Consider the following 72,089-nt stretch of genomic DNA (forward strand, 5'->3'; position numbering starts at 1 on the left):
TTGACTGACATTGACCACTAACCGCAGCCCTTAGGGTCTGTCTTTTGTCTATTTTAGGAACATCTACTGGTACTTTATATTGAATCTAATACATTATTAAGGTTGTATCTGGAAATACAAGACTATTCATTGATACAGGTATCATCATATCAATGCAGTTAGAAAGGGGTAGTTAGATATAGCTCCACCCAATGTCACGTCAAATCAAATACTATTAACCAGCAAACAAGGGGTGTAGGCACCTTATACCATGCGATATTACGGGACACCGCTTGGTTAAATATTTTCAATAGATATTTATAAGAAAAATAAAAATATTGGGAGACGCATAGAAAATAACACCCTTGTAATTATAGTAATTTATTCATTTGTCCATTTTTTCAAATTATGATACCACCTATGTAAAATTCCATATATGCCACTGGCCAGAAAAGTTACCCTAACTTTTATCCATTACAACAACAACAACATACTGAGTATTATCCTACACTGTGGGATCTGAGAAGGATAGTGTGTATACACAGTGGCGGATCCACCCTTTAGGATGGGGTGGTATGGCACCCGCTAGGTTGGTAAAATTATCATATATTTATATAGAAATGTTCTTAATCTAGGTTCAATATTTGATCCTGCTACCCCCAGTCACAAACTAAACAAATGTGCCATGGCTGGTAGACCTTTTTAAAAACTTTTCTCGTGTGGAAAATTCAAATTCGAATTTATCTTGAACCTTATTTGACTTTTTCTTTTGTATTTTTTATTTTCTTTGTCCCAGTTATTATTATTTTTGGCTACCTCCTAATTTTCTATTTGTTGTTTAATATTTTTTATATTTTTTCCCTCTATTCTATTATTTTATCTGTGATCTTTAGCAAGAACACTCAAAAGAGAGCCTCCAAAATTTAAAAATTTCATAAAATAACTCTTAATCACAAATATTTTAGTTTTTTTCTTTCAAAATCAAAAAACTTGGGTCTTGATCGGAATTTTGGATTGAGATAAAATTTAATTTTTGTAATTTCTTTTTTCTATTATAACATATAAATTTGTGCTATTCTATGATTCTCAAATACAACTTAAATCCCTTTATGATTAATATTTCAAGCATTGCCTAAAAAAATATGAGATTTATGATTTTAAGTTTTGGGAGCTTGTAGTTTATCTAGTTCTGTATTTACCTATGGGGAATAATTTATCTATTGAAAATATTTTCTTATTTTTCTTATTCTGATTGATGGAATTCCCTTATGAAGATGTTATTTTACTTGTCCACATTTATTTTTAGCATACAAAAAAGATGCATTTTCTTAGTGAAAATATTGATTTTACTTGTATTTTTAATAATAAATGTATGATTCCTTCTTTAAAATGCTTATTACATTTGCTTAGATGTAATTTTCATACAAAAAAAAATAACATACCCAATGAAATCTCACAAGTAGAATCTGAAAAAGAGATGTAATTTTTATATTTGCAAATAAAAAATACCTATTAAATTGCCCGAATAAACTAAACAAAATAAACCTAACAAATATTTCGAACAAACTCTATATTGGTTATTACAATGTGTACATTACAGGAAATTGTGGCACCCGCCACCTTCAAATCCTAGATCCGCCTCTGGTACGCATACCTTACCCCTACCATGTGAAAATAGAGAGGTTGTTTCCAGTAGACCCTCGGCTCAGAAAAGTATAAGCACCATATTAATGAAAATATAGACAAGGAGAGACAGTACCAAAAAGCCATATAAAAGCAGAATAAAAATAACAAGATAGTAAGGTGATCAACAATGAAAGAAAACAACGATTAGTCATAAAAATCTATTACCAACAGAAAGCGAGACTGTGTGCCAATACTACTGTTATGAACACTCTAGACTACCTACTCTACTACCCTAATCCTCGACCTTCATACCTTCCTATCAATGGTCATGTCCTCTGTCAGCTGAACTTGCGCCATGTCTTGCCTAATCACCTCTCCCCACCTCTTCTTTGGCCTACCTCTACCTCTCCGTAGGCCCTCCAATGTCAACCTCTCACACCTCCTCACCGGGGAGTCTGTTCTCCTCCCCCTCACATGACCAAACCACCTAAGCCGCGTTTCCAGCATCTTGTCCTCAATAGGGACTACACCCACCTTGTCGCGAATAACCTCATTTCTGATCCTATCTAGCCTGGTGTGCCCGCACATCCATCTTAACATCCTCATCTCTGCTACCTTCATCTTCTGGACATGAGCGATCTTGACTGGCCAACACTCAGCCCCATACAACATCGTTGGTCTGACCACTAATCTGTAGAACTTACCCTTAAGTTTTGGTGGCACCTTCTTGTCACACAAAACACCGGAAGCGAGTCTCCATTTCATTCATCCCACCCCAATACGATGTGTGACATCTTCATCTTCTCCCCACCCCCTGAATAATAGACCCAAGGTACTTAAAACTTCCTCTTCTAAGGATGACTTGCGAGTCCAGCCTCACCCCCATTCCCCTCCTTGAGTCTCGCCACTGAACTTACACTCCAAGTATTCTGTCTTGGTCCTGCTCAACTTGAAACCTTTAGATTTCAGGGTTTGCCTCCATACCTCTAATTGCGCGTTCACACTGTTTCGCGTCTCGTCAATTAATACAATATCATCTGCAAATAGTATGTGCCATGGCACTTCCCTTTGGATATGACATGTCAGTACGTCCATTGCCAGAGCAAAAAAAAAAGGCTGAGTGCCGACCCCTGATGCAACCCCATCATAATCGGAAAATGGTCCGAGTCCCCACCCACCATCCTCACTCGGGTCTTTACTCCATCATACATGTCCTTAATCAACCTAACATAGGCAACATGTAAACCTCTAGCTTCCAAACATCTCCACAAAACCTCCCTCGGAACGTTATCGTACGCCTTTTCTACGTCGATGAACATCATATGCAAGTCCTTTTTTTTTTCCCTATACTGCTCCATCAATCTCCTAACAAGGTGGATGGCTTCTGTAGTCGAACGCCCCGGCATAAACCCAAACTGGTTCTCGAAAATAGACATACTACTCCTCCTCACCCTTAGCTCTACCACTCTCTCCCACACTTTCATAGTATGGCTAAGTAGCTTGATACCCCGATAGTTATTGCAATATTGGATATCACCCCTTGTTCTTGTATATACGAACTATCGTGCTCCACCTCCACTCTTCGGGCATCTTCTTTGTTCTAAAAATGACATTAAATAACCTAGTGAGCCACTCCAAGCCTGCCTTGCCTGCACTCTTCCATTACTCTGTCAAAATTTACCTGACACAGTTCGAATTTTGAGACTTAAATTTTAATTTTAATTGCAAGTTCGAATTTAGAAATTCATAAAAAGTATTATGAGTCATAATAATTAATAATTTAAAATATTAAAAGATAAATAAAAAGTACGGTAAATAAAATTTGTTTAACTCTTAAAATCCAAACGATCACATAAATTGGAACTGATAGAGTACTAATTAGTAACTTAGTAAAGATATTAAGATCGGTTCATTGTGTAGTTCAAATATTTAACTACGAGTAGTTTATGTCCAACTCAATACTCTATAAGGCAGTTGTTGAAAGTGAGTTTAAGTCTTAATGAGGTTGACTTTAGTTTAATGTAACTATAAGTAAACTCCTATATTGATGACTATTAAGTCCTAAGTTGAACAGCCTGTTATCACAAGTTAAACTGTATTATATAGAATCAATATATACTGACTTGAATATTTTGAGAATTCATCACTAGTCATTCATATAGAGGTTAATGCAACAAGAGGCCAGGCTGCACACAATGTCACATCTAATCAAAAAATCAAGTGGAAGAGTTTACCCTAACCAAACAGATAAGGTCTGGATGTTTCTTACGTTTGTCTTTACCTGATTTAACATTCAACAAGAGGGAGAAGTGCCTGAGCTCGTGGGCTTGTTGGAAAGTTACTGTTATAGGAATGTTTTAAAACAGATGTTATGCCCCCAAAGGCCCAAACCCAATTACTTATCATCTTTAGACTTTAGAATTGTGGCCAATGTTTGCCTGCTATTGATGGGTCACATTATACCCTAAGGCCACGTGAAAGTAACGTTCATGTTCCCTGTTAGCTTATTTATAAGCTCCTTCTGGCACGGCTTTCTACATATGTTTTATAAATAGTAGTGGTTAGGCGGGCTTCCACATATCTCCATTAATTTCATACAGTAGCATGTCAAAATTTTTAATAAGAGATGTCAAAATATAAAAAAATAAATCGATAAAAAATTTAACGAGTGTCAATATATAATCATAAAGAAAAAAATTATCTAACTATTTAGTGCGATTTTGGTATCTGTAATTATGGCCAATATTTTAGCTAATGGAATCCATCTCACATAAGTATAAGTATCTTTGCAAAGTGTAGACTTTGTTGACAATATTTTTTGGGACCCAAAAATATTGCATTGTGTGGTGAACATCATTTGCACAAGTTGTATCTCTTCTTTTACACCTAAGATGCCAAGACTTTTTTACCTATAAAAGGGAAGGTCATTAGTTCATTTTACACGTACCAACAAGACTTGAGTCTTCATTTCTTGTTTTTTCCTTTCCTCCTTTATTAAGAGTGTTTTATATGAGAGTTAAGTGTTGAGAAACACTTGTGTGAACCCTTTCTTTGGAGTGATCTTGTGAGGTTATTCTCTTAGGGTATTTGGGATTAATTAGAGTATTTACTCTAATTTGGTACTCTCTCTTATTGTTATAGTGAAATTGCTTCTCTCCGCTTGTGGACGTAGGTCACACTAACCGAACCACGTTAAATTGGTGTCTTCTTTATCTGCTTTAATTGTCGTTGTTATCAACTTCCATTGTCTTTGTTATTGTTATTATAATATTGTTTGGCTAAATTCCGCACTACCCGAATTTTCGATTCTAACAAATTAGTATCAGAGCTGGATCTAACCGGGTTAGTTTCAATAGCCAAAATGACTCTAACAAAGACCTATGTTGAGAAATTTGACCGAATTGCAAACTTTGGAATGTGGCAATTAAAGATGGAAGATATCCTAATTCAGGATGGCTTAGACTGGGCGTTGCAAGGAAAGGAGAAGAAACCAGATAAAATGACAGGACGAGGAGTTTGCCATCATAGATAAAAAAGCAAAATCAGGTATCATCTTAAATCTGTCAAATGAGGTTTTACGTGAAGTTTCTGTAGAAACCACAACCAAAGGCATGTGAGAAAAATTAAAAACCTTATATATGAAGAGGACGGTGAAAAATAGATTTTAGCTGAAGCAGAAGCTTTATACAATTCGTATGGGTGAAGGTACCTCTATTCTCTCTCATCTTGACACCTTTGATTCCATTCTTATGGATTTGAGTAATATAGATGTTAAAATTAAAAATGAGGATCAAGTCGTGTTACTGCTTTGTTCTCTACCCCCATCTTTTAAGCATATAAGAGATACTATGCTTTATGCAAAGGATAATATCTCTTATAAGGATATTAAATCTATCTTAAAATCAAAAGAACATATAGATAGTGATATTACTGGGGAAGCTAGTGGAATTCAAGCGGAAGTTGGCTTATTTGTTAGGGGCAAATCCGACTCCATATCCAGATACAAAAATTTAGAGTGTCGCTATTGCCATAAGAAATGTCACATTATCTCTTAATGCTATAAACTGAAAAATAAAGAAAAGCATAAAGAAAAAAAATGAGCACAAAAGTACTGACACCGCCGAAGCTAGCGTAGCAACTGATGAGATTGAGGCAACTATATTTTTAGCAACTGAAACTAGTTTCATATTAGATAATGAGTGGATTTTAGATTCCGGTTGTTCATATCATATGTGTCATGGCAAGGACTTGTTTTCTACATATGATTCAGTTGCAGGTGAAGTTGTCCAATTGGGTAACAATATTACTTATAACGTTATTGGCAAAGGTACAATTAGGATCAGAATGCACGATGGTGTGGTGAGAACTCTCACCGATGTTAGATATGTTCCTGAGTTGAAGAAAAATCTCATATCTTTGGGCACTTTAGAATCCCTTGGGTGCAAATTCACTGGTGAAGGTGGAGTTCTAAAAATTTTTCAAGGTACTCTTGTGATCATGAAAGCACACAGATCTGATTCGTTGTATACTTTATTGGGCTCCACTGTTATAGGCCATACTACAGTTTCAGTATCAGACAACTTGTCTGATTTTGATGGCATTAAATTTTGACTGGGACTTTTGCAGAGAAGGTGGAGCAAACTTACTATATCAGCCAAAATTAGGCCAATGTGGAGATTTGTAATTATGGCCAATATTTTGGCTAATGGGGTCCATCTTACATAAGCATAAGTATCTTTGCAAAGTGTAGACTTTGTTGGCAATATTCTTTGGGACCCAAAAATATTGCATTGTGTGATGGATATAATTTGCACAAGTTGTATCTCTTCTTTTACACCTAAGAGGCCAAGACTTTTTTTCCTATAAAAGGGAAGGTCATTAGTTCAATTTACACACACCAACAAGACTTGAGTTTTCATTTCTTGTTTCTTCATTTTCTCCTTTATTAAGAGTGTTTTGTATGAGAGTTAAGTGTTGGGAAGCATTTGTGTGAACCCTTTCTTTGGAGGTGATCTTGTGAGGTTATTCTCTTAGGGTATTTGGGATTAATTAGAGTATTTACTCTAATTTTGTACTCTCTCTTATTGTTATAGTGAAATTGCTTCTCTCCGCTTGTGGACGTAGGTCACACTAACCGAACCACGCTAAATTGGTATCTTCTTTATCTGCTTAAATTGTCGTTGTTATCAACTTCCATTGTCTTTGTTATTGTTATTATAACGTTGTTTGGCTAAATTCTGCACTACCCGAATTCCCGATCCTAACAGTATTTATTGACACCCCTTGAATACATGTGACTCCGCAACTAATTTTATGAGGTACTTGTTATCTCCCACATTACTCAATAAGATTTTGACAAATGAGAAAAATCACTTAATATTTTTACCAATTAAACATGAAACCTTATGATTTTTAACTCACATCAATAATCACCAAGTCACACCTTAAATGCATACGGCCTTCTAACATTTCCACTGTCACAATATAATTAGTTAACTCTGTATATTATGGAAACTACCAACCTTTTAAATGTTTTGGGAGATGGGTGAGCCATGACGGAGAGAGAAAGTAAGCTGTGGAAAGGTTTTTGATAAGATTTGACTCGTACATTTTTATTGTATACATGATGCAATTATAACCATTAGACTGCAACGATAATCTCGTTAAGAATTTCTTCTTGAAATGGTTAGTCAAATTAAAGAATTAATTATTAGTTTGATAAGAATTTTATTTTATTTTTCCAGTCGGAGTCAGATTTAGTATTGAAGTGAATTCATATTAATAAATTACAGGCATTAAACAAACATTTGGTTGGTTAGATATCAGATTGATGGGATTTTTTCCTGTCCAAATCTCACATTTATTTATGAAAAGCAAGCTAACATTATGTCACGACCCAAAATTCCCACTTTCGGATCGTGATAGCGCCTAACATTTCACTTGCTAGGCAAGCCAACGTTAAAATAATATTACCCATTTTAAAATAATTTTTAAATTTATTAATAATAAAGAAACAAATGCGGAAGTAAGGTCTGAAATATAGTGAATAATCCATAAAAATAACGGCGTTTAAATACCATCCCAGAATTGGTGTCACAAGTGCACGAGTTTCTAAAATAATAAAAATAAAGGTCTAAATAAATTAAAGTTGTCTGGAAATAAACACACAGCAAAGGTACAGTAGACGGGGACTTCAGAACTGCGAACGCCGTGCAGTTATACCTCAAGTCTCCTCTGAGTAGCTGAAATCCGAGCAAGTCTATGGTACGCCGCTGGGACCAACTCCGAAATCTGCACAAGAAGTGCAGAGTGTAGTATCAGTACAACCGACCCCATGTACTGGTAAGTGCTGAGCCTAACCTCGACGAAGTAGTGACGAGGGTAAGGCGATTCACTTACATTAATCTGTACGCAATATTAGTAACAACATCAATAATAGAAATAAATCAAGTAACTCATTTATAATGGTTGAAGCCAACTCAGCAGTTATAACCAATTATCATTTTCATAAATTTTGTTGCATCGTGCAACCCACTCTCACAATATATTCACATTCAATTTTGTTGCAGCGTGCAACCCGCTCTCCCAATATTTTTCTTTTAATCAAGTATGTCATATATTTATTTCAATCAAGTATATATATAGACTTTTAAATAAGTCTGTTACGGCGTGCAATCCGATCCCCCAATATTGACTTTTCAATAAGTCTATTGCGGCGTGCAACCCGATCCTCCAATATGGACTTTTAAACAAGTCTGTTGCGGCGTGCAACCCGATCCTCCAATATGGACTTTTAAACAAGTCTGTAGCGGCGTGCAACCCGATCCTCCAATATTAACTTTTTAACATGTCTATTGCGGCGTGCAACCCGATCCTCCAATATGGACTTTTAAACAAGTCTATTGCGGCGTGCAACCCGATCCTCAAATATGGACTTTTAAACAAGTCTGTTGCGGCGTGCAACCCGATCCTCCAATATGGACTTTTAAACAAGTCTGTTGCGGCGTGCAACCCGATCCTCCAATATGGACTTTTAAACAAGTCTGTTGCGGCGTGCAACCCGATCCTCCAATATATTCATTTCAATCAACTCTGTTGCGGCGCGCAATCCGCTCCTCCAATATATCCATTTATCAATTCTTATAGAATAAATTGTCCCAATAAATGCAACAATTAATATAAAATTTTAAAACAACAAGCATTCAAATTATGAAACAAGCAATGGCAATTAGCAATCTATTATGAAAATCGGCGAGAAAACAGATAGTTTAATATTTAATATGCTAAATGTCATGTAGTAATTAATACACATAAAACAAATAGCATGTAACAATTATTGCAGGAATTCAAGAATTAATATTTGTCAAGGAATATGAAAGAAATAATTATTATAACAATTAATTCGTGTCTTAGAACAATTTATGATTTTTAAATAATTATGCAAATAATTAATTTGACGACGTATAGACACTCGTCGCCTCGCCTATACGTCGTTCACATGCATTTTACATAACAAATAATTTAAGGGTTCTATTCCCTCAAGTCAAGGTTAACCACGACACTTACCTCGCTATGCAAATTCCAATAAATTACTCGACCATAGCTTTTTCTTTTAAATTTGTCTCCAATAGCTTCAAATCTATTCACAAATAATTCGATATGCTCAATACAAATCGTAGGAATTAATTCCATATGAATTTACTAATTTTCCGAATAAAAATTCGAAATTCACTTTAAAAATTGACAGTAGGGCCCACATCTCAAATCTCGAAAAAACTTACGAAATCCGAATACCCATTCCGAGATGAGTCTAACCATACAAAAATTATCAAATTCCGACATCTGATTGACCTTCGAATCTTCGTTTTACATTTTTGGAGGGTTTTGTAAAAATCTAATTTTTCTTCCATAAATTCATGGATTCATGATGTAAATGAGTATGGAATCATGAAATATAATCAGTATAGGATAAGGAATACTTACCCCAATTTTTTCCCGTAAAAATCGCCCAAATATCGCCTAAATCGAGCTCCCCAAACTCAAAAATGAACAAAATGGCTAAACTCCCCGTTTTATGGGGTTTCTGGCATTTTCGAGCGCCACAGGTAGCGTGGGGAGCTGCCTGTGGCGCACTTTCCAGAACACCAATAATTTCCAGCGCCAGGGCTAGCGCCCCACGCTACCCTGGGCGCTGGCGGCTACGAAAAATCTTTTCCGACACGAAAATGGGCATAACTCTCTCATACGATGTCCGAATTCGACGATTCTTTTTGCTATGGCTCCAAAATTTCAATACGGATCTAATGCTTCCATAAAAACTGAATTTAGAATTTACTTGCTTAATGGGATACCACTTATTCTTGAAGAAACGACGTCGAACGTTCTTGAAATGCCAAAATTAAATTCCGTTGACCACCCGAAATCTACCCGAGGCCCTCGGGACCTCAACCAAATATACCACCAAGTCCTAAAAAATTATACAGACTTACTCGGGGTCTCATATCACGTCAAACGATGTTGAAATTATAATTCACGCCTCGATTCGATCTTTTGAGTTTTCAAACTTTTCAATTTACAAATCTTGTGCGAAAACATGTTAAATGAATCCGGAATGACTTTAAATTTTGCACACAAGTCATAAATGACAAAACGGAGCTATTCCAATTTTCAGAATCGAATTCCGACCCCGATATCAAAAAGTCAACCCCGTGGTCAAACTTGAAAATCTTTAGTCTTTAAATTACTAGTTTCCGTTAAATGACCATAACTTGAGCTAGGGACCTCCAAATTAAATTTCGGGCATATGCCCAATTTTCAAATCATGATACGGAGCTACCGGTACTGTCAAAATATTGATCTGGGTCTGTTTGCTCAAAGTGTTGACCAAAGTCAACTCAGTTAAGTTTTAAGGCTCTATTTCACATTTTAATCCATTTTTTTTCACATGTAAACTTTCCGAAAAATTTTATGGACTGCGCATGCAAGTCGAGGAATGATAAATGGTGCTCGAGGTCTTAGAACACATAATTACTTATTAAATTTAGAGATGACATTTTGAGTCATCACATTCTCCACCTCTAAAACAAACGTTTGTCCTCGAACGGAGTTAGACAAAAAATACCTATGCTGGGGAAAAGGTCTGGATATTATCTCCACATGTTCGACCCGGACTCCCAGGTAGATGCCTCTACCGGCTGACCTCTCTATTGCACCCGAATTGAAGGATAACTCTTAGACCTCAACTGTCGGACCTGCCGAGCTAGAAAATCCACCGGCTCCTCCTCATAAGTCAAATCTTTGTCCAATTGGACTGAGTTAAAATCTAACACATGGGACGGATCACCATGATATTTTCGGAGCATAGACATGGAACACCGGATGAACCGCTGATAAACTAGGTGGTAATGCAAGCCTGTAAGCTACTTCACCCACCCTTTCAAGAATTTCAAAGGGTCCGATATACCTAGGGCTCAACTTGCCCTTCTTTCCGAACCTCATTACACCTTTCATAGGTGAAACCCGAAGCAATATTCGTTCTCCAACCATGAATGCAATATCACGTACTTTACGGTCGGCATAACTCTTTTGCCTAGACTGAGCTGTGCGAAGTCGATCCTGAATAATCTTGACCTTATCCAAGGCATCCTGCACCAAAGTGGTACCCAACAACCGAGCCTCTCCCGGTTCAAACCAACCAACTGGCGATCAGTATCGCCTTCCGTATAATGCCTCATATGGAGCCATCTGAATGCTCGACTGGTAGCTGTTATTATAAGCAAACTCCGCAAGTGGAAAGAAATGATCCTAAGAACCCCCAAAGTCTATAACACAAGCGCGAAGCATATCTTCCAATATCTGAATAGTGTGCTCTGACTGTCCGTCTATCTATGGATGAAATATTGTACTCAACTCCACCTGCGTGCCTAACTCACGCTGTACAGTCCTCCAAAAATGTGAGGTAAACTGCGTACCTCGATCTGAAATAATAGACACGGGCACACCGTGAAGGCAGACAATCTCACTAATGTAAATTTCAGCTAACCTCTCTGAAGAATAGGTAACTGCCACTGGAATGAAATGGGCTGACTTGATCAACCTGTCCACAATGACCCAACTGCGTCAAATTTCCTCTAAGTCCGTGAGAGTCCAACAACAAAATCCATAGTGATACGCTCCCATTTCCACTCAGGAATTTCTAACTTCTGAAGCAAACCACCAGGTCTCTGATGCTCGTACTTAACTTGCTGACAATTCAGACACCGAGCTGCATATGAAACTATATCCTTTTTTATTCTCCTCCACCAATAATGTTTTCGCAAATCTTGATACATTTTGGCGGTACCTAGATGAATAGAATACCTGGAACTGTGTGCCTTTTCAAGAATTAATCCATGAAGCCCATCCACATTAGGCACATAAATACGACCCTGCATTCGCAGAACTCCATCTTCCCCTACAACAACATGTTTGGCATCACTGTGCCGCACCATGTCCTTAAGGATAAGTAAATGAGGATCATCATACTGTCGCTCTCTGATATGCTCATAGAAAGAAGACCGAGCGATTGTGAAAGCTAGAACCCGACTGGGTTCTGAAACATCCAACCTCATGAACTGATTAGCCAAATTCTGAACATCTGCAGCTAACGACCTCTCACCAACCAGAATATATGCAAGGCTGCCCATACTCACAGCCTTTCTACTCAAAGCATCTGCCACCACATTGGCCTTTCCGGGTGATACAAAATGGTGATATCATAGTCTTTCAACAACTCCAACCATCTTCTCTGCCTCAAATTATGATCATTTTGTTTGAACAGATATTGAAGGATACGATGATCAGTAAATATCTCGCCTGAGACACCGTAAATGTAATGCCTCCAAATCTTCAGTGCATGAACAATGGTTGCCAGTTCTAAGTCATGAACATGATAATTCTTCTCGGGAACTTTCAATTGTCGTGACGCATATGCAATCACCCTATCATCTTGCATTAATACTACACCAAGCCCAATGTGAGATGCATCACAATACACCGTACAAGATCGTGAACTTGTGGGTAATACCAACACTGGCGTCGTAGTTAAAGCTCAACTCAACTCACACTCGTCTGACCATCTAAATGAGGCACCCTTCTAGGTCAATCTGATCTTAATAGTTGTTCATAATCAATTACAGAATCGTCAATTAACTTCATGTTAACAAAAATCTCGTTTCAAACCTTCACAATACTAATAACGAGGTGCGAGGCATGAAGACCTCATAGTTATTTACCCGAATTAACGAGTCACATTTAACGCCGTCTGGGCGGGCACCTACCTCGTAGGTTACAATTCAATATTACAACACGAATTTGGTAAGTATGCACAGAGAATTTCATACAAAAAATTTTTAAATAAGCCTAGCAGGCATGACTCCTTATTAGTAATATAGTACAAATTTAATTTCACAAGGGAGAATTTAAACACAAGAATTTTTTTTATTACAAGGATCTCGTCCTTATATAACTTCCACCGCAGCTCATAGCTCGATTTAAATATATCAATTTGTATTAAAATGGGAGGATCTCATCCTCAGTTCTGAATCACAAGTAATATGCACATCGTGCCAATCGAAACTTTCCATTCTCTCCTTTAAAATAATTTTTGTTAAACAAAATCACAACATATAATGAACCCCACACCAGTAGGGCATATAATTCATAATTTGTAATTAATTATTCGAAAATACCGAAATGAGTAACAGAAAGCCACATTTAGCCTCACAGCTCTTATTAGTGACCAACACAGAATGATAGGCGTAGTTATCTCCATAGAATCTCCCAACATGAGTAAACATATAAGTAGATTATAAAATTACGAAGCTCACTCATAAGTGGAGCACAATATGAGGACTCGTCTTGATACTCAGAACCAAATCAAGTTAAGGAAATTATTCCTTTATATTAAATCGAGGTCGTACCTATAACGACACCATCTAATGTAATGACCTCCACCATACCATAAAACAAATATAACAACGGCTGGGTCTCCACCTCTAGGACGCCTTCTACCCGCCTGTCCTCTACCCTTAACTGATCGTGTGGGTGGTGTAGCAACTGCAATGGGGCACGTAGCCTGAGTGCTTTGATGAAATATGTCTCTTCCAAGTTTGGGATAATTTTTCTCATGATGTGCCTAGTATCGCCGTATTCATAACAACCCCTTTGCGGGTTTGGCTGCTCATATTGAGTCTGTGCCAAATAACTGGGATAACCATTGCAGGAAACTCATGTCAGTGGTGCATTAAACGAACTTACTGGAGCACCTCGATTAGTCCGATGTGCGAACTGGGCTGGCCGACTACCCGAGCCCCCGCCATAATGATTTATACTCGCAGAGTAGAATCCACTGAATCTCCCAGAATCTCGAGACGTCTGGGTCTCCTTAGTTTCCTTTTTCCTCACCCCGAACATGTTCTAATATCTTGGCAATTTCTACCACTAGTGGAAATGAAGTATCAGCCTGTAGCTCCTAAGTTATACAAAATTTTACGATCATAATTAAGTCCTTTAATGAGTCTGTGGACTCGCTCTCTGGCTCTAGGAAGCAAAGTAGGATTATGACAGGCTAACTTATTGAACATGATGGTATATTATGACACCGTCATGGTGACCTGACGCAATCGTTCAAACCCTATGCGCCATGCATTACGGAGAGTCCGGGAAACAAACTCTTTCAAAAGTGTTTCTGAGAATTGAGCCAAGTGGGCAGTGTTGCATTGGCTGGTCTGCCATCTTCATAGGCTTGCCACAGACACCTATGGAGAATTATCTCTCCCAAGGCTAATTTCTTCTTTTGTTATGCTCACTCAATACTGTTGAGCTGACCCATTTCTTAACATACTCTTCGATTCTTCTTTGGGGGTAAACTTTACCCCTATTTATATACAATGATCACAAAAGTAGAGCTCCATACAGACAATTCTTAGACCATAATCTTGTTAACCACTGTACTTCCTCCGAAGTACCCCAAAATCCGCAACTGTGATGTCCACGCTGAGTAGACCTTCTGTAAATTTAATGTTATTTCTCTAACTCCTTTGGTACTGAAGTATAAGATTTTTTATGGAGGCGGACATACTGCAAGTCCCAACCTTATTCTCTACAAGATCTCAGGCCTTAAACACATGTAAATTTTTGGGAGAACCTTTCAGTATCACATATATACATTTCAGGCCAAAACTGATATAACACATGACTCGCAATCCATTCATTGATAGTGGACTCCCCCACTCGGTGTGAAGTCATAGTTCACCATGTCTGATGGTCCACAATATTAACTTTCACAACTCGTATAAATCAACCAGATGCCAAGGTACGTTGCGCCCTCCTCCCCTTCCCCCCACATTATTCACTGGGTGATCTCTTTATATGTCCGCATCTTCAGTCGGAATCACACGTTGAGGCAATGTTTGAGCATCTCTGGCTCCCTTGTAATTCATCTGCGGCATCACGAACTATCGATGCACAACTAATACCGAGTGCGCAATGTCATACACGAGTAGATACAAAGGAATGCGAGATATAGGTTTCAAGCAAAATCAATGACGCACGATAAGGAATGAAAGAGGTAATATTGTTCCTAAACTTCATAGCCTCTGAGAGATAAGTACAGACGTCTCTATACCGATCCTTCAGACTCTACTAAGCTTGCTCGTGACTCGTGAGACTTATGTAACCTAGTGCTCTGATACCAACTATCACGACCCGAAATTCCCACCTTCGGACCGTGATGACGCCTAACATTTCACTTGCTAGGCAAGCCTACGCTAAAATAATATTAGCAATTTTTAAACAATTTTTAAATTTATTAATAATAAATAAACAAATGCGGAAGTAAGGTTTGAAATATAGTGAATAATCCATAAAAATAACGGCGTCTAAATACCATCCCAGAATTGGTGTCACAAGTGCACGAGCTTCTAAAATAATAAAAATAAAGGTCTGAATAAAATAAAGTTGTCTGGAAATAAACACACAGCTAAGGTACAGTAGACGAGGACTTCAGAACTGCGAACGCCGTGCAGTTATAACTCAAGTCTCCTCTGAGAAGCTGAAATCCGAGCAAATCTATGGTACGCCGCTTGGACCAACTCTAAAATCTGCACAAGAAGTGCAGAGTGTAGTATCAGTACAACCGACCCCATGTACTGGTAAGTGCTAAGCCTAACCTCGACGAAGTAGTGACGAGGCTAAGGTGGTTCACTTACATTAATCTGTACGCAATATTAGTAACAACATCAATAATAGAAATAAATCAAGTAACTCATTTATAATGGTTGAAGCCAACTCAGCAGTTATAACCAATTATCATTTCCATGAATTCTGTTGCAGCGTGCAACCCACTCTCACAATATATTCACATTCAATTCTGTTGCAGCGTGCAACCCGCTCTCCCAATATTTTCCTTTTAATCAAGTATGTCATATATTTATTTCAATCAAGTATATATATAGACTTTTAAATAAGTTTGTTGCGACGTACAATCCGATCCCCCAATATTGACTTTTCAATAAGTCTATTGCGGCGTGCAACCCGATCCTTCAATATTAACTTTTTAACAAGTCTGTTGCGGCGTGCAACCCAATCCTCAAATATTAACTTTTAAACAAGTCTGTTGCGGTGTGCAACCCGATCATCCAATATGGACTTTTAAACAAGTCTGTTGCGGCGTGCAACCCGATCCTCCAATATGGATTTTTAAACAAGTTTGTTGCGGCGTGCAACTCAATCCTCCAATATTAACTTTTTAACAAGTCTGTTGCGGCGTGCAACCCGATCCTCCAATATAGACTTTTAAACAAGTCTGTTGCGGCGTGCAACCCGATCCTCCAATATAGACTTTTAAACAAGTCTGTTGCGGCGTGCAATCCGATCCTCCAATATATTCATTTCAATCAACTTTGTTGCGGCGCGCAACCCGCTCCTCCAATATATCCATTTACCAATTCTTATAGAATAAATTGCCCCAATAAATACAACAATTAATATAAAATTTTAAAACAACAAGCATTCAAATTATGAAACAAGCAATGGCAATTAGCAATCTATTATGAAAATCGGGGAGAAAATAGATAGTTTAATATTTAATATGCTAAATGTCATGTAGCAATTAATACACATAAAACAAATAGCATGTAACAATTATTGCAGGAATTCAAGAATTAATATTTGTCAAGGAATATGAAAGAAATAATTATTATAACAATTATTTCATGTCTTAGAACAATTTATGATTTTCAAATAATTATGCAAATAATTAATTTGACGACGTATAGACACTCGTCGCCTCGCCTATACGTCGTTCACATGCATTTCACATAACAAATAATTTAAGAGTTCTATTCCCTCAAGTCAAGGTTAACCACGACACTTACCTCGCTATGCAAATTTCAATAAATTACTCGACCACAGCCTTTCCTTTTAAATTTGTCTCCAATAGCTTCAAATCTATTCACAAATAATTCGATATACTCGATACAAATCGTAGGAATTAATTCCATATGAATTTACTAATTTTTCGAATAAAAATTCGAAATTCACTTTAAAAATTGACAGTGGGGCCCACATCTCAAATCTCGGAAAAACTTACGAAATCCGAACACCCATTCCGAGACGAGTCCAACCATACAAAAATTATCAAATTCCGACATCTGATTGACCTTCGAATCTTCGTTTTACATTTTTGGAGGGTTTTGTAAAAATCTAATTTTTTCTTCCATAAATTCATGGATTCATGATGTAAATGAGTATGGAATCATGAAATATAATCAGTATAGGATAAGGAACACTTACCCCAATTTTTTCCCGTAAAAATCGCCCAAAAATCGCCTAAATCGAGCTCCCCAAACTCAAAAATGAGCAAAATGGCTAAACTCCCCGTTTTATGAGGTTTCTGGCGTTTTCGAGCGCCACAGGTAGCGTGGGGAGCTGCCTGTGGTGCACTTCCAGAACACCAATAATTCTCAGCGCCAGGGCTAGCGCCCCACGCTACCCTGGGCGCTGGCGGCTACGAAAAATCTTTCCCGACATGAAAATGGGCATAACTCTCTCATACCATATCCGAATTCGACGATTCTTTTTGCTATGGCTCCAAAATTTCAATACGGATCTAATGCTTCCATTAAAACTGAATTTGGAATTCATTTGCTTAATGGAATACCACTTATTCTTGAAGAAATGACGTTGAACGTTCTTGAAATGCCAAAATTAAATTCCGTTGACCACTCGAAATCTACCCGAGGCCCTCGGGACCTCAACCAAATATACCACCAAATCCTAAAAAATCATACAGACTTACTTGAGGTCTCATATCACGTCAAACGACGTTGAAATTACAATTCACGTCTCGATTCGATCTTTTGAGTTTTCAAACTTTTCAATTTACAAATCTAGTGCGAAAACATGTTAAATGAATCCGGAATGACTTTAAATTTGGCACACAAGTCATAAATGACATAACATAGCTATTCCAATTTTTAGAATCGAATTCATTTGCTATGGCTCCAAAATTTCAATACGGATCTAATGCTTCCATCAAAATTGAATTTGGAATTCATTTGCTTAATGGGATACCACTTATTCTTGAAGAAACGACGTCGAACGTTCTTGAAATGCCAAAATTAAATTCCGTTGACCACCCGAAATCCACCTGAGGCCCTCGGGACCTCAACCAAATATACCAACAAGTCCTAAAACATCATACGGACTTACTCGAGATCTCATATCACGTCAAACGACGCTGAAATTATAATTCACGCCTCAATTCGATCTTTTGAGTTTTCAAACTTTTCAATTTACAAATCTTGTGCCAAACCATGTTAAATGAATCCGGAATGACTTTAAATTTGACACACAAGTCATAAATGACATAACGGAGCTATTCCAATTTCCAGAATTGAATTCCGACCCCGATATCAAAAAGTCAACCCCGTGGTCAAACTTGGAAATCTTTAGTCTTTAAGTTACCGGTTTCCATTAAATGGCCATAACTTGAGCTAGGGACCTCCAAATTAAATTTTGGGCATATGCCCAAGTTTCAAATCACGATACGGAACTACCGGAACTGTTAAAATATTGATCCAGGTCCGTTTGCTCAAAATATTGACCAAAGTCAACTCAGTTGAGTTTTAAGGCTGTATTTCATATTTTAATCCATTTTTTTCACATGAAAACTTTCCGAAAAATTTTACGGACTGCGCATGCAAGTCGAGGAATGATAAATAGTGCTCGAGGTCTTAGAACACATAATTACTTATTAAATTTAGAGATGACATTTTGGGTCATCACACATTAGTTTGCATGTTAGTATCCTACTACATGCATTATTTTAAGGTCTAATTAATACATTTAGATACCTGTCAAGACAAAACTATCTTTATCACTAACTATGCTCAATCACTAACTAAAATACTAACATCGACTGAGATGTAAATATAGGTAAACCCTAGAGGTTTTATGGGGTGTTGTGTGCGATGCCCAGGCACAAGTCAAGAGTGATATGCCAATATGCAAAGACAATGTCGCAAATAGATATTTTTCGAGGTATCGCGTGCGAGTCGTGGCATGCTATGTCAATGGCCCGAGGTCGGCCATGGCATGCTTATGTCAGTGATACGAAGTCGGGCATGACAGGCCGCCATGGCACGACGCATGGCATGGCATGCCTATGTCAATGGCCCAAGGTCGGCCGTGGCGGACAATATGGGTTGAGGTTGGCTGTGGCATGCATATCAATGGCACAAGGTCAGACACGACAGGCCACTATGACATGAATTCGGGCGTGGTCATGGCACGATGTCAGGCGTATGTGGCCATGGTACGATGCAGGGTGTGGCCATGGTACGACGTCGGGCGTGGCAGACCGCCATGGAACGAGGCAGGGCGAGGCCGTGGCACGGCGTCGGGCGTGCGTCATGCCAGCCATGGCATGACGCAGGGTATGGCCATAGCACAACGTCGCACCATGTCTAGTACTAGCCCAATGCTTAGCAACATATCAAACGCAACAATGTTGGTGGTTTGTAGTCGTGGGTGACGGTGGTGGAAAGTTGTGGTGGTTCGTGCGGTAGTGACCGACGACGGTTGGTTGATGCTTGATGGTCGGCGACGGTGGTTTAAAATTGGAATCACTTATGGTCATCTTTATATTTTTACACTAAAAGTCAATCTCTTGAGAAAAAAATTTGAATGGAAATTAATTAGATCAAAATCTCGTACCCCCAATAATTCATGAACAGATTTAGAAGTGGGGGACTGAAAAGACATGAAACTGGTTTGCCCCTCGGCCGGCAATGATAAGTGGCGGGCAACTGATATTTGACCATACACCCCTCCCTTTATATTTCGGTTTTGTCAATTGGTTGAAAGTTGAAATTAAATGTCACACTTTATATCATAGCTATAGACATAATGCACGTGAGACCGCAGATTCTTGGGATTGTGCAATGTGCCCTACAAATTGACGTTTGATATATTGGTTGGTGAACCAGGCCGCCGTGGGTGAAACTCATTCCTTTTCAATTAAAGATTTTGAGTTGGAATTTCGTATATGAAGTCATCTTTGTTATAGAACATTTTATTCCTCCAATATAAAATTTTCTGGCGCGAATTTAAAATTAGTCGGCCACAATATTGACTTCAAATACCGAGTGTCAAAAAAATATTGCTTGAGGTTTACTTTGACCTGCCCCTATTTGATAAGAAGACACTTAGTGACACTAGAATCTGATGTTTGGTATCATATCAAACATTGGTCTCCGTCTCTAGCTGGCTCGTCAAGATAGAGGAATAACAGAGTTGGTTTATCAAAGATTTTAGTCACAGAATGAGTTGTATACATCCCTCTAGCTATTGGAATTTGTTCGTGACTGATATTTTTAATATTCAGAACACTCTTTGAGCAAAAACCAAGCAACGGGTAGTCTTTTTGGTGCATAACAAAACTAATACTAGTACTCGTAGCTAGGTTATGAAGACAGCTTATAGTAGTTGTATAATTATATAGGCGGAGGATAAAACACCAACAATTAAAAAGAACATAGTACTAAAAGCGTCATCGTAAAGCAAATGGTAAACTAAGTCATTTAACTAAAGAACGAAAAAGACAAGCGAGACTTGATTAGTTGGTAAAAGTACCTCCACTTACGACTGTTGGATCCTGGGTTCAAGTCACACTGGAGGGGAAGTGTAAAAACACTATGGATCCTCCTAATTTGGGAGGGGTTTTGAAAAAATAAATTAAAAAAAAGAAAGAATGAAAGCTAAAAAGTAGGGGCGACTCAAGCATATGTGTGGCCTAAAGCCAAAGTTTAATGTTAGACCTAAATTTTTGTTAAGAACAGTTATAATATATATATATATATATATATATATATATATATATATACATACATATATTTATTTATTTATTTGAAGTCTATTGTTCTAGCTTTTTGAGAATCGAAATTACAAATAATTATTTTTTATAAATGATTTCTTCTACTAATTCCTTTTCAATTGATAATTTAGCCAACATATTTAATTTTTTTTGAGATATTGTTGATCTTAGGTAAGATTTTATCAATATCAACATTGAAAAACTGCTTTCTATCGAGGTAGCTGTTATAAAAACTGTTACCTTTATTATATAAGCATTTGAAAAAAAAATCAAGTCTTTTTATTTGATTGAGTATATCGATTAGAGCATTATCTTATGTTTGTACTATTTTTCTTAGCACTTTTATTTTAAAAAAAGTGTCAAACTCAAATTCAGACGTTAGGAAAACTATTAAATACTACCTATTTATAAGTAAGTCAAATAGTTACTTTATTTACATATTTAAAAATAATACTTTTATATGAAAAAATCTACTTTTATATTAAAAGTACTAAATATTATTAGTTTAAAGACCTATAAAACTATTATGTCAAAAAAAAAAAAAAAATGAGCCCTCCAAATTAGAAGCCTAAGGCACATGCCTTATTAGGTGTATAACATTAGAGCCGGCCTTGCTAAAAAGATCTTGTTGATGGCGTGACAAGAGGAAAGAAAAATGGAGAGGAAGAGTTCTTTTTTTCTTCTCTTCTTGCTGCATTTTTTTGGTGGGCCAAATATGCCCTTCGTATGTGGCCAGGCAAGTATAGTCTCTTAGGATTACGACACGTGTCAAGATTTAGTGCTAATTCACTAATTTATCTCGTAATTAGGTTAAATGGGGTTTATTTTTGGACCAAGTATTCAACGGCAAGGGCATAGGTGAGCTAAAGTATTAACAGTGGACAAACCTGTACAATTTAACATAATACAAGGACATATTTAGACTTTTTTCCGGTTAATATTATTGAAAAAGTAATTATGAATATTCTAATCTAGAATTACTAAGTGCATGTACTTTAATGTTATTCAAGTGAGTATTTAAAATATCTACGTGAGACCTTTACGTTATATAGGTGCATGCTTTTGTGTTTTTTAGCTGACCAAATTGATCATATAGAAGGTTTCACAAGCATATTTAATAGTATTGAGTTAGAATTTTCCTTGGACAGTTTATAAATATTAATTCACCTTTGCACGTAATTTTGTAAATTAAGAGCGGAGCTTTTACATATATAAAAGTGTTTCTAATTTATCTTTATCTCCCTCTTCCATCCTTTTTGCGTCTTATTATATTATGAAGAGTCCACCTTATTATATTTCAACATATACAAGTGCGGATCTAGCCCTTTAATTTGATAACGGGTTCATAATATATATGTAAAAATTCACTAACATTTCAAAAAATGTTATGTCTCAACCCTTACTTTTAAAGACACGATTAATTTAATACTAAAAACTTTAAAGGTCTTTGAACCCATCAAATTACAATCCTAAATGCGCATTGATACAAGGAGCAGAAGCAGTTGATGCAAAGAGTAGAAAGTAAGCAATAGAGCTTGTGAGAGTATGATCAAGTGAAAGTCAAACTGTCCAAGTTGTTAATAAAGAACCCCTTTTATACAGGATTGAAAATAGCCCGATTTTATATGTAACAGCCTCTCGATTTATGTTGTATATTGATCGCAAGAATCTGGAGAACCGTTGAGAATCGTGAAACAATGGCCGTTATGATGGAACTAATTCAATGGTAAACACTCGGTGCGAGTAAGTATTTATCTAGCTGAACGTGCCTAAATAGTGATTGCTAGTCGGGCATCGTGCCCTTCAATCTGCACGTTTTGAGCTTTGCTTAAGGGTAAGACCAGATTTTACCATTACTTATGCGCCTCAAAAGCTAAAGATAGGTCCCTTTTTGCCTTCCTCATCTCTGGCCCAATTTCACATCATCAAATACGTGTATAAATAACTAATTTTTTTTTATAACATGACAATAAATAATCGTTTACGGGTTGATGGGACTTTCGAATGATTTCACATGAGTACGAAAAACGTTATCTTATTATTATTCTGGATACAGCAAACCTGTATGATAGAGAGGTTAAGGTAGGGTACCCATACAATAGAGGGACAAGACAGAAATGCGCCCCCCACCCCCCAAACATTATTCCAATATTGATAACAAGTTTCTTTCATTGTGGGTTGGATAAGAGACAAAGCCCTTGTTAAACCTATGTCCCATGCATTCCTCGTAGGACCAACTCGATTTCTTAAGTGTTTCACTCACCACATATTTCCATTCACATATCTTCTCTTTCCCTTATATATATATTTTCAAGTCCTAAACACTCCTCAAACAATTTTCCTCTTAACTAATCTCCAGTTAAATTATAACTTCTTCAACTCAGAGCTATACATAATTGTTACTTCCATATATGGCTGCTCTTGCAAGTTCATTGTCATCATTAAGAGGTTCGAAGATCAAATCGATGCAAAGATGCTCGAAGCAAGTTAGAGAGCAGAGGGCAAGACTTTACATTATCTGGAGATGTACAGTCCTACTTCTCTGTTGGCAAGACTAGAAATCTGGTCTATGACCAATGGCTCAGCCAGGATTTACCTAGCAATATAGTGTAATTTTACGGCGAAGGGGTATCGTAGCTCCGCCACTGTCTATGACAATGGTTCCAGAATCGTTGCAATAGATAGGAAAACCGTTGCAATAAGCCTAATTTTTAGTAGTGATATAGATCATGCATGATTAAGTTCTCGTGTTGGGGATTTCAGTAATGGATTTCGAAGGTACCAAAAGACTCAGATGATTCAGAGTAAGGATCCAATTTATAGCTTTTTGAGGGGTGGTATAGCCCTGACTTTTATGTACGTAGGAGTAGAGACTAAATTAGTAAATTACATGTACAATGTAAAATATATACCAAAAGCCGATGAGTGAATAATACTCAAGGAAACTTTTCTTATTATAATTGACAAGGAGCTACAAGCTTTTTTTTCCTACATTTTTAATGTTATGATCTGGAACCAATAATGTCCCACTATTTTACAATGCGGTTTAGGTTTACTATCTAGTTTAGAAAAAGGAATACAATCTAAGGGTGTTTATGGTATGAATAAAATATTTTTATATTTTTTTTATATTTGGTCGGCCTAAATATTTTGAAAAATATTTTTGTTTTTTCTACAAAAAGGAGTAAAAATATTTTTCAAAACTCTTCCAACATTTTCCACTCACACCAATCCACACCAACTCCTACCCCCCCACCCCCCCCCCTTCCCCCCACACACATTTCTCCCCCTCACACCCCTCCCTTTTTCTGCCCTTACCCATTTCGTATCTCGTAGTGTTTGCCTGACCAAATACTAAAAATTACTAAAAATAAGTGATAATATCACTCATTTTCAAAGAAAAATATTTTTCTTCATATCAAACACACCCTAAGGATATGGATATACTTCATATATGGATAAGTACAAGATAAGGAGAACTTCTAACTTATAGCACCTAATTAATTTCTGTAAAAAGACAAATTATTTAGTTTTGGGATGTAAAAAAAAAAAAGACAAACAAAACTGATCCAACAGATTTTATAACCAACCCCAACTAGTCTGGGACCGGAACTAAGAGGTAGTTAAATGATTGATTTATCTTTTAGTAATAATATACGCAATTGAGTGATATGTGAAGCAGAATTTGTGCGTAAGATTTGATGTTCCATGATTAATGGAAATAGATTAATGCTGGTGGAGATGACTGATGTGAGATAAAAGTGAAGAAAACTAAAGGAAAAGAGAGCAAGAAAGGCAACTCTATTTGACCGATATATCTTAAAAGTAGACACGAATAGTTCAAAATTAAGTTATTTAAACCTTGGGCGGACTGTCAGGGCACACTGCGAATTCTTGTATACAAGATCCATCACCTTAGGAATCAATGTCGTACTCGTTGGATTCCTAACAATTCATGCAAAGTTCGGTCATTTAGGATCTTTAAATAAACACATTATATGAAACTTTGGATTAAGGATTCAAAAAGATGGGTACACTATTTTGAAAAGGTGATTCTAAAATTTATATTTAACGAGTTTAACTATAGTCTCTTACCATAAACTCACTACACTTTTGAATATATTGGTTCAAAATTATATTCTTTTTGAAATTTTAGTGATTCTCACTTATATATTATTTGGTGTAATAATTACTTGGTGTACCTTTACACGTGAAATTAACGGTTCTTTGAGCATGGGCATAACATTAGAGAAGTATGGATTCACGTGAACCCATATACATCAACCTAGATACGCCCCTGGGTGTGCATGCGCAATAACAACCTGGACTCATGACATTAGTTGATCGAAATTTATGCCAGATGTAGCCCCGGTAAAATTAACGTTGTCACTTGTCAGCAGTGACAAATAGGAAAATGGAAAGAAAAACAATAAGTAGGTGAAAATTTCTAAATTGACTCTCATAGGCCATAGCCCTGCATTCCTGATAGATGGAAGCGGCACAAGGCTACAACACTTTCAAGCTGAAACCATAAAGCTAAACTTGACTAAAAACATGATGTACTTCTCTATATATAAGCTGGTATTATATACTTGTTCTGTACAGATACTTCAAAATCGAGATAAGATACTTCAGGTTTGAATTAGCTCTCAACCACCATCGCAAAATGGCATAACAAACTTGAATTCAAAAAAAGTTTCTACCAAGAAACTTATTTAATAGATGAGAGATAGCATGGAACTAAAGCAAGCAGTCAATGGTTTTTCTATGCTAGTCACGACATATACCACTTGATTCACATACATAACTCGCGGTTGTCACAGATTTCCCATTCATCATCTAGAAGATCCTTGTCATGGATCACCGACTTTACATCTTCAGATGCCGTGTGATCCTCATGATAGGAAGCTGTATCCATCTTTTCTGGAGCATCCAACAAATCTGCAGGGTCAGCCACCTGATCTGGAACCATACTCTTCAAAGATGAACTAGATGAGGCTAAGATGCAGCTAGTTTGGTTGGAACATAAAGACTTGCTTAGAGGAATACGATCATCAAACTTCTCTTTCAACAACCTCACATCTTGGCATATAACAGAGATTTCGCCTCTGCAAAAGATTGCAACAATATCCATTGAGTCTTAAAAGATTTAAAAGATTAGCAGCAAGTACAGTGACTACAGTGGCGTAGGATCTGGGTAAAGGGGGAAAACAAAAAAAAAAAGAAAGGGCAATACGGAGAGAGAAGTAATGCAAACCTATTTTGCTCGGACTCTCCAAAAGTGCTGCCGCACCCGTGTCGGATCCTCCAAAAATGCACTAAATTTGGAGGATCCGACACGCACCCAACAACATTTTTGAAGAGTCTGAGTAACATAGATGCAAACTATCATCAAAAGTAATGCTCAGAAGAATTTTTCATTTTTTTGCTTAACAAATTTATTAACCAAAGAAAAAAAAGCATGAGGATATTGTATGATGGGCAAGGTATATCAGCAAAGTCAGATCATAACACAAGAATAAAAGTTTATTTGGACAGCTGCTTTTTCCCCCAATGCAAGTTAAATATTAGTTTGCTGTTGCATGTATTAAGTAAAAACCAGCCTGAACCAGACAACTGTTTTTTATCTTGGCATGCCACCAATCAAGCACAGTTCGACATTTTTCCAGCAAAAGAATTGTCCATTAGAAGAGCACAAATATCAAAGGAAATTTTTAAAGAAGACCTAAAGAATTTAAGGAACACTTACTGCAACATATCTACAACACGCCCGCGGTCCACCAGGAAATCCCTCAACTGTGTGCAACAAACAAACAAGAAGATAAAATCACTAAACGATAACTTTTTTCAGAAGATCCATGCAGAGTAAAAATCGATTTAAGTAACAAGGTTCATTACCTTAGCATTTTCTTCTGCCTCTTGCTTCAGAATATTTGACTCTTGCACAACTTTTTCCATAATGATTTCCTGGTCAGTAAGTGCTTTGCGTGCGACCCCTTCCTTGTCTAGTCTTTCTTGCTCAGCAGCTTTCATTACTTTCTCAGCTGCAGCCTTTCGCACCTCAAGTGTCTGATGCATCTACACAAAGGAAACTTCCAATTTCAGGTTAAAGAAGAATATCATACAACTATTCACATCCACCTCTCTTCTATTTGGAGAGAACCATAAGTGCAAGAGAAGCATCTGCGGTTTGGCAGCTTGATATCCATGTGAAAGCTACCACTCAAGTTCATAGAACCAGCAATATGAAACAAGAGAAGTTCAGAACAAGGCAAAATAAGGGAAAAGACGCGATCTATTCACTGGGAGGCAGAACACCTTTCAAAGGATCGAACTACAATAACAGAAGCTTTGACAGACAGAGAAGGGTATCACTGAACATGCAAACAGATGTACAAATACAAATGTTAAAACGGAATGTTTAGATTTCCCCGTGTTTAACTCATATCCTCCCAGCTTATCAGAAACAAGTCCAATATATAAGTTTGTTGTGTCAGTCCAGACCTATATGTTTTAGAAACAATTCAGCATATCCTAGACATCAAGATCTAGTATACCTTACATTGAGGTAAAGTGACAGTTATTGAAGAATAAAAGGATGTGCTCGTACATTTAAATGCAATATTTGTATGACAAAGGCCATGCCCAGTCGCCCTTTAAATGTTGCAGGTATAAATCAAAATAGTAGAACAAAATCATGTTAGAAGAAAAGGAAAATAAACGGAAAAGAAAATCCAACTATGAAACACAACAAAGATCATCCGCTAAAAATAGCAATTCCTGTATCACATACAGCAATTCTGTCAGCACATTCAACTTGTAGAGGCCGCGATGACTGTATAAGATTCCCTCCTTACAGAGTCTCTTGTACAACCCCTCAATTTCACAAACAAAGATTAAAACATTCCCTCACCTCATCAAGAACTGTAAGAGATTTATCCCTTTCATCTGCCAAGCCGAGAAGCCGAGATTGAAGCTCTTTAACTTCAGTAGCTAAGATGGCTTTCTCGCCATATACTTCACCAGCATGCTGCAGAAAACAATGTGCAATGTGGTTGTTAGGTTACGAGTGATGAAAGATCTAAACCATCATATCAAAGGGCCAAAGAAGAGAAAGGCAACCATATTGTTAGCTTCCTTCGCATGTTGTAGCATTTCTTTCAGATCTTCAACCCTCTGAAGCATATCCAGTCCTCCCTTAGCAGCTTCCTGTTTCGCCTGCTCTGCAGCTTCTTCTTGCAGTTCAACTTCTCTCATCAAGCAGATAACAGACTCCACAGCCGAAAACAATGTTTTCTGCACCAAGTTTTAATTATTAGACTTCCAGAAATTTCCCAAGAAAGTTGCTAACCTCCCCTATTAGAGTTCAAACATATTTCAGGAAAACAGGGCCGTCGCTTATTCTGTTTCTGTTCATGAATTTTAGATAAGATTGGGATGTATCAGGGCCCGAATATAAAGTAAACACGGAGATGTTTCTAGACATGGTGGACATCTATGCAACAGTGACCTGTAAATACAAGCCCAAGCTGATCCCCATGCCAAAGTATTACAAAGCTAAAGAGGACTTGGAACTGACTAACAAATTACAAGGGGTAGGAACGTGATTGCACAGATTATTTGCATCACAAAGAGATTCTAATCTCAGAAACTACTAAGCAATTGATCAAGCATTCATTATGAACCACTACCTAATGCTGCCTATCCCAGCGAACTAAACACCTGATAACAGTTTGCTGTAACAGAAAGAACAGCAAGTTGCATCTGCAGCAGTAAAACTTGATTGATGACATTCCACATAGATAAGCAGAAACAACAAATTTTCACTGTGATAAGCACAAACAAATATAATCCACAACAGATACCATGAAAAACAACCCTGTATGCACAATTGAACTATGCGTAAGAGGTCTTTTGACTTCCACTTGAAAGAAGCTAATACTCCCAACTTCGCACAACCAAGGTGTCCAACATCAACACAAACAAGTTACACTAGCGGGATAAAAAGTTTTTTTTATGACGATGGTGTTCGGGCCAGCCGACACACCTCGATACTCCACCCGGTACATGCTACCTTCCACCGGCACAAGTACCGGGTGACTCTTCCTACCAAGGCTTAGGCATATGGGAAGAAATCACCTAGATTTGAACACAAGACCTCATGGTTCTACCACTTGACCACTAAGCCACACCTTAGGGTATAATAACTCATTTGGCACAGCCAATGTTAATCGTCCATATTGTTTGGAAAACGAGTGTGAAAAAGATATATAAAGAGTACCTTGTTACTTTTGGCTTCCGTGATCATATCCTCAAGAAGGTCAACGCTACAGATTTGACCAGATGCAGTGACCACAGGATTTGGCATAGACTCAACTTCATCTACAAGCATTTCACCAGCCAAATCATTATTAAATGTAACATTGACGGCATCATTAAGTTCTTTCTCTAGCTCATAGTCACGCGCATCTGGTGCAACCACCAACTCTATACTACTTTCAGAACCACTCAAGGTAGAATTTTGAGCATTCAAGGAAGCAAGCTGACTCTCAGGATCTTTCATATCCAGATTGTCTACTGAAGATACTATTTTTTTGTGCATAAGTGCAGTAGAATCATCAGAAGGTGAGTTGTCCGTCACTTCAAGGGTACTATGCGAAACAACACATTCCGTAGGCTGATAAAGCTGATTGTATGCAAGTTCAGTTCCATCATCTTTTACTTTGAAAGGATTTGCTTCAAGACTTGCAGACTGACCACGTTCCTCATTTTCGATGAGGGAGGGTCCACACTTCTCATAAACATCATATCTAGGACTATCTTCAGCATTTGACATGACAGATATAACTTTGCATGACTCGTCAGCATTAACTTTGACATTGGTTTTAGCGCACTTCTCCCTGGAGACCGCTGTACCACTTCCACTGCCTTCAAGCACTGCACGATCTCCACCAACAGCATCATGATAATACTGGAGGGATTCACCATCAATATCTTCAAGTGTTTGATGATGTCCACAGCTAGCATCATAGAATGACAAGCCATTTTGCAGTTCATCTGAATCCTTTGTGTTGTGAAGAAGAGCAGCATCGGTCTGTGGAGCTCCATTAGCATCTACTGCAGCTGAGGCAGGCAGTAATCAGTATAATGGAAACAAAAAAATACTTCAGTCTGATAAGCGACTAACAAAGAACAGAAAGGGCTTCCATTTCAAGAACCCAAGTTTACGTATAAATTAAACCAGAGAAAAGATGGTTGTTTCACCAAAGCTAGGCATTACCTTCAGATGATTTAACAGCAACTCCAGTCTCTCCAGAAGAAGCTGACGGAAGCTTATTTCTTTCAGACAAACAGGGGATAATTTCACTGAGGACTACCTCGACGGCTGTATCGGGATCCTTACAATGCTCAATAGCAACAGCTCTAAGAATTCGAGAATCAACCTGACCAATCAAGGAAACAGAGTGTTAAAACTGTAGCTATTTTTGGTACATATTTTGCAACAAATCTCAAACTAAACTCAACATAGATAAATGGGAACTACACTCCTGAGGGATAATGTTGCTACATTTTTTTTACAACCACTCCCACTCTCATTTTAAGCTACACCAATCGTGCAGTTGTAGAAGAAAATTCTAACAATAATAGTTGAAAGTTTTGTACGAAGAAGAAACATAACATAACATTCAAATTTGATTGGTTAAATTCTTAAACATACTTAAATTCTAGAAACTTGAGAAAGTTGTATAGGATAGTATTATTAGTAGAACAGTGTCAGACATTTTGGATATCCCAAAATAAAACGAGTATCATATAAATTGGAACTAAACGAGGAAAAAGAGAGTAACATTGATTCAATTGTATGATTACGGAACATAATATCATAGGGAAACAGACATTTAAAACAAGTTTGGACGTTCATCCCATAAATAATAGAGCCCATTCGATGTCTTCAAATGACAATTGATGTTTTAATTTTTTCTAAAGATAGTGCAGAGCTGAGCACACATTCTAAAATTGTGCCATTTTACTGTAAGCCCGAACAAAAAACTGAGCATATGATGAGTCTTAAACTAAAATAAATACCATCATACCTCTGGAAAAATCTCCTGCAATGCCTTATAAACTTTCTTAAATCCCATCTCCAATAGCAATGGATGTAATGCTGCTCAAAAAGACAACAAAAAGGTGTGCAAAGACCACGAAAACATCAGTACTACTCACCGACGTAGCAAACACACAGATTTCAAAATAACAGAAAGCCGTTTAACACAAATAACTGAATTGATAATAAAAAGGCAATAAACAAATAATATTTCAAAATCAGATCAATTGATTACGCGTCAGCCATAAAATAGTTCGGCTCTATATAGATCCTCTGCATCCATTCTGCTCTATCACCGCTCATTATATTCTAGTGTTATAAAATTCTCTAATGCATAGGAGGAGTACAAAATTTTAAAAGAGAAGAAAAACCCTAACCCTAAGAGACTTACATATTGAAAGGGAAAAGCAATCAAAAGGTCACAATTTCGGATTACATATTAAACGTACAAAAAAAACAGATTAAACCCTAAGAGACTATCCTATTAATCAAAAAATAAGGGAAAAAAGTCAAATATCTGACCTTGTGGAAAATTCAGGGATTTGGGATAGAGCAGCGGCAAAATTATGAGTATATAGAGGTGGAACTTACCGTAGGGGAGAGTAGAGAGAGTGTGGGAAGGCGAATTGAGCGAGTTCTATTTGTATTTGTAGTATCCGCCTCGATAGGAGTGGAGGAGACCTACGCCGCTAAGGAACTTACATAGGATGATTTTGTCAATTAAGAATTTATCCGAGGATAATCTTGTACATTTAACGTACGACTCTGGACCTTTAGGTAGTTGACGTGGCGGGGTTTTTGATTGGGTTGATGACCCATTCCATGCATGCTGGGCCCCATTTTATAACACCCGCTGTGGGCCCTATCTGACGCTTTTTGCTCCTAAAAGACGTGCGAAGCTATCGATAAGTGATCAGGATTGTACGCTCTTAGTATACAAACGTTTATTAATCCCAAAAATGTAACGTTAGCTAGACTGCGGAATCAGGGTTAATTTGGATTCAACCGACACAAGTAGGTTAAAAAATAATTGCGCTATATTTGAATTCAAAAAGGACGGGATGTATAACGCATTTATACAAGGCGCTGTAGTATAGCGCAGTGAATACATGCGCTATACATACATAAAAACGCGAGTCTCCATCTTCCCCGACCAGAAACCAGTGCCCTCCTCCTTTCCCCTTCCAGCGGTCCCCCTCCATTTTTAAAGAAAAAAAATTCAGTGGAGCCCACCCGTCCCAAAAAATGTATCTTCTCGGTATTATAACAAGCTTACACCGGATCTAAGGCATTATCGCGTAGTGGATTGCTCGTTTCGGCCCCCAAATCATCAAATTTTCACCTTTCAAAAAATTATAAATCGAGGTATTCCGACTTACTTTTTGTTAAAACTCATGTATAAAAAATGCGTATTAGTTGTTTTTTACTATGATCTATGTTTTTTCGTGATTGTTTTGTGATTTAATTAATTTGTTATTTTTTATCCGGATTAGATTATTGTTGTGGTAAAAAATTAGTAAAATAGGTAAATTGTTATTTTATGAATAATTAATTTTATTAGTTATTATAAAAAATATTTATTGGTGGGTCAGTTAAGTGCAGATGAAATATTGGTGGGGTCATATTTTATATATAGCGCGATTATTACGAACAAAACTGTCATTAAGATATAACGCGGTGAATAACCGCTCTATATATAAAATGGTGCCCAAAATTTTTTTTAAACCTATTTGTATCGCTTGAGTTCAAATGAACCACACTTTGGTTCCGGACTCCATTAACTATTAGTCAAATTTTTTTTTCTCGTCTTTTCTCTTATTAGTTATTCCCGAAAAAAGGAAAGAAACTCTCGTAAAAGAAATAAAAGAAACGGCTGCACCGTGATTTTCTCGAGGTAAAAGATATTTTCTTCGTCCTATTTAATATGAAGTAGAAATTGTTAATTTAATATTTTTATTATATTAGTAGTGACGATAATATTTTCTCTGCTTTAATTTATGTTTCAATGTTTAATTGGATACGAAATTTAAAAAATAAAGAAAAACTTTTTAAACGCATTTAATCAAAATCTAAACTTGGCTGTTTGTAGCGGAAGAAACACGCAAAAGCGGACAGTTTATCCATACAAAAATACCAAATATGTATTCTGCCACCGTACTTAGCAGTCAAGTGTAACAGACAAGTCACGCAAGATTGCAGTGGGGATGTAGCTCAGATGGTAGAGCGCTCGCTTAGCATACGAGAGGTATGTGTTTAACCAAAGAATTTGATTCTCGATCTATTTTAAGAAGTACTCGAGTTACTGATAATCAAGTTTTTTGGTTAAACAAATTGGTTCCGTTACCGGGAATCTCATAATCTTCTCTTACTTTTCAAATCACTCTCTCTCAACTGAATCATGTCGAATGTCAATGACAACAACCAACGGGTGGAAGGAACTCCAGTTCCATCACCTCAGGGAACCCCACGCAATTTAAGAGAAGCATCACCAGAAAGATCCACTACTCATAACAATAAACAACATGGAAATGAACAAATTGTCGAGCAGGATGCTGTGAACCAGTTAATTGTTGAGTACGTGAATGATGCTCTCCCGACTTTCGTGAGGGGACTACCAGTTGTGCCACCCACACCTCCACCAAACAATACTGCAATTGTGGAAATTTCACGATCAGGGTTGGTTAATTCTGGAAGTGGAGGAGCTCCCAACGAGTCACGTGATGGGAGACCAGGTACGCCTAATAATTCTGATTTACAAACTTTAATACTAACCTTGAAGAAACAGGTGAAAGAACAAAACGACTGTATTGAGCAAATACCCGGCGTACCACCTGTGATCAAAGGAGTTGATTTCGACAAATATTCACAACAACCATGGAAATCAAGCGCAGCTCCATTACCAATTCCCAAAAATTTCAAAATGCCTGACATCCCAAAATACGATGGAACGACCGATCCACGTGACCACGTCACTGCATTCACCACGGGAGTAAAAGGCAATGATTTAACCAAGCAGGAGATTGAATCTGTGCTGGTCAAAAAGTTTGGGGAAACACTTACTAAAGGAGCGTTAACATGGTACTCTCTTTTATCTGAAAATTCTATTGACTCTTTTGCTGAGCTTGCAGATCTATTTATAAAAAGCTCATTCGGGTGCACAAAAAGTTGAAAAGAGAATGGAGGATATATTCAAAGTAAAGCAAGGAGATACAGAATCGCCTCGAGAATTCGTAGACAGATTCCAACGTGAAAGAATATTGCTACAAAGAGTACCCGACAATTGGGCAGCCATGGCATTTGCAAGCAATTTAAACGAGAAAAGTTCAGAACCTACGAGGACGCTTAAAGAGAGACTACGAGAATTCCCTTCCACGACATGGAATGATGTCTATAATAAGTACAGCACCAAATTACGAATCGAAGAAGATATCGTAGCTCAGTCAAGGGTTGAAGAAAAAACAGGTTCGAGGCGGTCGAAATCTGAGAAGAGGTACGATAAGAATAGGTACGAGCCTTATATGGGACCTTCGGGGCGAGAAGCTCGTTCCAAATTCGAAAACGTGCGGGCTGATCACAGGTTCGCAAATAGAGATTCAGGTTCGCCATTGTCGAAATTCAGCAAAGATCGAGGTGAACGCAATAGAGATGCTAAAACAAACGCAAGGATTGGGGACTACAATTTCAACGTAAGTACCTCCGAGTTGGTCGATGTTTTAAGAAGCATGGGGGATAAGGTACGATGGCCTAAAAAGATGAGATCAAATCCAAATAGAAGAAACCCAGACTTTTGGTGCGAGTTCCATAATGACCACGGCCATAGAACATTAGACTGCAGATTATTACAATGTGAGGTGGAACATTTATTGAAGCAGGGCTATCTGACGGAATTGTTCAGCGAGAAAGGCAAACAAGCTTACATGAAAAATAGGCAAGAACCCCCAAAACCTCCATCTCCAAAGAGAACAGTAAATGTGATAAACGACGGAGAAGAAGTCAACGGCGTTTCCTATACAGCTGCGAGAAAAACAACAAAGTTCACAATAACTTACGGGAAGTGAACTCGCCAAACTCTGGAAGACGGCAACATAACCTTTGATGATGCAGATGCCGATAGATTAATGATTCCTCACAACGATGCACTGGTAATATCTTTACTTATACATGATACTAATGTAAAACGAGTTTTAATTGACCCAGGTAGCTCCGTGAACATCATTCTATTACGAGTGGTGAACGAAATGCTGATGGGCGATCGTGTAGTTCCAAAAGCACGTTCCTTATCTGGGTTTGATAACTCAACCGTTGTTACAAAGGGCGAGATTGAACTAAGCACATACGCAGAAGGGGTCATCAAATAAACAAAATTTCAAGTGATAGACACGGATATGGCCTATAATATGATTCTTGGGAGGCCGTGGATTCATGATATGGATGTTGTGCCATCCACATTACATCAGGTTATCAAATTCCCTTCAAAATGGGGAATTCAACAAATTCGAGGAGATCAACAAACTTCAAAGAGCATCAATTCGTTGATACAGCCAAGTCAAAAAGATACGAGTGCAAGTCAAAAAGATACGAGTGCAAGTCAAAATGATACGGGTGTAAGTGAGAAAGATGCGGTAAATCAAATTTCAACATAAACTGTATCAAAACAAACAGACGTGGACTCCAGACCAGATGTAATTCAAGAGCCAGAAGAGAACGAAAATATTAAAACAACGATTGAGGAGCTTGAAGTTGTTCCACTTTTCGAACAATGGCAAGATCGAAGAATTCATATCGGAGCAAGGTTAAACCTAGAAAGGAGAGGTAAGTTAATTGAATATTTAAAAGCTAACGCGGATTGTTTTGCATGGTCCCATTCAGATATGACAGGTATATCTCTGGAGGTGATGACTCATAAATCAAATGAAGATCCATCATTCATACCTGTCAAACAAAAGAAGAGGAAGCAAGGATCATTCAAAAATCAAGTGATCGATGAAGAGGTACAGAAATTCTTAAAGATCGATTCAATACGCGAGGTAAAATATCCTAATTGGCTAGCTAATACTGTGGTTGTTCCGAAAAAGAACGGTAAATGGAGAGTTTGTGTGGATCACTAAGAAGATGACAACTGGAGTGTCGCATTAAAAGATTCACAATTTACAACATGTACGAACAAATCACTCACGAGACGAAAGGGTGCAGTTGCTCGAGCCTAAATTACTCAGTGAAGAGACACATGCAGGATGGATCAAGACAGTAAAGAGGGAAGATTCATGAACCTCTAATTAATGTGGAAGAAGAATCAGAATCGTTACAGAATCTTCATGAACAGTTACGGTTGCCAATTATAACGTTTCATTAATGTCATTAATTCTCATAATGATTCGGTCATAAAAGGGAAGAAACATTATATTTGTAAATCCCTATATAAGTGAAGGGAATTTCACTTGTCAAGACAGGCTCCAATTATTATTGGAATATAACTACTTTCTTGTGCTCTCAATCGATAATTTTGTCATTTCTTATTCTAATTTCCTTTCTTAGAAAATTTCTGAGAGAATATTGAATTTCTTGATTATAAGTAACCCGAGTACTCCTAAAAATAGACTTTGACTGAGAATCAAATTCTTTGGTTAAACAGTACGGGGATCGATACCCCACATCTCCAATATAGACATTGCTTAGTTTACACTTTTTACCTTTACTTATCGCACAACTAAATCTTTGCTGGAGAAAATAAGAGTATCAAATAGTGTAAAAAAAATCAATGGAAAAAGTGCTGTATATTACAGGTGAAACTGCAACAATTTACATTGCCTGATTAACTGAAAATGACTACAAAAAATTTTATACAGACTACAGCTGCATGGTTCGGTTTACGCTTCGTAAACCACATGTTAGTGCTAGAGAAAGGCCTCTCCCTATTATCTTACTTCTTTTGCGTCCGTCCTTGCTTTGCTTGCCCTCCCTGACAAGTTGAATAAATTGTATGACAAGTTAGCTGTAGCAAGTATGAGTTGATGATGATGATGATCATCATATCATCATAATTACCAAAATAAAATAAAAGTGCAAGTAAAAAAAAAGATCAATATGTGTGTGTGTGTGTGTGTAAAATAGTAGTAATGATGATGGAAGTTCTCTACCAAAACTTACAAAAGCGTGAAATTTTGTGCAGCAACAATCAGCATAATCCAAAGAAAAGGAAATAAATACATTTTCCATACACAATTCTTGTTTAGACATCAACGAATGCAACACTGAGAATTTGACTTATGATATTATAGCAGTATAGTTTTATCTTAGACCATGCAAATTGAATCACAGAACACAGACACTAATGTGATAGAGATCTGACATAGTTTTCCCAACATGCAATAACACTTCATCTCTACATAGGAGATTGTTTGAGACTTACTGAAGCCTTTTGACCTGTCACTTTCCTAGCAGGAGGTGCTCGAGCAAAGGATGAAGCAGCAGCTACACGTATTCTGAAGTACAGATTGTACCAAAAAGAGAAAGTCAACAACTTAGAACCATACAGCAATGCCACTAGTGACCATTATAACAGTGAACAATATTTATCACCCCAAAAACAGACAATTTAGAAAGTAAAGTATGGCAGTTGAGACCTTTTGTGAACATCAACATACACATCAGTCTCATCGACGATTTCCTCCTGCATCCATGAAGAATCCAGTCAAAGGTAGAATGTGGTTTCAGATATTGAAAATGATAACAGTTGGAGAAAAAGGCTTCAGCATGTCTAATTGGATAGTGAAAATTCTTTTTTTATTTACAAAAAGGTAAAGTTAGATAATGACAATTCATGATATTTAATCCATTTTAAAGGTGGGAACACGATGTTCAGAAGCCTCACTTGAGAACTTGCATTTAGTTATTGCATAAGATACCGATTGGAAAGATATTGAAGAAGCAGATTACCTGCAGGAGTTCTTCAAAAACATCTTCTAGCGTAATGATGCCAATGACTTCCCCCTCTTCAATATCTTCTGGTAGATATGTTGATTTATACGTTGCTACACCATTTTGATGCAAAGAGGGTAATTTAGCTTCTTGATTCTGTATTGAGACCTTATCAACATTTATAATTATGGTGTCTGATTTTTCATCATGCGTGCACAGTAATGGCGTAGTTAACTGTGAGTCCCCATTACAAAATTTGTTTCCTCTGCCATTTTCAACAGCTGGATCAGAAGAAAGGCTGTAGCTTTTCTTGCTTACTTTCACTACAGCTGCCATATGACTGCTCCCCTTTTGAAATTCATTGAGAATATCATACAAAGGCAAATCTGCTGGTACCCTGAAAATTTTATGTGTGAGAATGGATATTTCTCAGCTACCCCGCATCAAAAATCAACAGAAAATGTACCTAGGCATTCTCCTGATGGAAACAGCACTAACGGGGGTCTCTGTCTCTGCGCGCACCGTGAGAAGACTTTTTACCTGCATCCCGTAGAAGCAAAAAGGAAAGACGATTCTTTATTAAATCACCAACAGATATAGAGAATGAAATATTATGAGATCTGATTTCACACAAACCAGTAGAAGTCCAATAATGTTCTTCGGGTGTCCAGAGTAAACAGGAACACGGCTATGACCTCGTGCTAGGATTTTCCCAATTGCTTCCCTGAATAAGAGGAGCTTCTTAGATTAAAAAAAAATCTGCATGCATCTCCTCAGGCAAATAATTCCTTGCCCATTTTTTTTTTTTTTTTTTTTTTGGGGGGGGGGGGGGGGGGGGGTTTAGTTTAAGCTTCAATTTGTACCTCCAAGAAAGTGATTGTAGTTTCTTAAGCACCTTGAGTGATCTCTATTATATTTATAATCCTTTTGAACTTCAGTTATAGCTTTGGAGTTCATGCAAAGCAGAATATTCAGTCGCTCTCTCTCTAGAAGAATAAAATTGCTTCTACGTATGGATCTCTAAGTTTTCAAGCATTTGGACAATATATGCAGAATTTAGCAGCAAAGGAAGTGAAACAGCATGCTTGAATTCCTTGTCAATGTACAATTTAAGAAGGAATAAGAATCATGAAGGATGAGAGGCATTGACATATCACAAATGAAACTAGCTCAAATAGTCTTTTGGAAGAAAAAAATTGTTGCCACCCCAATATAGTTAGCATGAGAAAATGGAATTCAATCCGTCATAGACTCACCAGTCCAACTTTGAGTTGACATCCAGGGAAAAGGTTGATTCAATAGGCGTCATAGCCTCTTCTGCAGTCTGCACATATCTGAGAAAACTTAGACCATTCTTATTATAAGTTGTCGGAATATACCTGACTGAAGTTACTAGAAGACAAAAAAAGAAAACATCAGGGTAACATGAGACCTTTGTGTCGGAATATAACCCTTTGTTTCATTTTATATGTCGCTCTTTCCTTTGTGTGCTAAAAAAATGAGACCTTTCTATATTCGGAAACTCTTTAACTTTAGATTTCCCACTTACCCTTAATGGTATGCTCTTAGAGCTAGCTATATAAATGACATGCATGTTTAAGACCAAACGTTCTAAGGGTACTTATCGTATGTGCAAAAAATCTTTCTTCTTTCTTAAACTATGTGCCCAGTCAAACACCATCATATAAAATGAAGCACAAGAAGTAGCAATTTGAAGCGAAATTACTCTCTAAAAGCAGAGATGGTCAATATTTACATTTTCTGCCAAGTCTTATTTTTCCAGTAGCAGACGCTTTATCAAAAGCTGGATAGATCAAAAGACAAAGGACAGAAGAAAACGAAGAAAAAGTGACAGGTGTATGCTGTTGCAAACCTTTTCTGTTAAATCCAGTGCTCCGCTAATGATAGTAGTTTCATCATGTGTGAGTTCACCACCTTTACCAGCCTAAGCTTGAAATAAAAATATAGTGTTATTTCATAACAATATTAACTAACTTATAATGGAAAAGTGTCACCATACTCAGGAAACTGTCACATAATAATGATAGTTTTGAGAAGGCGAAACATTCGTAATGAAAATCAGCCAAATCAACTTCAGGCATCTGAAAATGAACACCAGTTCAGAGGGATTACCTCCTGACCATGGATAGAAACAAGGGCTTTCAGCTGAGCTCGCCTGAACAAAGCATCATGATGTCCCAATACAGCGTCAAGAACCTAAGCCATATCAATTTCAACATTCAAATGTGATGATTTCACAGAGAAGTTCTTCGTTTTCTTTGTCTTCTCATTCCAGTAAGAAATTGTTTGAATAGTAAAAAAGGCATCAACTGCCTGACCTCTTTGAATTAGACACAGTATATTAACTGTAGTAGCAAATGCTGATCTTTTTCTAGCCACAGTAATACAAGATTTTGAATCTTCCATGACAGCTTAGTCCACAGTCTGAACCACTACATTAGTGCCTATGAGGGATGTGATCTACATGCAATATAGTTTCTCTTTTTTTGGATAGAAATCTACATGCAATGCTAATAAAGGCACAGAGTTGAAAGTGTTACACATATCATTTTGTGCTGACATAAAGATCAAAAGAACTCTTTGATACCAACAACAACGAAAAATTTGCATTTCCTTTATGGTACCTTGACCACTATGACCCGAGATGTTATCACAGATGCCACAACTGAAAATGATCCAAAGTAAGGTGCAGCAAGTTCCAAATAGGAAAACAGGGGAAGACCACCCACCATGTACTAGTTGTGGCGACAGAAAAACGAAAACTACCTTTCCAATTGGGTAAGCAATGGGATAGCAAATGATCATAAGAACACGGACAAGCCATACTAAGTTTGCACCTACGGCAAGCCCATACCGAGAGCATATAGCTTGTGGAATAATCTATATCATCAAGGAAAAAGCAAAGAAATCGTTAGAGTTCCCAGTTCAAAAATATTTGTCTTGCAGTTATACACAGTGGATGGAAGTCAATTTACCTCACCAAAAGCTAAAACAAAAGTAACAGAGAGAATAACAGCAACAACCGGATGGAAAATTTTGTCCAAGTATATTGGAAGAGCCTGCAAAGTCCATGGTCATAACAGAAATTGTAGTATCACTTATAAATGTTACTGATAAAAAAAACAACATTATACATTGCAGAAAAGAGCCAAAATAAACATGCAATGTTTTTGTGCGATTTTCTTATAGTACTCTCAGAGACAAATAGGTTCAACCTTAAGGTTTTTAAGACTGAACTCGTTGTACTTTTAAAATTATGGCTTCAAAATTTAACATTTGTTGAAATTTTAATATTTTTCACATATAATATATACATTTCATAAAAAAAAACTACTGGTTTTGGGTTCGGTTGAGCGCGTATTCAATACACTACATCCGTCACTGAGTACACCCAGTGGAAACATTTACCCTATTAGCTCCACCTTATGCTTGTCAGCATCATTATTATTATCCTATTACCGTCTTATTCTTCAAATTCATTATTGTTGTTTCTTTTATTTGGGTATCTTTACTACTTTTGATGGCAATACTTTTCCTTTCCTTTCTACAGTATTTTCACCACAATTTTTTACTCATTGTTTTGAAAATGCTTTACCTGAGCCGAGGTCTATCGGAAATAGCCTCTCTACCTATCACGAGGTAGGTGTAAGGTCTGCATACACTCCCCTCCCTAGACCCAACTTATGGGATTTCACTGGTATGTTGTTGTTGTGACTTTATAAAGAAATTTTAAACAAGCTACAATTAACTTTAGTAAAGAAACTCTATGAGAAACCCGTGCATGTTTTGCTATGAAATCACTCACCTCCATTGCAGCCGCATTACATAAAAGCAAAGTCACAAGAAGCTGATGCTGCTTTTGAACAACAGGAAAAATAGTAGCTGAAAAACACAAATATTCAACTCAAACACCACATTAATATCTTAAATAATCAATACCCCACATAAAGAAATTCAAGTATTCAGGCAAAATCAATGGGATAAAAATTAAAACAAAACCTGCTTGTTTCTTCTCCGTAGAAGTACCACTTCGTTGAAGAATTTCAAGCTCAACAAGTCCCATAGACATTAACCCCAACGTAAGACCCGACATAATTCCGGCGAATAGTACGAGGAAACAAGAAACACCGGCGTAAACAAACCACCAGGGGTTCCCAAATTCAATGTCCTGATCATCTACACCAAAGGGTCTCTTTGTTTTGTGGCCAGCAGCTAGGGCTATTGCTACCACATTCATTAGCAAACCCATGACAATGGAAATTTTTCAGAAGCTGAAATTTTTTTGTTTTTCGGTGGACTTTGCTGCTATTGTGTGGAAGTGACAGCAAAACAATATATAGAAACAGAGAGAAATAGAGTTGGTGACAAACGGCAAGAAGAAGAAGGAGTAGTATATAATGGTGTTTAATTAATGTCAAAATAGGAGTGAAGTGACGATAGCTTTACGTTATTTGGATGGTTTCTATTTTAATGACACTACGTTAATTAACGGTGGGGGTGAGCTGAGGGCCACCGTAGACGGCGACCGGATTTGGTGAGGTTTATTATTATAGGACTTTGTACTTTTTGGGCTAAATAAATGGGACCACGGCAATTGAGTTTTTCATGAGAAAAAGGACTAGGAAAATCTGAGGGTGGGACCAAATAAGACGTCTGTTTGAGTCAAGGAAGCAAGGCAAATTCATGTACATTACACTTTTGGTACCAAGAAATATAATGACATAAAGACATCAATGCAATTAGTTTGTTTGGGTTGTTACAAATAGTTTTATAATGTATTATATTATATTGTATTGTATTATTTCGTTTTATGAATACAACGTTTGGATATATTGTATTGTTTGTTATTGTTAAATAACATTTTGTTATTTGATTTGATTGTATCGTACTGTACTGTAACTGATAAGTTTACTAAAATACCCTCAATTATTTAAATATTAAAATTATCATGAATTACGCATAAAAATAATTTAAGAAAATTCATTTCTACTAATTTATCACCATATATGTCTTTAACTATCATTAGAAAAAAAAATAAAGTGCTATGATAAAGAAAGGGACGAGAATTGGCAGAACAAAGAATTGAAGTTAAAGTAATTAGAATTTGAGTTAAAATCACAAGAAAAAATGAAACAAAAAGAAGGCAAAACATATATCTTTTATGTTGGAGTTGGAAGCTGCAGAAGTTCCGGAAAAAAAAGGGACTAAGACAATGTATGTTATAGGTTGGAGATTTGGAGTTAAAATAAAATTAAAAAAAAAAAAGGTAAAGGGTAAAATAGAATTATGGAGTAATAAGTTAGGGCATATTTGAAAAGAAAAATAGGAAACAATTTCACCACACCAAATCGGTTGTTTAAAAAAATGGGACTTTTCATCGTTGATGAATAATGGATTTAACAATACAATACAACTAATTTTAATGAAACAATCAAAACAAATATTGTTTTGAGATAACAATATAATACGATACAAAGGGTAACAACCATTCAAACAAGTTGTTAGGGGTCGTTTGGTTACCGCAATAAGAATACTAATCTTGATAAAAAAAAAATTGAGATTATATTTATCTTATATTTTTTTGTGAGTATTAACTAATATTGAAATAAATTTTACATAGAATATGGGATTTAAAGTAATACGTATTATCAATATAAATATTTGCTTACATTATCGGTAATTTTTAACTTTAAATTTTAGTAATCATTTATATCAGATTATCACCTATTATTACTTATACGTGATTTGATAGTGTATATATTTTTTACATCGTGCATAAAGCTTAAACTCATAGATGAAGTTCGTCCAAATAGTATTTGGGAGAGGAGAAGTTGAAATAACATTAGTTAAGGTGAAGTTGAAATTATATTTGAATATAAATTTTTAGTGGAAATAAATATTTCACTTGTAATATTTGTCAAACCAGTTTTTCAAATTTTATATTCTCAAGTTGAAATAATGAACAAATTATAAACAAATACTGATTAGCAAATTGTGTTTCGTTGTTTTGCAAAATATTATTTATGTCCAAACGATTTGTGTTTTCTTCTTCTAAATAAATAAATATGTATATATTGTTTATATGAAAGGCAAAACTTACTAGACAAGAGGCATGACTCGTTAACGACCTTAAGCGTAATAATATTTTTTATAATAAGGAAGAGTCAAATAAAACTAGATTACTTACGAATTCTGGCAAGTCATGCAAATTGCCTCCCTTGTGATAATTAAACAGTGAGTAGTAGCTACTTGCACTTTTTCAACTTTAAAAGTTATGTGGGGACGTTACCTATACAAAATACTCATATTGACAAATTAAAATAATTTTGAACTGCTTATTATAAATTGTAAAAATGGAGAGTTTACTGCAAGTAGTTCGTGAGGAAAATTAAGCTATTGAGGACTAATAGGGGCACACTGTTTTGCGATACAAAATATTCATCCTAATCCTGTAGACGAATTTTCCCAATTGACACATATGAAGGCATTAATTAGGAGTGGGCGTTCGGGCAATTTAGATTGGATATGAAAATTTCGATTTGGATTTTTGATTTTCGGATTGAAGAAATGATAATTCAAATCCAATCCAAATAAGTTCGGGTTGGATTGGATTTTTTAAGTTCGGTTTCGGATTAATCGGTTTGGATATTGTGGATTTTCAGCTTTGAGCGTATAAATTGAGATGGTTCTACTTTTTACAAAAAAAATAAATATCCAGATGAAATACTCATGTTAAATTGCTTGAAAAGTTCCTCATTCTTGCCTCAATCATTCAAATAAAGTATTCAAGTAATGAAATTATTATAAATAAAAAATACAACAAATACATTAATACGGTGAATAAGAAGTAGCAATAGTAAAATCATGTCCAAATAGAAAGTATTCTGACAGTAACTTAGTAATTAATATTGAATATATGAGATAATATCTAATGGGTGAGGTATTGAACTTATTACTATTGGCATATGGATAATGGACTAAATATAAAGTATAAAAATTGCGGATTTTCGAATGTCCAAAAATCAGAAGTACCAAATCCAATATCCAATACGAAATCCAAAAAATTTAAAAACTAAATCCAAAATTCAATCCGTAATCCGAAAATCCAAACTAAAATCCAAAAAAATCGGATTTCAGTTTGGATTTTGGATTTGCCTAAACTATGTCCACCCATGACATTAATATTTTGACTTAATGAATCCTTATAACGTATTTATATATTTTTATCTTATGGAAGTGTGAGTCTGGGACATGATCAAGAATGTTTCTAATTTAGATAGTTTTATTTATCTAGCATTTCATATTTGATATGATAAGCTAATATATCAATAATAACAAAATATTTCAAATGATTTGTCTAGTGATGACATATCAGATGATATCCCACCTTTCAAAAGTCACAAAGCACTTCAAAGGATAGTGACCCTCACTTGGTCAATTATTCTTTTTTTTTTCCATTTTATGTGATAGTGTTTTATTAAATAAAAAATATAAGATAGAAAGATGTGTAGATCACAAAGATCCTACGTTAATATACATTATTTATTCATTTCTTTCAATAAACTACTTTATATCGAATAACATACTTTTGGGGACGTGAAACCCTTGTGGTTTCTCCAATGTATTTTATATACACGAGTTATGAGTAGATCCTTCCTGACCAGCAAACACATAAGTACACTTCAAATTAAAATAATAGAAATCAAGTTATTTTGTGTTGTTGAGGCATTCCGGTCACGAACCCCAAAGTTAATAATATGTATTGTTGTTTAAGAATTAATTACAAATTAAATATTTTAGAATGTTACTGTAATGACTCGACCGATCGTTTTGGGCATTTACGCTCCTTTCTACTATTTGAAGTCTTGAATAGTTTCATATAATATATTATGACTTATGTGAATCGTCGGTTTTGATTTTCATGTATTTCGAAGTTAGTTTGGAAGAATGAAATTCAAGGTTTAAAGCTTAAGTTGAAAGGCTGGCCGGATATTGACTTATGTGTAAACGACTTCAGAATAGAGTTTTAATGATTCCAATAGCTCATTATGGTAATTTTTGACTTAGAAATGTGTCCGAAAAATTATTTGGAAGTTCGTAGTTAAATTAGGCTTGAAATGGCGAAAATAGGAAATTTAAGTTTGGAAGTTTGACTGGGGAGTTGACTTTTTGATATCGGGGTCGGAATCCACTTCTGAAAATTTTCATAGGTCTGTCATGTCATTTATGACTTGTGCGCAAAATTTGAGTTCATTCCGAGTTGAATTGATATGGTTCGGCACGAGTTTTGAAACTCAACGTAATATATTTTGGGACTTGTTGGTATGTTCGTACGGGGTCTCGAGGGGCTCAGGTGAATTTCAGGGTGATTTTGGACCATTTCTAGGCCATTTTAAATTGTTAGTTTTTGTCTACAGAGGTGTGCATCGCGATCGCGAACATTTGGTCGCGTTCGCGAAAAGCAAACAGCAGTTTGGGGCCTTGTGAATCGCGATCGTGGAAGCTCTTCCGCAATCGCGTAGAATAAATCTCTGCTGCACTGACCCGACTTTGGAAGCTTATATCTTGCAATCTATAAGGAATTTGGAGATAATCCAAAAATAAAAATTGTAGCCCTTGATGTCTAGTTTTCATAAAGTCAAATCATTTGTCATTTAGAATTTTATACAAAAAGTTATGACTATTATACTAAAGACTATCTGGAAGAGTTGGAGAGTTTGTTCTTCGCGATCGCGAAGGGAAAATTTTGGGCTGGAAAATTTTGTGCTGGAAAATTTTGTGCTTCGCGATCGCGAAGAGTAAATACCTGGACAGAAGCTATATTTCGAGGTTTCGGCCATTTTAACATATTTGGAGCTACGAAGCTATGGAGCTCGGATTGAAGCGATTTTTGAGGTGATTTTCACCATATGAATTGGGGTAAGTGATTCTATCTCGATTTTGGTTAAATTACATGTTTATATTATTAAATTAGTGTTTTGGGTTGAAAATGGTAGAAAATTTTATAGACTTTAATTGAGGATTTGAAGGCTGAGTTATGGTCGAATTTGAGTAATTTTGGTATGGTTGAACTTGTGGTTGAATGGGTTATCGGATTCCGAGACGTGGGCCCCATTGCCGACTTTTCTAGCGGAGTTGGGAATTTTTATAAATTATAAGCATTGGAGTATAGTTTGATTAATTTGCACGTTGTTTGACTAGTTTCGAATCGTTTGTCTTGGAATTGTGGAGATATGAAGGCGTTCGGAGGTTGATACGCGCGAAATAAAATTTTCGGAGTATTGTTTATCTTGCTCGGCATTGGATTCAGTTTGTTCGAGGTAAGTAACATTTCTAAACTTGGGGCTGAGGGTATGAACCCTGAATATACATGTTATGTGATTTGTTTGGAGGTGACGCACATGCTAGGTGACGGGCGTGTGGGTGTGCACCGTAGAAATTGTGACGTAATTGATTCTGTGAAATTATGCAGTCAAATAATCTTGGCATTTCCATGTACTTTCATGTGTTAGAGAAATTGAGCTGAGAATCATGTTAAACATCATGCTGAGGCTATATGCCGATATAATTGAGACCCACAGAGGTCGTATTTCTGTTGAATTATTTGTTTAAATTGTAATTTCATACTCAGTCATGTTCATTCATTTCATATTATCTCTCATCCTCAGTTGTTATTTATTGATACACCATATCATCATTTCGGGCTAGTTTCATGACATTGTGAGCCCGAGAGACTAGAGAGATTGATGACCGAGTGAGGCCGAGGGCCTGATTGATAGTGATATTTATGGGATCGAACTGCACGCCGCAGCATGCCATATATATATATATATATATGGATCGGGGATGCACGCCGCAGCAGGTCTTATAGGCTTTATTATTATATGGATCGGGGCTGCACGCCGCAGAAGGCTTATAGGCTTTATTATTATGGGATCGGACTACACGGCGTAGTAGGCCATATCGACTTTATATAGCGCTTGGGCTGAAGGAGCCCCTCCGGAGTCTGCACCTCCACAGTGAGCGCAGATGATATGATATTTGGGATGGACTTCCCAGGGCATGGAGTTGCCTTATTTATTTATAATTTTCCTGGGCTGGATTGGCCCTGTACAGTACTGAGTGACTGAATGTCATTTATTTTATATATATATATATATATATATATGGGATGGATTTTTTCTGAGCTGGATTGGCTATATACAGTACTGAGTGATTGAGTACTCTGAGAGTGTGAGTACATGAGTTCATCACTGTGCTGCATTTGCATTAGACATGCATACTTGATATGTAAGCATAGAGAAGTATTTTTCCTCATGCCATCTGATAATGAAATTTCTTATCTGTTGTTAAAATTTTTGAGAAAAATCATAGATTTCAGATTTATTCATATTTTCGGTGATTTCGGTAAAGGATTTGAGTTTTACTGTTATAATTGAAAAGAAAATATTTATTTTCCGGAATTTTATACGAGCTGAGCATTTTATCGTTGAGTTATTATTGGTGTTACTTTCATTATATTGTTATGAACTGTTGCTGGTTATTGGTGTTGTACGCTGACCTTTGTTTCGGCTCGTCACTACTTTCAACCTAAGGTTAAGTTTGTTACTTATTGAGTACATAGGATCGGTTGTACTCATACTACACTTCTGCATCTTGTGTGTAAATTTTTGATGCTTTTGCTGTGCACGGCGGGAGCTGGATCTGAAGATGTACCTGTGTTTCAGTCATTGCTGCCTCTTGTTCATGGTAGCTTCAGAATTATTAATCTGTTTATATATATTTCAAACAGATGATGTATTTTTATTTTACACCAGCTTTGTAAATTCTAATCTTAGAAGCTCATGATTTGTACTACCAGTCCTTGGGGAGTGTATTAGAGTCAGTTAAATATTAATTGAATTGGATTATTATTATTTTAATTACCTAGCGGGTGAGGTTAGGTGCCATCACGGTTAGTTAGATTTTGGATCGTGACAGTTACTTAATGCAAACCTTGGATAATTGTACGCTGAATTTGAAGCACCGTGTGGAAGCATCGATGAAAGACTCGACTGATGTTGCGGCCAAACGCACACGGAAGTATACGTGGTCGTCAAGTAATAGAGTAGTGAGTAGAGTATCGTTCCCACGAATACTTATGATTCACTTTTGGCTAATTCAAACTTAAATAGTTTATCGATTCAAGCGATTTCTTACAAAATAGATAATTTTCTAATTTACTACCTAAAAACTATCAAGTAATGAAATACTAGAAATCAACCACAACACTTAAATAGTTTTGAATAACAAAATATTCCAGGGTCACGGTTTATCTAACAATCATGTTGTATTCTTAGCTTAAAATAACTAATTGATTTATCTGGATTGTTGATTGACAGGGTTGATATTACTCATAAGAATCTGTCGAGTCCTTACTCGCCTATTCAAGCTAACTTAATACCTATATGTATATGGAATTAAGATTAACAAGAACGCATTTACAATTCCTGTATTGCAACCGAGCAAGGCAATTAGCTATATGTCTATCCTAATTGCGAATTTGTTCCCCGATGCCCGGGTTTAAGAACTTGCTCTATTTAATTCTATATGCAATCTAGAATTCTCACTTTCGAGTTCAACTCTAGATTCGTAGATAGTATTTCACTGTTAGCTACTCGGCAAAATAATTAAAAACAGAATTAAATAAATAACCCAATATGATAAAATCAACTTCGTCAAATTAAACTTCAAACGTCAACATTCATGTATACCCATGACCCTAGAACAATAGGGTTCTTAGCCACTCATGTTCATACAATCATCAAAATAATTGTTTCAAACATAAAATCATGAGTACTAGGGAAGGGATGGAAGAATTGATCAAATCCTTGCTCCCGAGTGTTTGGCGCCTCCCCTTTTCTCTCAAAGTCGCGTCTTCTCCCCGGTATGTTCTCTCCTTTTCCCCGATGGCGTTTTTAGGTCTATTTATGTGTAGGAAAAGACCTAAACGTGTAGGACAAGTTCTAGTCAAATTCGAAAATAAATTAAGTCTTCAAAACTCGGATTGGACCTAGCCCCAGGCTTGGCGTCGCCAGCCTCAACCTGGCTTTAGCCTTGCAAAGCCAGCCTAAAGCCAGCTTCAAGCCTGGCATCGCCAGGTTCTCTCATTCACTGCTCTTGCGCACGCTTTCGACTTGTAGGTCTCCTTTTTCTTCTACTTTCATCTCCAATTCACCTACACATAAAATAGACTCAATTAAGCACAAATATAGTATAGTTTAGCATTAAAGCCCCAAAATATAAGGTAAGTAATGCACTAAAAATATGTAATTATAACCAAACATCAATTGACCCATAAAAATGTGACATAATCTTGCGAAATTGTTCACTAAAGCCAACAATTTCTAAGAAAATCAATAGTTGTTCATGCACGGGCATATTTTTGATTGAGCGCAAAGAATTATTTCTTCTAGGAGCATTACTCAATTCAAAAAAACGCATATTGGATTAATTTTATCTCTCACACAATGAACAGTACTTCTATTCAATATACTCTTCATGTAAAATTTTCTTTCTTGATCTTTATTGGTATAAGGTGATATATGGATATTTGATTTTCGCAAGCTAAATTACTAGTACTCCCAGAAGCTAAAATAATTGTGATTGCAGCTCTAACTATTACATCACCTTTGTCGATCTTAATTGAATCCATCTATTGTAATCCAACTTTAGATCTTCTCCTTGTAAATAATAGTTGAGAAAATATTAAAGAGCATAACATAAATCAGACTTTGGACTAGAAAAACACTTGGACAACCCATACACTAAAAGAGTTTTTAAATTCTCGTAAATAACAATCGAGATCATATGCATATACTAGTAAACCCACAAATTCTTCCGATATTCCTGTATGTTTAAGCAGCTTGAATGACATCCTCTTTATATCACCCTTTTTTAAATCAGTCAACTAATATAAAAAATTAAAAAAAAATAATAACCCCTTATGTGCTAAACACCGATAGACTAAGGGCTGTTTGGTGCGAGGAATAAGCGATAATTAATCCTGAGATTAAATTTGAGATGAGTTTATCCCACGTTTGGTTGAGATAGAAAATCATAGTATAATTAATTCGGGATTAATTATTCCGGGATTGTAATGTTATTTTATCCATATGGAAGGGTAAAATAATAACCGGAATAATTAATCATAAGACAACTTATTTCCCAACTAAACGACCTTTAAGAGATATATGCTATCACAAGAAGTATGGATTTGAATAAATAAATATTTTATAAGTGTACCAAATAACTTGTCATAATTCATTTACAACTCACAAGTTTATATTTCAACAAACTTTTGGACACGTATGTTCGTTTTCTTTTCCGTGCTCTGTTCTATTTTAAAAAAATTTGATAAAAGAAAAAGTAGTTAAAGGTAGAGAATTTCGATTAACTCAAAGCTCTCATTTGGGCCGACTCTATACATAGAACAAACTAAATGAATTACTCTTTGCATATTAATTTTTGGTCGAATCTTTATATGAATCTTGTCTTTCCTTTTCTTGTAATTTTTCTTTTCCATTTTGTTTTTATTTTTTTTCCGCCACGGTTACTCCCCACATTATACCTACATTTTGTATTTAATTTCCTTGTAATTTTATGCAAAATCCTTTAAAATATTTTTCTTATCATTTCTCCTTTAATTTTGAAGTACTTGAATGAAACAGGGAGAGAGGATAGAGGAAGAAAATAACATTCACACGTACATCGAATCTTTCCTTTCATTTTCCTTTTCCACATTATTTGTTTTCATTTCCTTTCCTTTTTCTTTCTTTGTCTTGTAATTTTTCGATCTCTTTTTCCTTTTCCACATTGTTTGTTTTCATCTCCTTTAAGAAATTTTAAACTCCTCAAAGAAAGCCTGGGGAAACCTTTTATTATGCCATGTGACCGATGCTTGATGACTTTATGAGTGAAGGAAGAATTATTGATATAATATAATATGATGCTAATGAAATACTATTTGATAAGATAGTAGTAGTAGTATTGATAATGCCATGAAATTACAAAAGAGTGTTGGTTGTTAATGCCTTGTTCTCTGACCTCATTCAATCTATGCATCTAACTTATTTCTCTTCATTCGCACTACACAGTATTTGAATTTGGTCACAATGGAAGCAAGATGGTGAATGTATATGGTCGGTCTATTTATATAGTGGTACAATATTCAAAATTTAATGGTGAACAATCCTTTTAAATTCTATAATTAAGTGACAAATACAAGAAGTTGTAACCGAAAGAATATAAAAGTGTTATAACTGAAACTTTATGTGATATAGGATTTAAAAGAGGAGAGAAAATTGAATAGAAGAAGGAAATAATATAAAGGAACTATAATAATATCGGTAAAAAGTGTACAATAACGGCTAAAAAGTGTACGGTAATGCCCAATATTGGAGTTATTTCTTTCATTAATGTTATGAATTTTTATAGGGCATTAAGTACAAAATATAATTTAATAAGAGGTAATTTTAATTTTAGGCAGAGGACAATTTGGTCATTCAATTTTGAAGGTTATTATAATAAACTAACTTTACCTAAAAGTCTTCATGCTTATAATATAGTACTAGTTTCTCGATACGTGTGTTACATGTGTAATCCATATAAATGAGTATAATTTTATTAAAATGATGTAAATAATATTAAATATATGAGACGTGTAACATGAAATTTGAACACAAATATTTAGATGTCGTTGGTAACTATATTTTAACAACTATATTTAGTTACATTGGTATGCTGGATGAGATTAATTTTGATGTTACTGGGTACAGTCATAGCACAACTAATACTTCCTTTTAGACGACGTTCTTAGTGTATATTTAATTCTGACGTTTCGAATAATCTGTTATGACAAGAACTCTTGGCATCTATATAATTTCTAATTCACTCTGTGTACATGAATTTAACATATTACCTGTGTGAATTATTAAAATAATTTATCAATAAGAAATGAATTTTTAAGTGCCTTCAACATTAACAAAAATAGAATCAAATAAAATTTAATATTATTCCTTGAAGATCATATAACGATTGACTAATCTTCCGGATTTAATGATGTTTTCTAAAGCATCAAAATTACTCAATAATACTCCATTATTTCTACAAAGATTAATGTTGAGCAAAATATTGTCCCAAAAGATAAGTACCAATAAGAGATGTATATAAAAAATATGAACCACCAAGAAAAACTAAAAAAAAATAATCTTATGCGCATTAATCGTGCAATTATGATAAATTTTACATGTAACTCCCACACATTCTAATACCATCTTCACATAAATTTATAAATAATTATATATTCAGTCTTTTATGTTATTTCAGAATATGTAAAGATGATTTTAAAATATACAATTAATGAAATAGAAGTATCCACTTCTCAAATCTTCATTTCAAAATCGTTTTCTTTACTCTAGAAATAAAAACCTTTATAGATATAAAAAATAATTTCTACACACATATATACCTCTTTGCAACAAATTATATTTCAATACAGATTTGATCAAATATTTATGATTTTCTTCTACCAAATGTCCATCATTCTAAAAAACAAAAAAAACTAGTAAAAACCAAGGAATAAAATAAAGGAAGTTAGGGAGAAAAGATGACGATACATGCACAAATCTTGAACAAAGAAAAAAGAGTTCGATATAATAAACAATAGTTGGAAAATAACCTTAAATACATAAAGCACTTATCTTATTTCAAGTAAAATATAAGTATATACAGAATCTAAACGTTAAGTATGCGAATTAATCATATTACATATGCATTTGACGCCAACATTAACATATCACATCTTCCTAAGAGTGAAGGAATAAAAGAGGGTAGTATAATATACATTTTCTGAATATTTATCGGAAGTGACAAAAGGAGAAAAGGAACTTGTTAAAAATGCAATTGTAATACTTTCTTATGTTCAACTGTATTTGTAAAACAATTATGGAGAAGATAAAATAACATAAATGTAAATGAAATAGAATTTGATCCGAGCCCACTGAATTTACAGTGTTTCCTTAAGGAATTTAATCCCCTCCTAGTACCCAAGGTTGTGGATTATTTCCTCCCAAAATAGAACGAATTACACACTGTGTAGCGATACTTCAAACACCAATGTTTCAGCGAACACAAAATCGGTAGCAAATCACACTTACTGATGCTTTGTTTGTAGTTAAAACAATGCAGAAGAAAGGAGGAGAAGTCAGAAATTCGTATGGAAAATCTGAGAGAATGGACTGGTATTTATAGCCAATGTTGAGCTCAATCTGAAGAGGTGCAACTCTTCAAATCCGAAGAGGTGCCAACTGTTTCTTCAAATTTGAAGAGGTGCAAACTGTTCTTCAACTCTTCAGATTTGAAGAGGTACAAACTGTTCTTCTGAAGATGTGCAAACTGTTTTGTAAATGTCTTTTACAAAAAGTGAAGGGCATATACTATTATGTTTGGATTTAATATTAATATTCCGTTTACAAAAATTTGGTCCAAAAAATTAATCAATCAATCATTTGACCGAAGCCGAAGCTGAGCGAGCGACGACGACGGCGCGAGGCTTGCCTTCTTCTTAATTCTTTAAGAGCTAGAAGAAGTGCAATTGTATATATACCCATCAAAATCTCTTCCTCTTCCAATATGGGACAATATCCCTTTGTCAAGAAGGGAAACTCAAATATTTTCAATTTCCCTCCATTTCCCATCCACCCTCTTTTAAGCTACATTTATGCTTAAAAAAACCCAACAATTTCCTCTATTATTTCTTACGATGGTGTTATATATATAAGCTGATTGTTGATCACAATTCATTGGGCTATCTTTATTTTCTTCTGCATATAAGAGAATTGATTATCAATTTAATTTGGCAACTCATAATTACAAACGAAATAGATCATTTGTTTAGGTAGCTAAGGTAGGAGATGAAAAGACAAAATAGATTTTTTATGACTCCATTCACTGTAGCAATAATTTAGCATTTAGTAACATGATTCCAATTTACTATGTTCGCCATCGCTAAGTTTTAATAATTTTCATAGCGAAGGACAAATCGGCCAATTAACTTTTGATAGGTATTTAAAGTAATTCAGCTTTTAACTTGGAACTTCGTTTATAAATATAGTATGATATGATGATTAAATAAGAAAAAAATACAGGTAGGATTCAATAAATCAAGATCAAGATAGCAACAAACCAGATCCAATGAATAAAGTAGAACCTAGGATTTTTTCGAAGCAAAAATAAAAATAAAAATTCAACAGACTACAAAACAGAAGTTTCAAAAGTTGCATGGCCAAATTATAAGGAGGACTTGCTATGAACAAAAAATATTTTTGTTGGCAACGTTGCTAAACAACAGTAACTGATGCTGGCATAGAACAGAGGAGAGATTAGTTAAAACTTCAGAATGAGAACGGTGAAGAGAAAGAGGCGAGGGGAATGTCAAAGGAAGTGTATAGATTGATTAAAAAAAAAAAAAGAGGGTGACATCAAAGAGGTAGGGACGATCCCCAAAAAGGCTAGCTTGTTTTTTATCAGATATTTCTTTTAAAAATATTTTTTCCCTAAATCAGATAAAAATGTGTTCTTAAGAAAAATATTTTCAAAATTAAAAGCATGAAGCATCTTATCGAAATATCGTTTGATTTTTTTATTATTTAAGAACGGATTTTACATTGGATAAATTTGTTATTTTAAGTTGCTTTCCTAATTTTAGGACTTTAAAACTAATTAAAATTTTGTTTATTAAATCTTTTTTTTTTGTTTAACTTTATTAAATCTTTACTTATTAAACTTGGTTAGGAAATCCTAAAATTTAACACTTTAAAATTATTAAACTTTTTGCCTTCTATGACTTTCCTTATTTGAAGTTCGTTAATATCAAAGATATACTCCATCTGTTTACTTTTACTTGGCATGCATACTAAAAATAAATTTTTATTTTTACTTGTCACTTTACGCATATCAAGGGAAGATAATTTTTTTTCATGTTATACCCACAATATTTATTACTCATTTCAAATCATTTTCTCACATCTAATAAAATATGCATTAATTAATATGTTGTAACGACCCGACCGGTCGTTTTGAGCATTTACGCTCCTTTCAACTATTTGAAGTCTTGAATAACTTCCTACGAGGTATTATGACTTGTGTGAATTATCGGTTTGGGTTTTAAGATATTTCGGAGTTAGCTTGGAAGAATAAATTTCATGTTGGAAGCTTAAGTTGAAATAGTTGACCGGATGCTGACTTATGTGTAAACGACCCCGCAATAGAGTTTTGATGATTCCAATAGCTTTGTATGGTAATTTTGGACTTAGGAGCGTGTCCAAAAAATTATTTAGAGGTCCGTAGTGGAATTAGGCTTGAAATGGCGAAATTAAAATTTTGGAAAATTTGACCGGGGGTTGACTTTTGATATCGGGGTAGAAATCCAGTTCTGAAAATTTTTATAGCTCCGTTATGTCATTTATGACTTGTGTGCAAAATTTGAGGTCAATCGGAATTGATTAGATACGTTTCGGCATCGAATGTAGAAGTTGAAAATTTTTAAGTTCCTTAAGCTTGAATTGGGGTATGATTCATGGTTTTAGCGTTGTTTGATATGATTTGAGGTTTTGACTAAGTCCATATGATGTTATAGGACTTGTTGGTATAATTTGACGGGTCCCGAGGGGCTTGGGTGTATTTTTTTGGATCATTGGTTGAGAGACTAGTAAGGTTAAGAAATTTGGGAGTTTGACCATCGTCAATATCGGGTCAAGACGACCTCTTTTCAGTATTTTGAGTGTGGGAGCAGGTTCGTAGCGTCTTTTATGATTGGAATTCATATATGGTTTGTGTCCGGGAGGTTTCGGATGGTTAACGGATCAAAAGTTGAACTTAAACAGTTGCTGCAAAAGCTGCTGCAATTTTTATTCTGCTGGAAATTCGGGGGCAGGACCGAAGGCCGAGGACCGAGGACCGAAGGCCGAGAAACCGAGGACCGAAGGCCGAGGATCGAGGGCCGAGGGCCGAAGCCGAGGATCGAGGCCATGATCGAGGCCGAGGGCCTGGACAGAACTGTAAGTTATAAAGCACGGGACTTCGTCCCATTTTCCATTTTTGTCAAATTGGAGCTTAGGGAGAGACGATTTTTGGAATTTTTTTAGAGAAAATATCGGAGTAAGTGTTCTTAACTCAATTATTGTTAGATTACCCGAATCCATCATTTATTTTTACCATTTAATATCATGACCCCAAATTTCCTCCGTAGGATGTCGTGATGGCACTTAATCTCTAAGACTAGGTAAGCCTATCAATGCGGAATAACAATAGAAATCTGAAATAAATAATCTTCAAATTCACATAATTTCAACTCTCAAAACCCGGTAGAAATAAGTCACAAGCTTCTAAGAATTTATCCTTAATGTATCTATATATATCAGGGTCTAAGAAAAATAAGAAAACAACATAATAATGATAGAAGAGGACTTCGGAGTATGCAGACGCTGGCAGATATACCTCGAAGTCTCCGTACACAGGTAGCTCACTGATGTCTGGACTGGTAGGATGTACCTGGATCTGCACAAAAAGATGTACAGAAGCGTAGTATGAGTACACCACAGCGGTACCCAGTAAGTGTCTAGCCTAACCTCGGTAAAGTAGTGACGAGGTCAGGTCAGGCCCTACTGGAATAATAAAAGACAAAGTGAAATATTTAACAATATAATAAAAATGAAATGACAATGGAAATGAATCAAGTAAGTAGTATGTCACCAATTAACTACGCAAAATAATGGCAAATAATACCTCGTGAAATCAAAACAGAATTCTTTTCAACTTTAAGAAAATCACAACAATAATCAAAGGCAACTGCGGCCATAAATCAATATCAACAAGGGCACTCCTGAGGTACCGCCTCGTAGTCCCAAATCATAAATAAATTCACAATATCTCATTTTCTTATATCACCGCGGGAGCCTTCACATTTAATTTTAAAGAAAAATATTTTTTCCGAAATAGCATCCCGCGTTTTAACCACCCTTATTATACCGCATGACTTTTACTAGTTCCCCTACTAGCCACGCATATCAAGCCACCATTATCTCACCGCATGCGTTTCAACGCCCAGACCTTATACCACCTCATGCGTATCAATATCACAATATATCACAATTTGTACTTCAAGTGCCCAAATATTTCAATTTGCCAAAATAAACAACATCAACAATTTTTTCCATAACAGGGAGCTCACGACTCAATTACAATGAGTACAAAAATCTCACAAAATATTCGAAAATTAAATAACTCAACCAAAATAATATTTTTTAAAAAAATTATACGTTGCCTCAGTTCCAAATTTAAAATATCAAATACTTCATATTAATAATATTTAAATTATCCGAAACTCATCCGAGGCCCTCGGGACCTCAACCAAATACACCAACAAGTCCTAAAATATCATACAGACTTAGTTGAATCATCAAATCACATCAAATAACGCTAAAATCACAAATCACACCCCAATTCAAGCTTAATGAAACTTAAGAATTTTCAACTTTCACATTCGATGCCGAACCCTATCAAATCAAGTCCGATTGACCTCAAATTTTGCGCACAAGTCATAAAGGACATAACGGAGCTATGAAATATTTTAGAACTTGATTCCGATCCCGATATCAAAAAGTCAACTCTCCGGTCAAACTTTCAAACTTAAATTTTCTATTTTAGCCATTTCAAGCCTAATTTAACTACAAACTTCCAAATAAAATTCTGAACACATTCCTAAGCCCAAAATCACCATACGGAGCTGTTAGAATCATCAAAATTTTAGTCCGGGGTTGTTTGCACATAAGTCGACATCCAGTCACTATTTAAACTTAAGCTTTAAACCTTGGAACTAAGTGTTCCAATTCGTTCCAAAACCTCATCGAACCTGAACCGGCTACCACGGCAAGTTACATAACAGTTATAAAGCACAGAATGAGCAGTAAATAAGGGAACATGGCTATAACTTTTAAAACGATTGGCCGAGTCGTTACATCCTCTCACTCTTAAAATAATCGTTCGTCCTCGAACGAGCATAGAGACATAACTGAAGTTGTGAAAAGATGAGGATAACGGCTGCGCATATTCTTCTCGATCTCCCAAGTCGCCTCCTTGACCGGATGACCCCTCCACTGAACCTTCACGGAAGCAATGTTCTTTGACCTTACCTTTCGAACCTGCTTGTCCAAAATAACCACTGGTTCCTCAACATAAGATAGATCTTTGTCTAACTGAACTGAACTGAAGTCTAACACATGAAACGGATCACCGTGGTACGTCCGGAGCATAGAAACATGGAATATCGGATGAACTACAGAAAGACTAGGTGGTAATGCAAGTCTGTAAGCCACCTCTCCAATTCTCTCAAGAATCTCAAAAGGCCCAATATACCTAGGGATCAACTTGCTCTTCTTCCCAAACCTTATCACAACCTTCATAGGCGAAACTCGGAGCAAGACCCGCTCACCAACCATGAATGCAACATCACGAACCTTCCGATCAGTATAACTCTTCTGTCTAGATTGGGTTGTACAAAGTCGATCCTGAATCAATTTAACCTTTTCCAAGGCATCCTGAACCAAGTCTGTACCCAATAGTCTAGCTTCGCCCGGTTCGAACCAACCCACTGGAGACTGGCACCTCCTACCATATAAGGCCTCATACGGAGCCATCTGAATGCTCGACTGGTAACTATTGTTGTAAGAAAACTCTGCAAGTGGTAAGAACTAATCCCACGCACCCCCAAAATCTATCACACACGCACGAAGCATATCCTCTAATATCTGAATAGTGCGTTCGGACTGACCGTCTGTCTGAGGGTGAAATATTGTACTCAACTCCATACGAGTACCCAACTCTCGCTATACAACCCTCCAAAACTGTGAGGTAAACTGTGTACTCTGGTCAGAGATGATAGATACCGGTACGCCATGAAGTCTGACAATCTCGCGAATATAGACTTGAGCCAACTGCTCGGAAGAATAGGTAGTCATCACAGGAATGAAATGAGCTGACTTGGTCAGCCTATCCATAATCACCCAAACTGCATCAAACTTCCGCTGAGTCCGTGGAAGCCCAACAATGAAATCCATAGTGATCCGCTCCCATTTCCACTCCGAAATTTCTAACTTCTAAAGCAATCCACCTAGCCGCTGATGCTCATATTTTACCTGCTGACAATTGAGACACCAAGCTGCATACTCCACTATGTCTTTCTTCATCCGCCTCCACCATTAGTGCTGTCTCAGGTCCTGATACATCTTTGTAGCACCCGGATGAATGGAGTACTGCGAACTGTGAGCCTCTTGGAGAATCAACTCACGCAAACCATCTACATTAGGCACATATAGCCTGCCCTGCATCTGTAATATATTGTCATCTCCAATAGTAACTTTCTTGGCATCACAGTGCTGAACTGTGTCCTTAAGGACAAGCAGATGTGGGTCATCATACTGACGCTCCCTGATACGATCATAAAGAGAAGACTGAGAAACCACACAAGCCAAAACTTGGCTCGGCTCAGAAACATCCAATATAATAAACTGGTTGGCCAAGGCCCGAACATCCAAGGCTAAAGGTCTCTCTATTACCGGTAAGTATGCTAAGCTGCCCAAACTCTCCTCCTTATGACTCAAGGCATCGACCACCACATTGGCCTTCCCGGGATGATAGAAAATGGTGATATCATAATCCTTAAGCAACTCCAACCATCTCCGCTGCCGTAAATTAAGATCTTTCTGTTTAAACAGATGTTGTAGACTCCTGTGATCGGTGTAGACCTCACAATGGACACCGTACAAATAATGCCGCCAAATCTTCAAGGCATGAACAATAGCTTCTAACTCAAGGTCGTGGACATGATAATTCTTCTCATGTACCTTTAACTGTCTAGACGCATAGGCAATCACCCTACCGTCTTGCATCAATACTGCGTCGAGACCAATATGTGACGCATCACAATACACAGTATAAGACCCTAAACCTGTAGGTAATACCAATACTGGAGTTGTAGTCAATGCTATCTTGAGCTTTTGGAAGCCCTCCACACATTCCTCGGTTCACCTGAATGGAGCACCCTTCTGGGTCAATTTGGTCATAGGTGCAGCAATAGAAAAGAAACCCTCTACAAATCAACGATAATACCCTGCCAAACCAAGGAAACTCCGGATCTCCGTAGCTGAGGACGGTCTGGACCAACTCTGCACTACCTCAATCTTCTTCGGATCTACCTTGATCCCCTCGCACGAAACTATATGGCCCAAAAAACCCAGTGAATCAAGCCAGAATTCACACTTTGAAAATTTGGCATATAACTTCTTTTCTCTCAAAGTCTGAAGCACAGTCCTCAAGTGCTGCTCATGATCCTCCTAACTTCAGGAATACACCAGAATGTCGTCAATAAACACAATGACGAAAGAATCAAGATATGACTGAAATATACTATTCATTAAGTACATAAATACTGCTGGGGCGTTGGTTAGCCCAAATGACATTACAAGGAACTCATAATGACCATACCGAGTCCTAAAAGCAGTCTTCGGGATATCTGGTTCCCGAATCTTCAATTGATGACAGCCTGAATGCAAGTTAATTTTAGAGAATACCCTGGCACCCTGAAGCTGATCAAATAGGTCATCAATACGTGGCAATGGATACTTGTTTTTCACTGTAACCTTGCTCAGCTGGCGGTAATCAATACACATCCGCATAGAACCAACCTTCTTCTTCATAAATAAGACATGAGTACCCCAAGGCGATACACTGGGCCAAATGAAACCCTTATTAAACAACTCCTTTAACTGTTCTTTTAATTCTTTCAACTCTGTTGAGGCCATACGATATGGTGGAATAGAAATGGGCTGAGTGCCCGGTAACAAATCAATGCCAAAGTCAATATCCCTATCGGGTGACATACCCGGAAGATCCGCTGGAAATACATCAGGAAAATCTCTTACTATAGGAACTGACTCCATGGTAGGAGTATCAATACTAACATCTCTCACATAGGCCAGATACACATCACACCCCTTCTCAACCATTCGTTGAGCTTTAAGAAATAAAACAACCATACTAGGAACATGATCTGAGGTACCTCTCCACTCTAGCCGCGGTAGACCTGGCATAGCCAACGTCACCGTCTTGGCGTAACAATCAAGAATAACGTGATAGGGCAACAACCAGTCCATGCCCAAAATAGTATCGAAATCCACCATACCGAGCAATAATAAATCAGCTCTGGTCTCAAAATCATTGATAACAATTAAACACGACCGATACACGTGGTCCACAATAATAGATTCACCTACGGGTGTAGATACATAAACAAAAGAACTCAAGGAATCACGGGATACGTCCAAATACGGGGTAAAATAAGATGACACATAAGAATAAATGGAGCCTGTATCAAATAAGACTGATGCATCTCTATGACAGACCAGGATAATACCTGTGATAACAAAATCAGATGCAACGACCTTTGTCCTAGCAGAAATGGCATAATATCTAGCATGGTCTCCCCCTCTAGGGCGACCTCTACCTGTCCGACCTCCACCTCTAGCTGGCTGTGTAGGTAGAGTGGCAATTGGTGCAGTAATCATGGCTTGAGAAGCCTGAGGGCCCTGTGGAATGGGTGGGGCCTGAGAAATCTGTAGTGGTGTACCCCTCCTAAGTCTGGGACACTCCCTCATGATGTGACGAGTGTCACCACACTCAAAACAAGCCCTCCGAGGACGTGGTTGTTGGGACTGGCTCGGGCCTGATCGACGAGACTACCCGTTGAAGGCACCCAGTACAGGAGGTACAAAAGACACCGGCAGTGCATAATATGGAACCTAAGGTCTGGGAGTAGCCGGAATACCACTGGAAGCTGGAAGTGCTAAATGAATAGGACGGCTCACATAACTTCTACCATGATGGGCTGCAGCTGGGGCACGAGAATTATTATATGTGCTAGAATCTCGGGGTCTCTTAGCTTCCCACTCTTCCCTCTCCCAGATCCTCATACCTTCCAATCTCCTAGCAATTGACACCACCTGTTGGTATGTGATTTCCATCTCTAGCTCTCAGGCCATACTGAATCTGATACTAGGGTGAAGACCCTCAATAAATCTGCGAACCTGCTCTCGAACAGTAGCAACTAAGGCTGGTGCATGCCTAGCCAAATCACTGAATCAGACCGCATATTCCGACACTGTCATAGAACCCTGGCGCAGCTGCTCAAACTCCGCGCACCATATCTGAAAATTGAGTCCAAATAAGTGAAGCTACCTCAGCCAGACTATCCAACTCATATGCCCGCTACCACTGGTAGGCTGCTCCTCTAAGCTAAAATGTCGTGAAAGAAACCCCACTGGAATCCACAATACCCATAGTACGGAGGATACGGTGACATTCCTCCAGAAAACCCTGAGCATCCTCTGAAGCTAAACCGCTGAAAGTGGGAGGGTGGTATTTTTTTATACCTCTCGAGCCTGAGCTGCTCCCCCTCTGAAACTATTGTCCTAACCTCAGGCCGAACTGGGACAACTGGCCACACTGGTATAACCTCTGGGGCATGGTCAACTTGGGCCCGTGGCTCTGGGGTACGGGCGGCAGGAATCTGTGCTCCTCCCCCGGCCTGAAATGTGGCAGGAGCAAGTGGAATCAACCCTGCCTAAGCTAGAGTGCCAAACATGCTCAAAACCTGGGCAAGGTCTCCTGAAGTGCAGGAGTAGTAACATGCGTCTCAGGTGCCTGCTCTCCAACTGGAGCTACTGGTGGCTCTGCTGCAGCAGCTCGTGCAGGTGCTCTGGCCGCACCACGTGGTCTTCCTCGACCTCTGGCTTGGCCTCTGCCCCGACCCCGGCCTCTTGCGGCTCCAATAGGGGGCGCGAATGTCTGATCATCGGATTTAGTAGTGCGTGTCCTCACCATCTATGAGAGAATAGAAAGATAATAGTTTAGAACTTTGAAGTCAACAAATGCGCACGATAAGGAATCAAAGAAGTGAATATTTTTCCTAACAGTTCCATAGCCTCCCGAAGATAAGTACAGACGTCTCCGTACCGATCCGCGAGACTCTACTAAACCTGCTTGTGACTCATAATACCTATGAATCCAGAGCTCTGATACCAACTTGTCACGACCCCGAATTCCCCCCCGTAGGATGTCGTGATGGCACCTAGTCTCTATGACTAGGTAAGCCTATCAATGCGGAATAACAATAGAAATCTCGAAGTCTCCGTACACAGGTAGCTCACTGATGTCTGGACTGGTAGGATGTAACTGGATCTGCACAAAAAGATGTGCAAAAGCATAGTATGAGTACACCACAGCGGTACCCAATAAGTGCCAAGCCTAACTTCGGTGGAGTAGTGACGAGGTCAGGTAAGACCCTACTGGAATAATAAAAGACAAGGTGAAATGTTTAACAATATAATAAAAATGAAATGACAATGGAAATGAATCAAGTAAGTAGTATGTCACCAATTAACTACGCAAAATAATGGCAAATAATACCTCGTGGAACCAAAACAGAATTCTTTTCAACTTTAAGAAAATCACAACAATAATCAAAGGCAACTGCGGCCATAAATCAATATCAAGAAGGGCACTCCCGAAGTACCACCTCGTAGTCCCAAATCATAAATAAATTCACAATATCTCATTTCCTTATATCACCGCAGGAGCTTTCACATTTAATTTTAAAGAAAAATATTTTTTACGAAATAGCATCCCGCGTTTTAGCCACCCTTATCACACCGTATGACTTCTAGTAGTTTCTCTACTAGCCACGCGTATCAAGCCACCCTTATCTCACCGCATGCGTTTCAAACCCTAGACCTTATACCACCGCATGCGTATCAATATCACAAATATCACAATTTGCACCTCAAGTGCCCAAATATTTTAATTTGTCAAAATAAACAACATCAACAATATTTTCCATAACAGGGAGCTCACGGCTCAATCACAATGAGTACAAAAATCTCACAAAATATTCAAAAATTAAATAACTCAGCAAAAATAATATTTAAATTTTTTTTATACGTTGCCTCAGTTCCAAATTTAAAATATCAAATACTTCATATTAATAATATTTAAATTAAAGAAATTTCACCTTCAAATAATGCACAGAATAAAAGAAAACAAGTTTCAGCTAAACATGTAAAAACAATTAGCAGGAGAAAGTCAAGCAAATTTAAAGTATATAAATCAGATCAATGATGGAGAATATAACAAGATTTAATAATTTAATTAATATGCAAAAAATTTCTACACAATTCAAAAAAATATAATCTTTCACATTTAGCCCATGTACACACTCGTCACCTCGTATACACGACTTTCATCACATTATAATTATCACATCAATACCAATCCTAGGGGAAATTTCTCCCACACAAGGTTAGACAAGTCACTTACCTCGGCTTGCTCCAATTTAATAAAGTAGTATGTCTTTTCCTCGATTTTCCGACTCCGGTCGACTCGAATCTAGTCATAATAATTCGATACAGTCAACAAAAATTATAGGAATCAAGTTTATAAGAAAATCTTACATTTTTCAATAAAATCCGAAATTAACTCAAAAGTCGTCCGTGGGGCCCATGTCTCAGAATCCAGCGAAAGTTACGAAATATGAACGCTCATTCAACCACGAGTCTAACCATACCAAAATTACTAAATTCCGATAACAATTCGGCCCTCTAATCCTCAAATTTATCTAAGAGGGTTTTCAAACTTTTCCAACTAAATTCACCAATTAAATGATAAAAACAGTGATAGATTCAAGTAATCTAACCAATATTGAGTTAAGAACACTTACCTCAATGTTTACTCTGAAACTCTCCCGAAAATCGCCTCTCCCCGAGCTCCAATTCGTCAAAAACCCATTTTCTGAACTTAAACTCCCTGTCCAATGGTCTCTTCTTCGCGAACGCAGTCAGTGCCTCGCGTTCGCGAAGCACAAAAATGTGCTGCCCAACTTTCCTCTTCGCGAACGCGAGGGTCCACTCGCGAACGCGATGCCTTACCAAACTTGGCCTTCGCGAACGCGATCCCTCCTTCGCGAACGCGAAGCTTTAATGCCCAATCCCCCAGCCTGGCCTTACTGTTCTATGCGAACGCGGTCCCTTCTTCGCGAATGCGAAGAGAAATTTCTCGCTTGCCCAACTTTCTGCTTCGCGAACGCGAGACCTCTCTCGCGAACGCGAAGAAGGAAACCAGAGCTGGACACTAGAAATCCTTCAGTTGTTCCCAAGTCCGACAATGATCCGTTAACCTTCCGAAACTCACCCGAGGCCCTCGGGACCTCAACCAAATACACCAACAAGTCCTAAAACATCATACAGACTTAGTCAAATCATCAAATCACATCAAATAATGCTAAAATCACAAATCACACCCCAATTCAAGCTTAATAAAACTTAAGAATTTTCAACTTTCACATTTGATGCCGAACCCTATCAAATCAAGTCCGATTGACCTCAAATTTTACGCACAAGTCATAAAGGACATAACAGAGCTATGAAATTTTTTAGAACTTGATTCCAACCCCGATATCAAAAAGTCAACTCCCCGGTCAAACTTCCAAACTTAAATTTCCTATTTTAGCCATTTCAAGCCTAATTTAACTACGGACTTCCAAATAAAATTTCGAACACACTCCTAAGTTCAAAATTACCATACAGAGCTGTTGGAATCATCAAAATTTTAGTTCGGGGTCATTTGCACATAAGTCGACATCCGGTCACTATTTGAACTTAAGCTTTAAAACCTTAGAACTAAGTGTTCCAATTCGTTCCAAAACCTCACCGGACCTGAACCGACTACCCCGGCAAGTTACATAACAGTTATAAAGCACATAATGAGCAGTAAATAAGGGAACGGGGCTACAACTTTTAAAACGACTGGCCGAGTCATTACATTTAATTAGTGTTTTGAGATTGAAATTTGGGAAAATTTTAGAAATCTCATAGTAATGAATTATTGAGATTTCGGTGTCGATTCGGAGTCGGATTTGAGTGAAACTAGTATAGTTGGACTCATAATTGAATAGGTTGTCGGATTTTGTGAGTTTCGCCGGATTCCGAGACGTGGGTCCCACGAGCTATTTTTGAGCTATAATTCGGATTTTTATGGAAAATTAGCATTTTCTTATGGAATTAATTTCAATAAATTTTATTGACTGAATCGAATTATTTGTGACTAGATTCTAGGCATTTGGAGGCCAACTTGCAAGGCAAAGGCATAGTACAGTAAAGAATTTCACGGCTTGAAGTAAATAACAGTTTTAAATTTGGTCCTGAGGGTATGAAACCCCAGATTATGTGTTATGTGATTGGTTTTGAGGTGACACACATGCTAGGTGACGGTGTGTACTGTAGCAATTGTGACTTGGTCAAATTCCATGGGACTATGTAGTTGAATTATCTGTTCATATTCGTACATTCTCTACGTGCTAGGAAAAATTAAGCTAAGACTCGTATTAAAAATCATGCTTAGACATATGATGTTATTATTGGTACCTACTGGGTTCGTTTCTATGGTTGAATTATATGTTCAAACTGTAATTTCACACTCAGTCATGTTTATTTATTTCATATCATATCTCAGTCTCTACTGTTATTTATTAAAACATCATATTATCAATTTTGGGCCGATTATCATGATTTCTGAGAGCCCGAGAGACTGGAGAGTTTGATGACTGAGTGAGACCGGGGGCCTAATTGTGAAGATATTTATGGATCGGGCTGCACGCAGCAGCATATTTTTATTGATTTATGCCTTATTGGCTTGATATAGTGCTTGGGCTGAAGGAGCCCCTCCGGAGTCTGTACACACCCCCAGTAAGCGCAGGTACCTACTGAGTGCGAGTGTCAAGTGCGAGTGACGAGTGCCGAGTGAAGAGTGACTGTGAGGAAAGAGTGACTGTGAGGTTGGAATGAATGGGATGACTGAGTGACTGTTACTCTGAGAGGATGCATTGATTTCATTATTTGTTGCATTTCAGCTGTCATATATCACTATTTTAGAAATTTCAAAAAAACATTATTTTCTGTTTTGGTCAAACTCGATATGAAATTTCAGTGAAATCTTAAATGTAGAACTTGAGAGCATGACTACTCATTTATATTGGAAAGTATTGTATTTGGACTTAGCTGAGAAGCTCCTCACTACTTTCAGTTTTTTATTTATTATTGTTACTTACTAAGTTGGTTGTACTCATACTACACCCTGCACTTCGTGTGCAGATTCAGGTGATCCCGGATATAGTAGGTGTTGATTCTTCCTCGCAATTGATTTTTCGGAGATTCAGAGGTAGCTGCCATGTTTCACAGACCTTGTCTCTCCTTCCCTATCTTTTTGTTTACAGTATTTGGTCTTAGACTGTTATAGACCGTGTTTTCCAGACTTGTAATGTATAGATGCTCATGTACTCAGTGACACCGAATTTTGGGAGTGTATTTATATCCAGTATTTGTGGGATTCTCTCTTAAACTTAATGATGATGTTTTCCGTATTTAAAAGGTATTGTGGGTTATTGATTGTATCGGCTTGCCTAGTATTGAGATAGGCACCATCACGACGGGTGAGATTTCGGGTCATGACAAGTTGGTATCAGAGCTCTAGGTAACATATATCTCACGAGTCATGAGCAGGTTTAGTAGAGTCTTGCGGATCGGTATAGAGATATTTGTACTTATCTTCGAGAGGCTGCCGAACCCTTAGGAAAATTTCACTTTCTTGAATTCTATTGTGCGAAATTGATTCAGCTTGAAACATAACTCTTTGAATTCCTTTCACGCATTTTGTATGCGCATATGAGCGCTTAGTATCAGCTGTGCATCGTCGGCTTATGATTTTATGAACGAGGTTCAAGATGTGTATTCTGTATTTTGGTGATGGGACAGTCTGGAGAACTTGAGGCCAGGTTTAGACCGCAGTCTAGGTTTGGTAGCTTCAGTTGTAACCTGTATATTTGGACTCATATGTACGGTAATGTCCCTACGAGTGAAATTTGTGGCTCGATGAGCGGTGGAATGACTTTGTGATGAGTATGATGTAACTGCGGGATGTGTTAAGACGATTTGAATATTCTTTTATTCCAGCTTAGTATCTGTATTTTTTTTTTTATGATTTCGAGACTGTGCATGGGTTGCTACGATGGCTATGCGTTGTTATCGCACAATATTGGTATAATAGTAAGGTGCTCGTTATGTATTGAGGCGGTGAATGGTTCGAAGAGAGGATTTCTCATTACATGATTAAGGGGTTCAACAATTAATTTCAGCGGAGGAAAGGCAATCGGACTATAGATGTCCAAGTTTGGTTGTTAAAGTAACAAGACTTGGTATTTGCGAGCATGGTCAAATTTTCATTGTGATGTTGTGTCACCGTCCTTGTTTGAACGCATTATGGTCCGCCGGTGTTACGGTCTTCTTGGATTTCGCCTTCGAGGCAGGGTGTTATAAAATGGTGCATGAGGGTCGGTTGCCAGAGATAGCTGTGTGCAGTGGTTCAGAATCGAATGAGTATTTCTAATGTTGATGGCTCGAGAAAGATTATCTTCGAAGAGGCTTAGGGTCGGTAATAATTTGTTGGTTCATGTGCTACAGAGATGCATTTTGATTTGATGCAATAGTTGGGCAGCAAATTATGAGGGAATACATGACGGGAAGTGTTTCGCGGTGGTTGAAGTACTAGCAGATCAAGTAGGAGAAGTAGTGGTTGAGAAGTTGCTTAAAGGAGATGGTTTAACCAAAGTAAGAGTGGCAGATTAGCATATGGATTATGTGGTAGGGTAGTCGCGCGCCTTGAGAAAGTGTAAAATGGTTTGGAATTGTGATAGAATGTGATTTGGCCTACGGACTTTATTTGGAGTGATGGTTACTGTATGAAGAAATATTGAATATGGCAGAAAGGAGTTTGTTTGAAATGAAGAGGGATGTGAAGATATGATTATCGTTTCAGGCACAATATGACTTGAGTTCGGAAGGTATTGTTGAACTTTCAGTTGGCGTCAATAGGGAAAGTGCAGACTTATACAAATGGTGGTCGAACATGAGCTCATGAGTAATTTACTGATTACGTGGTCATTGTACCCAGTGAAACGTCGTTAGAAGATGTCGGTAAGGAATTCCATAGGTGGGTTATCTCTTGTGAGCAGTTAGCGGTGACGTGATGTTGATGAAGCTTCTGCGAGGAATATTACTTGCTACCCGGTAAGAGGTCGAGTGTATGACTGTGGCTGGTGATTCAGGATGTTCATGAAAAGCTTAACAAAAGACTTCGAGAAGTCTGGCGGGTTAACGGTGCGAGATCATGATAATTGAAAAGGAGAAATCCTTGCGGGTTCTAAGTTTATATAATTGCAGCTTAAAGCTAAATTGTAGCTTAAAGCTAAGTGGGGGAGCCTGCTATTGACAATTTGATTTCATGGTTATGTGTTAAATTTTAGTTTTGGTCGGAGACATACTTGTGGATCAGTTATGACTTACAGAGATGGAGATCGAGGATGACTCGAGTAAGGAAATTCCTGAATACGGGTTATATGGCACTTTATAGAAATACGGAAATCATGAAATGATTAAATTGTTATTTTGAAAATCGTAGTACGCACGAAGTATGAATTTGATTGGTGGTGTTAAGGCATTGTTACTTATTTGGGGGTTGTTGTGCTAACGGGGCTTGTGCCTTTCGGCCCGTTTGGGCGGTGCAATTTAGATTTGAGCAAAGTGGGTGACTCCCGAGAAAATTCTAGTGGGTTTGAGAATTATATATAGCAATTGAGAATGTTTCCGGACTTGTGTATGGATAAAATTTGAGATTTGCATTTGAAGGTGTCGGGACTTGTGGTAATTTTGTATGACTATGGATTCTATATTTCAGTATAAGAAAGGAAAGAAGAACAATTTTAAACTCACATAAGGTATTTTCAGAGTGAGTGTTACAGTTGTGGTGTTTATGGGGTAATTATGATGTTGTGAGACTTTACAGAAATTTTGGTGGCAATATTCTTGGGTTTGGTACCTGCGTGGCTTGGTCGAGTTAGAAGATTCAATTCTGATAGCTTGGTTATGTGCAAATGGATTTCAAAGTGTTCTTAATAGTTTCTACCATGGGTTGAACCATATATATTCTACCGATGTAGGGAACATGTTGTGTATTATGAATTCCTCCTGGAAGGAAGCAAGATGAAGGTTACTGAATGACCGGGTATGTAATTTGTTGGTTACCCAAAGTTGATAATGAGATTTTCGTGCTTGTCACATGATGGCATGATAGATGTGGTTTGTGGCGCGGGATTAAGATTTACATGTACAAGGTGACAGTTCATTCTTGAAAGGAAGATCACGAATTTTGGACAGAATGGTCAATTTCAGATAATTAGATGAATGTTATAACTGCTCGGTAATCCCTGAAAAGGGTGCGTATTTCAAAAGGCGCATTGTGTTTTGACTTACGGATGTTTATTGGTATTGCAGTACTCACCTAGTTGATAGACTACTGATATTCAAATTATTGCTATGTTGTACGGAAGAATTATGAAAGTATTCCTTATGGGAAGATCGTGAATGGAAGATGTGTTAGTCATTCTAGTGCTGGAGTTGGGATCAGTTACGGTGATTCATGTGTTTGATGAATTTGGAGACTGGGAGTTCTCAGAAGTATATTGTTTCGGGTTGCGGCCTATTTGAGGTGAGTATTTTATTTTAACTCAGTGGAGGCACTAGTGGCGTTAATTATTTGTGATAGCTACGCGCTATAAGTGTGCATATATGTGAGGTTTGAGCCAATGTGCGGGCATCGGGGCAAGTATTTATGCTCGAAAGAATGCTTAGGCTATGATATGCCTACAGTTGACTGTTAAGCGTAAAGTTATAACGTTTCTCGTGTTCGTACCTTTGTTGAGAACTATCTGGGCTACATTTGAGGTTACAAAGAGGCTAATTCCTCTAGATAAACGGGGTAGTTACTATT

General features: G+C 37.0%; 3 protein-coding genes across 6 annotated transcripts; 1 reads left to right on the plus strand and 2 right to left on the minus strand.

Moving 5' to 3' along the window:
* Nucleotides 1-25,564: 25,564 nt before the first annotated feature.
* On the minus strand, nucleotides 25,565-31,845 carry LOC104109602 (putative WEB family protein At1g65010, chloroplastic). Of its 4 annotated transcripts, none has more exons than XM_033659580.2 (9): nucleotides 31,719-31,845; nucleotides 31,117-31,187; nucleotides 30,303-30,465; nucleotides 29,304-30,139; nucleotides 28,145-28,318; nucleotides 27,936-28,052; nucleotides 26,921-27,100; nucleotides 26,772-26,818; nucleotides 25,565-26,130 (listed from the first exon to the last, which is right to left on the minus strand). In XM_033659580.2, the coding sequence occupies exons 2-9, from the start codon at nucleotides 31,162-31,164 to the stop codon at nucleotides 25,818-25,820; spliced, it is 1,878 nt and encodes a 625-aa protein (XP_033515471.1). In that variant the 5' UTR covers nucleotides 31,165-31,187; nucleotides 31,719-31,845; the 3' UTR covers nucleotides 25,565-25,817. The 4 variants fall into 4 exon arrangements, with proteins under 4 accessions (XP_033515471.1, XP_009617243.1, XP_009617252.1 ...); XM_009618948.4 differs by having other exon boundaries at nucleotides 29,304-30,145; XM_009618957.3 differs by having other exon boundaries at nucleotides 29,304-30,145; nucleotides 31,650-31,779.
* A 2,458-nt stretch (nucleotides 31,846-34,303) lies between these two features.
* LOC104109636 (uncharacterized) lies at nucleotides 34,304-35,185 on the plus strand. The gene has a single exon (XM_009618990.1). It carries the CDS (start codon nucleotides 34,304-34,306, stop codon nucleotides 35,183-35,185), a length of 882 nt encoding a protein of 293 aa, XP_009617285.1.
* Nucleotides 35,186-36,868: 1,683 nt separating this feature from the next.
* LOC104109619 (DUF21 domain-containing protein At4g14240-like) lies at nucleotides 36,869-42,662 on the minus strand. Its single transcript, XM_009618974.4, has 13 exons — nucleotides 42,066-42,662; nucleotides 41,872-41,948; nucleotides 41,042-41,125; nucleotides 40,833-40,946; nucleotides 40,179-40,262; nucleotides 39,919-39,990; nucleotides 39,302-39,369; nucleotides 38,682-38,769; nucleotides 38,512-38,585; nucleotides 38,064-38,442; nucleotides 37,751-37,797; nucleotides 37,537-37,609; nucleotides 36,869-37,086 (listed from the first exon to the last, which is right to left on the minus strand). Exons 1-13 carry the CDS (start codon nucleotides 42,313-42,315, stop codon nucleotides 37,048-37,050), a joined length of 1,449 nt encoding a protein of 482 aa, XP_009617269.1. The 5' UTR covers nucleotides 42,316-42,662; the 3' UTR covers nucleotides 36,869-37,047.
* Between the last annotated feature and the right edge of the window lie 29,427 nt (nucleotides 42,663-72,089).

The sequence above is a fragment of the Nicotiana tomentosiformis genome, chromosome 1 (assembly GCF_000390325.3).
Source record: "Nicotiana tomentosiformis chromosome 1, ASM39032v3, whole genome shotgun sequence".
In the NCBI taxonomy this organism is placed as follows: Eukaryota; Viridiplantae; Streptophyta; class Magnoliopsida; order Solanales; family Solanaceae; genus Nicotiana; species Nicotiana tomentosiformis.

Coding starts and splice junctions, on each gene's coding strand:
- LOC104109602 (XM_009618948.4), bottom strand. CDS start 31,164: ATGGGATTTAAGAAAGTTTATAAGGCATTGCAGGAGATTTTTCCAGAG. Junction 30,466..31,116: donor TGCAGGAGATTTTTCCAGAG/GTATGATGGTAT, acceptor TTGATTGGTCAG/GTTGATTCTCGAATTCTTAG. Junction 30,146..30,302: donor TGCTGTTAAATCATCTGAAG/GTAATGCCTAGC, acceptor TGCCTGCCTCAG/CTGCAGTAGATGCTAATGGA.
- LOC104109636 (XM_009618990.1), top strand. CDS start 34,304: ATGGAGGATATATTCAAAGTAAAGCAAGGAGATACAGAATCGCCTCGA.
- LOC104109619 (XM_009618974.4), bottom strand. CDS start 42,315: ATGGGTTTGCTAATGAATGTGGTAGCAATAGCCCTAGCTGCTGGCCAC. Junction 41,126..41,871: donor GTAATGCGGCTGCAATGGAG/GTGAGTGATTTC, acceptor TGGACTTTGCAG/GCTCTTCCAATATACTTGGA. Junction 40,947..41,041: donor TTGTTTTAGCTTTTGGTGAG/GTAAATTGACTT, acceptor TTGATGATATAG/ATTATTCCACAAGCTATATG.